Here is a 72,089-nt window from a genome sequence, read left to right as displayed (position 1 = left end):
ACGGGGTTATAATGAATGATAACTTCCAGTTAGGGTCTTGCTACAAAGTTTAATAACTTTTCAGGTTAAGTCCAACCCCTGTAGGAGGATACCCAGGATATCCTGAAATAACATGTGTAGTTGGAATTAGGATTCCACCAGGGTAACTAGGGTGAACCATACTAGGTTGAGGTTGAACATGGACTTGATAAGTATGATTAGGGTATGGTTGACTCTGGAAAGGTTGAGCTTGACTCGTTTGACCTAAGTAATATTTCCCTTGTATAGGTTGAACTTGTAAAGGTTGACACTGAACAAATTGAATTTGAATAAATTGACCTTGAAAAGGTTGGTTTTGGAAATTTTGACCTTGGAAAGGTGGAATCCGAAAAACACTTCCTTGAAAAGATGGAACCTAATAAGATCAACCTTGAAAAGGTACTTGCATTTTTCTTGTACCAAATTTCCCAATAGGAATATATGGTATAGACTGGATGGTAGGACCATCTTGATCAGCATAAACCTGAGGGATTGCCTGTGTAGCTTGAGGAACATGAATCTGAGGGGTAACTGGAACGGTTGTTTACAATACTCTTGGGCTAGGTGTATGAGGTGAAGTTGGGACCGAATGCAAAAAAATTGTTTAAACAGGTGTTTAGGTGCACTCTAAAAAAGTTGTTGTATAGGTTGCTGAATATGTTGTTGGATTGGTTGATGAACAAGTGTTTGAGGAATTCCTTGAACATGTTGTTGGATAGGTAAAACAATATGTGGAATAGATATTTGAGGAATAGGTTGTCCAGTAGGTTGGACAGGTTGATAAATTTGGACTTATGGAACAACTGGACCAAACTATTGAGTAAAAGTAGGTTTCCAAATCGTATTCGTCCCAAGATAAGGAGTACCGATCAAAGTTTGGGCTACATCAGGTTGACCAGGACCGAGCTAAGGTATCTGACCATAATTTCTAGTAAAAGATTGACCTCCAACTGTAGGGTAAGATTTGACAACAATTTTTTCTCTAGGTGGAGGATAAGGCAGGGTCCCCCTAGGAGGGTAATAAACACCAGTTGGGGTTACTTGAGGGTTACCTAAATTACCTGACACCATATGAATATATTGGTTTAAAACTGTAGACATTTCAGGAATGGATGTAGATAAACTAGATGAACAAGTAGAAGGTTGAGGAGGAGCAGCTCCTGAAAAAGTCCCAGTAAGTGACTAGTATCTAGGAGGGACTGACAAACCACCATACAAAAATGATTATGGGGATATGGTAAACATGGATGAATCAATGAGTTTGCTCCCAAGAGGAATTTCTGACATGGTTATTCTCGGTGAATAAAAAGGAATACGATGAGGTGGAAAGCTAGGACCTAAAAAGTTCAAAGGGGTAGAATACCAGGTATCGAGTCAGACAAGATTGAAAGGAACTCTTGGAAAAATTCTAGGATCAAAAGGTTCACCAGTGGTAACTAGAGTATGAGGTGAATCTTCCTCCTCTTTCCTAGTAATGTCTTCAATGTCAATCAATCCAGGAGGTAATCTAGTCATAATTATCAATTTCCTTTAAGGTGAAGGTGGAGCAGGAGTAGGAGCTAAAACATCCGAAGGTGATTCAGGTTGAGAAATATCGGATTGAGGTTCTTCTACATCTGGTTTAGTTAGTTCAATGTGTGAAACTTCATTAGTATCAGATTTAGTTTGAACTACTTTAGTAATTTCTGGGCCAGAATGAACTAAGTATGATTCTACTTCTTGCATTGGATTCACTTTAGTTTCTACTATCTCAGAATGTAAAAATGTAGATTTTTCAGGTTATTCTGAGGTTCCAGATCTTGATGATTTTTACCTTTTAGTTTTATCTTTTCCAATTGACTAGGTGTATATTCAGTGGGTGTACCCTGCATTCTAAGTGACTACCTTGGTGAATCAACAAGGATGAAATTTTTATCACAAAATCAAACAATATTCACAATCCAACCCTAAAGCCTTTAAAAAGTAAATACAAACAATTAACATGATCTAAAAAACTAAGGATTCAAACCATGCAAACAGGCTTTTCACAACAAATTCACTAGTTGGTGATGAAGCCCAATGTCGTAGAGATCAAGTGAAAAGTGGTTATAGATAGAGTGGGTGGAACCAGTTACACTAACAACCTGCTTAATGTACACGATATGGTGCAAGTAAACTTCATTTATGCCATCTTGAATGAAGAATACCCTCCAAAAATTTCCAAGTGAGTCTAATCAACATCTTTTCCAAGTACAACATGGATTTTCCCTCTGCTGCCACCTTGGGTAAAAGCCCTAATATTATAGTAGAAAAGATTACCACCTAAAACAATTTAACTTGGGGGGACAATCGCAGATCGGACGTACACATAACGACAGAGTAACAAATCTCAATCGCTTTGAAAGTTCCTCAACATGGTTAAAATAAGGTTTACTTCAAAGTGACTCCCAATTGCCTTTCAACACCATTTTTAGTATGTGTAAATTTCTCTACCATAGCCAATGAAGTTGGGTCAATCACTTCGCCGGGTCTAATATGATCTCGTTCTTGACTCCTTTGTAAGGGGAGCTTCCCAGAGAAAAATTGTAGTAAATGGATATTTCTCCCTACATAAGATTCTATTATTTGTTTGCAGCTTTGGAAAGTTAAGTCACTTTCCTATTCCAAAGCCCTACAACCTGATCTACTATAGGTGGAAAATATCCCTAAGAATAAAACCTTCTATATTGATTTTATTAGTGTTGATTTTAAGAGCTGTTGTTTACTCAAAGGTAATGGACGTGAAACTTGATGGAATTGGGACTTGATGCAATCCTAATGCAATCTAAAATGAAAATGATATATTTTTGTTTGAATGAATTTCTATTTGAAGTAGGGAGAGAGTCCTTCAATTTTTAATAGAAATGTAAAAACAAAACTCTAAATCCCACTATAACCCTTTTCCTACAATGAAAATATCCAATCTTAAATTACCCAAATATTGAAAATAACTTCAAGATTTTTACTTTTCCCAATAACACAAAAAATCAAGAAATTTCTCTTTAAACATACAATCCCTCGGAAATTTGCAAAATGCAAAAAGAAACCAATGATCACCAAAATGATTTTTTCTCTAATGGAATGCTATGAATTCACTTGTAACAAAAAGTATAGTTCATAAACACTTCAACAACGGAAGGAAAAATTACTTTTCATTTCGAAACTAACATAAGAAGTATTTTTCACAAACAATACCCAATCTTGTAAAACATTTCTTTTCACACACAAAACAATCTTTTGCAAAAGAGAAAACTAAACTCAAGACCTGATCTAACTAGAAAACGAGAGATAGATAGTCAACAGGGCAAGACCAATTGATCTCTCTTTTGATAGATCAAGCATTCACCAGATGAGACTTTACCATAATTTTCAAAAACAAGATAATCAGAAGAAGATATTCTCACATCACTTAGCCAGACTGATAGAGACTCAAAGACAGGGAAAATTTTAAGAAACCCACCACCACCCCCAAATTTCTATGTATAATAAATGGGTGAATCCCCATGGTATATAGAAAAAAGCTATTTTTTCATTTTTTTTTTTTCTCAATTGGACTAATTCTATTAAGTAAAAAATATGGTACAAGAGGATACATTCATGAGAGATAGAAAACCGGCAACCGGAAATGATAGGACTATCAACCTCGGTTCCGGAGAAGGAGCAAAACAAACAAGGAGCTACTACATGAGGCTTGGAGCCAGAAGAGACATTGACTTCTACCCTGAGAGGGTAGAGGCCTCAACACGAATCTTTTTCCCTTTCCTTTTTTTGACTTCGACCCAACCATTTTGGGGTGGATGAGCCATAACAATTTGAAGATTGGGGCTCTCCACAGGGGAGCCCTCCTTTTCTGAATCAGAGGACGCGGACAAATGGGCACGTTTCTGAGCATTGGCTGTATCGGAGGAAGGCGCCGGACCATCAGTGGAAGGGACCACGAAGTTAGGGGCCTGATTCTGTTCTTCATCACTATCTTCATCTTCAGAGCTGGAGGAATCTGAATTCACAACTGGAGGCGGGGAGCAAGGCGCCCATCGTTTGGATTTGGGCTTGGAGACGTTGGCCTTATTCTTTTTTGCCGGACGAGATGGGCAGGTGTTCTGCAAATGCCCAGATTGGTGGCAATGGCGGCAACGAAATGCGGTATTCTCGTAATCCAATGTCTGGGTCCAGACAAAGTCATTTATCTTGAGATTGATCTGTTCTGGAAGTCCTTTGCTTAAGTCTAACTCCACACATACTCTTGCATATGAGTAGAGACCTTTGGATTCCCGCTATAAATCTCCACTAATGAAGGTGCCCAAGGTATTGCCTATAGCTCTATAGACACGAGTATTCCATAGGTGGGCCGGTAAGTTTGGAAACCTGATCCATACAGGGGTCTTGGTAATGACTGTTGTAGCTGGATCAAAATCAGGGAACCAAGGAGTCATGAAGAGCCCTGTAGTTCCCATGAACCAAGGACCCTCTTCTAAGGCCTTTTCATAATGCTTACTGTTATCAAATAGAACAGTGAAGCACCCTTTTGAACAAAAAAAGATCTTACAATGATGTGTCCAGTTTGCATGGATCCATGCATAGAGGTCCTGAGATCTCGGCCACAGTCCATTAAATCTGCAAATGATGGCTCTTTCTGCAAGTTCTTGAAGTTGGGTTGCCAGATCTTCATGGGTGAGTTCAGCAAAAGGAACTTCTTCAATCTTGTCAACCAAGAAGGCCTTAGATTTAAGGGCTTCCGGGGGTTTGGGGTTCTCAGAGTGGACTGCATCTTTGTATGAGAAGGGCCGAGCAGATGATGACTATCCCACTGTTCCTCCTCTCAGACGAAGGGTTACCACCACAGAACTGTTCCTGGAAATGCTGTAAGAAGAGAGGGGAAGAGGGTCTTCAAGTTGTTTACCTTGAAAGAGAAGTCGTTGAAAGCTTGATGGGATCCCCATCCGACGTTCTAGATTCAGTTTGAGTTCTTGCACCAGATCTGAAGGTCTAACCCATTGCATGATGGTTCTGCTTGAAGGCTGAGAAATTTGGATCTGAAAGGGATCAGAGATGAGCCTTGACCCCTTGCCAGGGCTTCTTGTGCTTCCCAGATCAGATCTGTCGCGGCTATTTCCCATCCGGGGAGTCGGACTTGCAAGATCCTGGCCGATCTGTTTGTTGAGAAATTTCCTGACATCTCGTTCAGGCATTTCGTCAAACAGTTCGCATGCGATTTCGACTGCTTCTTCTGGAACTTCTTGAAGGCTGTCCTCTTCAATTTCTTCACCAACATCGCCGGCAGAAGGAAGCATTGGGTGGTTTTTCTTGAAAACCGAAGAAAGCCACTTAACGGCGCCCTGAGTGATCAAACGGGAGGCCGGATCGACGATCCTCGAGAACCAGAAGTTGCCGCTCCCTCTGTTATCAGCGGCTGCCGCTGCCGCCCTGACAGCGGTGGGTGCATGGCGTCCAGTCTGCGGGCGCTTATATGGGGTGTTGTTCCTGCGGCCCAAGCGAGAGGTGCGAAGCTTGCCGCCTGCGCCACCGCCTACGTATGGCCGTCGATCCTCCTCCTTCACCATGTGACCCTGAGACCTGTAGTCAGTTGGTTCCTTTCCGGGGTTCAAAGCTCCGCCGTCTAAATAAAATTCAACCTAGAAAACTACTTACCTAGAGCATGATAACTAAATGAATCTAAATCCTATTTTTTCATTAATATAATATACATATATAATTTTATAGCGAATATTTCACTAAATTATAATTATTTGTTAAATATTGGCAAAAATTTCACTAGGTTATAAAGTACTACAAATTCTTGGCTAGTCTTCTAAAAAGTTAGAAAACATTGTAAAATATTATTGATTCCTTGATAATGTATAGAAAAATATTTAGTTAAACTATAATATACTAATTTTCTGTGTTTGGGAAAATAAAAATCATGGGTAATGTTGCTCTAGGTTCTTATTATACACTATTGCAAATATTTTTTCATGTTTTACCACAAAGGTCTTGTCACATCCCAAGGAGAAACTTGTTGGAAAGGCACCCCCAAAGTTGTGTGATGTTTAACTAAGGAAATTCCTTTTCTCAAACTTGGTCTTGACACATCTAGATAAGTCAATCATATTCTATGCAATTCGTATTCTATAGGCTTCACATGAAAATAAGGTATACAAATAGCTATATCAAAACCATGAATATTTACATAAAATTATTTTGTTTTCTTATACATTGTTTTTTTTAAAAGGTAGATACTTCAATTCCTCGAGTTCAAATAAACCAAAAACTTTAAAATATGTTGCTTCCTCATCATATGTAGGTTTTTCACCTACTTTTTGGATCATAAATATAGTAGTAGTTGTTGCACTTTATTCTACAGGTGAGAACTCTAATAATTTTGAATTGGTAAACAATTATTTGAAAGTGCACAAAATGAAAAATGTGAATGAACAAAAGATAAATATGCATTGAAACTTAATTTCATACACGATGAAAAAAGAAGAAGTTAATAACACAAACTCATTAAAAGGCTTTAGTTGGTGAGTTAAAAAATATAACACAAATATAAACAATAGTCTTTTCATGTACATTACTTGGGAAACTATGTCACAAAACAATCAACATCAAGGGATTTTTCACTTCAAGAATGGTGGTGAGCTAAATAGTCCATCATTCTCAACTAATTACATGTGACGTTTTTTTTTTTTTTTTTTTTACTGTTATCAAAGCATAAATGCATTAAATGAATGTCAATCTCATGATAATAGGTCTCCTATGATGAACACATAAGATCCTAGTGCATAGACCATTTTTTCTCATCACTTAACTTAGTAGAGCTCATTTTCCTTTCTTAACAAACAATAAGTATTTTCAAAGAAAATACTTAATAAACATAGTAACTTATGGAAAATACATTGAATGGATACATACTAATTGAAGTCATATTTTAATCCTCATACCATATCATTTTCAAATCAACACGACAAAAGAACAAACAAAACATTTTTACTCAAAAAAGATCTTTAACTCTAACCAAAACCCTTAAATAAATAAAATAAAATGAAACAAATCATTCCTTTATAAAAACATCAATTAAAAATCCAATGAAAACTAGAAGAATTTAAGAGATAAAAATTTTAAATCAAAATAAACCCAAAAAATTCAAACTTCGAAAACGATCCAAATGCAACAAACAAATGAACCATTAAGAGTGGCCAAGATATTAGTGCTACACAAAAAGAAAAAAAAACCATCCAATTTAAATAAGCCCATCCTTGCTTAGTAAAATCCTTGTTAAAGTACTTATTTATCCTTTGATATGAGGACACTACCTATGTAAAAAGGTAGATCCTCACTTCATCAAATTCTCGCTTCATTTTCTATCATAACCAAGAAAGGGATAAAGTAATAGTTAACTATCAAGACATCAATCTTATAATAATTTTCAACAAGGATATTTGGCTTCAATGTTACAATAAAGAATACAAATTATAGAACATGTTCTTACCTCAAATGAAATGTCAAATTGGCATATAGTATTAGCAATGTTGTTGTGATAAATAATTTAGAACTTTCACAAAAAATAGAGGAACAACAAATTTAATTAAATAAAAGGAATCACGCTGTCTGTACTATTCCATTCAATGTTTCTTACAATACCTATGGAACATGTATACAAAAATAATTGTCCCTTGGTTCTTCATATATATTGGACTAGATAAAATCTTGTGGTATATCAATTTCCCAATTCTCATTTCGGTCCTCATTTTCTTCGTTTTGAACATAATCTTTTCAATATGAAATGTAATTTTGATCCTCCAAAATATCATGTTCCATATCAGTTTCATTAGACAAGTTTGTTATATTGTTTAAACACCTTTTATTACAATTTGATCGCCAAAGAGGTAGTTCTCTTTCATATGGAAAATTGTTAATGTCATACTTTGTTAAATATAATCTTAAACATATATCCATATGTTTATCAATATTGTTCTTTAACTTTGATTTCAAAAATTATAGTGCACTAAACATCCTCTCATCCTCCATTGATCCCAAAATCATGGTTTGACACAAATCTGCTATTTTTAAAAATTTCGATATATTTTTTGTAAGTATTGGCTAGCACCTAAAATAGCTCATAATATTGTTATTGCACCATATTCTAGAGGATTCTCTAAAATGTGAAATTGTTTCCACATTGTTTTAGCAAAGCATGTGGCTTGTTAAACTAATTTTGATGAACAAAAAATTTCCTGAATATGTTCCTCATATATTTAGACCTTATGGCAAAAATGGAGCACCAAAGTTTTAAATTTAGCCACAAAGTCATCTTTTAAAGTGTTTTGACACTGTTGATTATTCCAATATTGAGGATACACCATGGACATGGCCTCTAACAATTCATCTAAAGGAAATCATTCGCTTATCTATGATGCTAGTGATTGTGCAATTTCTGTCAACTTGTGTCTTACTAAAATTACAACATTATTGAATACATCTCTTGACATGGGTCTCTCTTTGGTGAACTGACCTGTATTATCAATATAATAAAAGGGAATCATATATCCATGGACCACCATACATAATATCCCCTTTTAATCAAACTTCAATTTTTTTTAGTATTTTCTATATTAATGATTGTATTCCATTTTGAAAATTGTGGGTCTGTAAAAGGCTTTAGAATTGTATACAAAATATCCAATGAAAGACATGCTAATTGTCTTGCATTTGTGTACTCTTCAATATACATTGTGTGATTTTGAGACATTTTCACAAGAACATTCACTTCATCTAGCATAGGAATAATTCCAGTGATTGTTAATAATGTCTTTATGTTAGTTAATCGAAAGAAAAAATATTGAGCTTTGTCTACACTGAAGCAATGTTCATACATCACCCCTACCAATGATTGGTACTCACTACATAGTCTTTGAGTTGGTCCATTCAATGATTGATATACATCTTGTATACACATCTTTCAATAGTTTGTTTCCATTTGTAACATTATCTGCCAATTTTTTAAACTCCCAAAATAATTTTGGACTACAACAAAAGTATGCATAAGATTCTCGTACAAGATCTTCAACTTTTGAAATAAATGAAAACTTACTATTTTAAATGTAAGATTCATCCTATGAGCCATACAATGAATACTTAGCATATATGGTGAAGTTGATAGTTATAATCTAACAAAAAGGAAATGTATCTGTCCTTGCATTACTAATACTCCATCTGCTTCAACACATACCATTTTTTTTGCAACCATTAAATTATCCACACCACCAATTTCCTTCAAACTATTAATAACAGGTTCATAAATATTTCCAGTTATAGAATTCTCCCTCATTTTATGAATATTAAGTAGATGTGAATGCCTAATACTGTCATTAAACATATAGATACTCATACAAATACATGAACTATTATCAATAGATGTAACCTCATCCATTGAAATTGAGAAAAACTCGACATTTGAAATCTTTTGTTTCAAATCATCGTTTTCTACTTGAGCTAGATATCTTGCCATGACCCAACCGCTTGTTGTAGACCAATGTGAGGATGGAAAATTTGATACCTTAAGAAAAGATAGGTATTTCATGTAACGTGGATAATCAATCATCATACGACCTTTAGATAAGATGTGAATTACAATGCTTAATTATGTCACCTTGGATAACAAATTTCTTTCCATTGTCTTTCCAAATATAGATTTGATTGTTTCGCCACTTACTTCAAGATTTCCCTTACATATTAAATATTTCTTATATTCATATTCAAATTTGACATGTCAGCATCCCTTAGAAGATTTCTATCTAATAATATGTTTCTCCTCACCTTTTACAACTTTTTTATCATACACCTTTCCTACATGCTTCTCTATTTTATCTAACTTAGTTTGAAATTTCACTTACTTTCGAGTTTTCCAACTACAAGAATTGCATATTATTTCTCGTTAACTCTCATTCTTATTTTTTGGAGGTACTGTTTCAATATGTGCAAGTGTTGAGACCCAATATTCTTGGAAGTTTCTACCTATATCCCATTGGCCTTTTTTCTTTTCTGTGAATGCATTTTATCCATTCCCAAGGAAAAACCTTCAACACCTTCATTATGAATTTATAGTGAAAATGAATTTATATCACTTTGATCACTAGGGGAACCTATACTCTCATCTCCTATTTGGATATTAGACACATTCTCATAAGAGTTGACATCTCATTTAGTGATAAGTTGTTCAAATGATTTTGAAGCATGAAGAGAATGTGTATCTTTGGATTGATTCCTTTGAAAGTATGATAATACATCTTTTTGTTGTAATTTTTTCTTCACACAATTTATATTTGACATCTCACTAAATATTCCATAATCAATTTAGAAAACAAAATAAAACCTACATAAGAAAAATAATATAAAATTAATACAATTCTTACCAAGTATAAATTATCTATATCAATTTATATTTATGTTGTAGTGGCTACAACCACCCTCCACAAATTTTCCTTGGCTTCATTTTGGAGCCTCCCTACCAACCACCCTGAGTAGCATGTCTTGCACTGTCAAGTACATAGGCTTCATTGGTTTTTCAGTAGCTTGTCAGCCTATGCATGTCAATTTGCTTCACTCCCCTCATAGGCTGCCATTCTGGACTTAATCTAGTTGCTGGTTGAGCATCTCCCTCAGAAAATTGTGAAATTATGGAGGGGAACCAACCTTGCCTCCATAAATTGTGCAAATATATTGGGCAGCTTGCTAGGCTCAGAAATTGCGCAATGCAGTCAGACAAGCTTCCTTGAGAAAATTGCGTAATCTAGCCCAACACTGTAGATCAGCCTAGAAATTGTGCAATTATGGGCAAAAGTCACATGGTACCCCCATAAATTGTGCAATCTCTCTGGGACAACCAGCCTAGCTCCACCCAGAAACTACGTGAATTTTCATCCCAGGATTGCAGACCGATGCATGTGCCTTTAGGTTGACCGATTCCCTCTAGGACCAATCAAAACTGATTTTCATGCATGGGCTACTCTTCCCAAAATAGTTTAGGGATCTTTTTTAGCAACTGGAGGTTACATGCAAAGATCGTTCTGGAAACCTCCCACCAAGTGTCCCTTTTTCCTAGATTTGTGGAATGCGCATCATAACCTCGATCTTATCAAAACTTATGAACCAAATGTTGGAGAGCTCATTCCTCACATTGATCTTGCAACTCTGACATCCCACATCACATTCAAGAGTCTTTGACACTTTCAACTTAGTTGTTTCAAGGTAAGTCTGCTTCTCATGTCTTGTGTTGCGTTTATGTCGCTTTTTGTGTTTCGCTTCATGTAAGTGTTATTTTCTTTATTTCAATGATCACTTACTATTTTTTTAATGTATTTTGGCTTGTAGAAGCAATGTTTCAGTTTTCGTTTGCATCTCACTCCTGTCGCATGCATGACACTATTTTTGCATCGACAATCGCCATTGTGGTGACCCGCTTCACACACATGCCTGTTTTCCCAATCTCTGAGTCCTTCACTTACTGTTTGCATGCATGATCATTCACTCTTGTTTACACTCAATATCATAGTGCGTTCAAACTTCTCATGTTTTCATTCGCCCGTCGGCGGGTCTGGGCTGCCTTAGCCCGGACCTTGCCTTACCCAGCTAGCATTGCAGATTTTCAAAAGTGAAGGCTCTACCTTCCCTCCATAAATTACACAAGTATGGCCCAACACTAGCCTCTAGGCTTGCATTGCACAATTTTAGGAGGCAGTGCCTTGTTGGCCCTAGAAAATTGCACATTGCGCAGTTTCATTCCTCAGCAGGCTAGGCTAGACTGTGCATTGCACAGTTCTAGCAGTCAGTCAACCCCTCCACAACTTGGGCTATGCCTTATTCAGTTTTGGCAGTCAATCTCCCAGCCTCCTAGTGAAAATCGCACAATCTTCATAGATAGTCACATAGGTATGTTGCATGTCAGTCCTCCAGTTTGTTTTGGTTTTCAACAGACATATTGTTTGCTATGTGTGTTACTATGTATCCATGTATCATAGGCATTTTTCTGCCTCTCAGCAGCACAGGTACAATGGATTCTAGGAGAGCAGAGCCAAACACATCGTTGAGAGAGCAACAGGGAATGCAGTCAATCGAGTGTCTATGAACTTGCATATCTATGAAGACATCAAGTTTTTCATAGACAAGGATATCAAGATGAAATGGCAGTGGAATCACAACAAAAACACCATCAGAAGTAGCAAAAGGTAGTAGACCTGCATGTGACAAATGCAAGAGGAAGGTTGTTGATAGCGCAGAGGCGAAGAAAAGTTGCAAGTTCAAGCAGATCCACTTGTGATGAAAGCAGTTTTGGAGACTAAGGCTATGAGGCAATGACGCAACAAGAGGATCACAGAAAGGTAGAAAGAGAAACAAAGAAGGAGTTGCAGGTGCTTAAGCAACAATTCAAGGAAGAACAAGAGCTTCACAGACGAGAGCCGGAGTTGCAATAGGAACAGGTACAACAAGAGGTGCAACATCCACAAATTGATGAAATTTCACCCATACATGTTATAGACCCAGCCCAACAGCTGGCACGGAGCAGACATGGTGAGCATTTCCATCGATCACATGCAAGGGTGTTTAGGAGTATGGATGTCATTATGCACACACATGCATCCCACCCATTGGCACACTCATCAAGGTGAAGACAACAAGCAAGTCCGACTGGAGCTAAACATGTATTTCGACAAGTTGATGCACATGGTCACCAGCACACACTTGGAGATTAGCATAGACACTATGCATCAGTATGTTGCTGGTCCAGCTGCGGTCAAGACGATGATGCACATGTTATCAGATGAATTGGACAAAGGAGCCATATTGGTGTACCTAGTTGCAATAGAGGCAAGAGTTCTCTTTCAACAGGATGTCACCAATGAGCACACGGACACCATCATGGACGACCAAGCTTGGCATCAGTTCACCACCATCGATCATCACAAGGATGTCGAAGAGTTGGTCTTACCACAACTGTTCGAGTCTTAATGATGACTTGCATGGCTTGCTCAAGCCTATCTTGTCTCACATGGGTACATGTGCAGATTATAATGTAACATCTTGTAAAAGTGAAAGACCAAGTGTCAATAGTTGAATGTAACAGTCATGTAGTAGGTGAAGAGTCACAAAGGGGAATGTCAAGGGTCACCCCACCCTTTGCTATTTATAGAACCTCATAACTCATTGTACAGGATTTTGGGCAGCCAAGCTTCTGATAGGAGTTTCTTAGAGAAAGCTTGGAGAGTATTGTAACAAGCCTTGACTTCTCCATAGTGCAAAGCTAGTACATATCTTTGGAGGAGCAAGTGGCAGTGACTGTAACATTTCGTTATCGGGGCTAGTGGTTGGTCATGGTTGTGCTGTATGATTGGAATTTTCACTTCTTAATATAACAAAGCCAACACATTTCATGCATATGTTGTTATTGTATTTAAGTTAACTTGGTTACTCTAATGATATATGTATCTGTTTTCTTACGCATGTATGTATAGACTCTTTTTGTATATGTATGTATGAATCTTACTGAGATGTGTTTTTGGTTCAACCATCACTTTGGAATGTTGGTTCACCTTCCTTCCAGTTTGTGATGCATCTTTTCTCATGTGTTCCCTTCCAAGTTGCATGTTTACATAGGTTTCCAAGGGGCACAGTCATTCCACATTCCATGTGATAGAACCATTCATTCACCTTACTTGGTTTGCTGCGCATGTCACACCCTTGCTACCAACAAGGACATCCTACTTACCTTTGCGTGCAACCGCGGTGAAGCTGATACCGTACAGACCACTGCTGAGACTCCTACACCAAACAGTTTGAGGTCTAGTTGGGACTTCTTACAGAGGAGATCCCCTGACATGTTGGCGGGTGCAGCACCGTCAACATTTTGGCACTAGAAGGAGGGCCATATGGCAAGCTGAGCCCTTACATCCTGTTTTGAATCTTCACACATCCGTCATGGATACTATCAAACTCATTCCTCCACAATGTTTTTTGCATGTTGAACCTCTCGACATCACGAGGGAGTTTACTGATATCTTGTTCGATTTCATGTATGATGGTGAAGGTGAAATAGGATGGCCAGAGTACTTAGAAGACTTCTAAGCATTCCTTGCAGATGAGTTCTATGCAGAAGATGCCAACATGTTGCTTGCATACACACTTGGCAAATCCCCATTACGATGGTGCTAGAGTCTGCCACCCAGTAGTGTGCACTCACTTGAGAAGTTCTGTGATCTCATTGAATCTAATTTCCATCATTTTGATCCAGAACCTCTTGACAAAAAAATGTTAAAACAATGGAAGACCCTGCAACAATCACCTATGGATTTTTGGGACTACTTCCGTGTGTTGCAGTTTCAAGCTCCGAAAAGTTAAATGAAATTTCAGTATCTCATGGACAGATTTGAATATTGCCTTAACAAATCTATCAATCCTAAGAAGAATTTGAAAGTCAATCCTCGTTCAACATACTTTAGTGATGGAGCTACACAATCGCAGATGGACCGGGTCACTATCACAAGTGATTGTCTATCGTCCTCTCGTCAAACAACTCCACCACCGTAGAGTGATGTGGGAGAAAATGAACACACATCCATTCAACTGTCACATCCTCCCAACATCAATTCTCTCAAATTTCACGCAGACTTGGTTCCAAAGCCCATGGGTTGTCACATGCATGTCTTACCTCAGCCTCCATCTTCGTGTTCTACTGATCCTCCAAATTGCACTGTCTTGTGTTCTTCCATTCCAGAATCTACACCTATTGTGAACTAGGATCAAGCTATCGAGAGAGTTGGTGTTGCACAACCAATCTACGTTTTCATTCATGAAGAGTATGGCTAGGAGCCTGAAATTCAACCTACAATGAAGGATGATTCCCTTTTGTCCATGCCTCCTCCATTTTTCCCTAACATCTCTAGTGATTCTGCCATCCCTGATTTCCCATGTGTATCTCCATCTACAGATGTACCCATTGTTGATCATTCGTAGAACACACCAGATGTCAGTCCATCATCCAATAATGAAGAGGACAAATCATTCATTGAACATCCACTTGATTCTTCATCTACATTTTTCAGAAATGCAGAGGGTGAACATTTTTTCTTGTCATCTACCCGTTTGTGTGATTCATCAAATCACGAGGATGCTAAAAAACATCCTAAATTCTCTGATCTTGTTTGTTGTCATCTCTCTACTTCTTCATCCAATCACGACGTTGATTCAATCATTGTTAATCTATCTAAGACATTAGTATATGATGATCTATCTTTCGATGAAGTCAAAACCCCCTAGACTGTCGAGGAACTTCAGCCCAAGCTGATGGTTATGTTAGGTCCTCATTGTCCTGAGGTTGGTTTCACTTCCGTTTAGGAAATTATTGAAACACCCAAGGCTCCTCATCACTAATTTGTATGCATCGAAGATCAATCTCACACATAGATTTTTCTTCCTCCACTCGAACTACACGATCCCATAACTCATGTGTTGGAGGAATCTTACACAGCAAGCACACTTGCGCATGTAAGTGGTCTACCTTTTTCACATTTAATTGCATGTCACAGTTAAGAGAATGCGTACAATTAACATTTTCACGTAGTGTAGCACAGCACCATGGTAAGTACACAATTGCATGTCACGCGTTTTCACTCACTTATGTTCTGTGGACACATTTAAACTCGAAGTGTGTTTGTCTTCATTGTTATACCTTTCATGTTTGCTGGTTCACAAAATTGTGTTGTTAGTGAACCATACTTTCACCAACATGGGTTGACCAATACGTTGGTGGCTACATTGGAAGTATGACTTCACCTGAGCAGACCCATGCACCATTAGCTTAGGAGTAGAAGTAGTGTTTTCTTTTGGTTTGTTTTCTTGCATGCATGTTTTCTTCTTACTTTTCATGTTTGTTTGCTTGCTTACTTGTTTGATTACTCACTTTTCTTATGCATTTACTTCTTCGTTTGCTTTGTTTTGTTTTTCATTTCTTGTTTACATCCGTAGGTTAGTTTCACATCAAACCGTGTGCAACTCTTGAAACAAGCTAGGTAAAGTACAAGATAACTTGTGCAGTTATCAATATTTGGTTATATGTCATATTGCCTCTATATGAAGAACTTGTTATCTTCAGTCCATGATACATCAAGGGAAAATAAGTACTATTCAAACTGAACCTTAGTGAAAACACAATGCTTGCACGCTAACTAGTGTCACGTACTCTAGTTGGTTGTTTTTGGGTTAATCCTTGTCAGCTCAGTCAATTAGAGTAAGGTGAGGGGAAAACCTTAACAAGCACGTTGGAGGTATATATAAACTACTTTTCTGAAGGAGCAACCTCCTCTTATTAATAAGTCGGGATCCTTCTTCCACCTCTGAAATGAATAAGTGCTATGCACAGTTACAAAAAATGAAAAAATGGAAATGTGGAAAATTTTGAAATATGCAAAATGAATAAGGTGAAAGAAGAAAAAGGCTTCCTGCACAGAGAGGTGATGCCAGTAACTTCGCCAGGTTACTGACCAGGCTCGCTGGCAGCAAAGCGATGCTTGTGTTCCTGCGTGACTCCGCGGGGCTACTGTCTAGGCCTGCTAGTAGCGGAGCAACACCAGAGATGAAACTAAGAATCCGACGACCATAAATCTTATGCACCAATACACCCCTCATCCTCAATCAAAAAAATTGTGTTGGCTTGGCGTGGAATGTGTGCTGATTGACCAAGAGCTTGGCAGATGCTACATCTTACAATCAAGAAAGTGTGGAAACCAAGACGAACAAATAATTCAACAATTCTTCTGAAGGTGTTAGACTTGCTTTTCATGAACAAGGTCCATTCAGAGAGCTGGAGTTTTACCAGTGTGTCACCAAGTGTTGTAGTGGCTAGAACCACCCTCCAAAATTTCCCCTTAGCTTCATTTTGGAGCCTCCCTACCAACCACCCTTGGAAGCATGTCTTGCACTGTCAAGTGCATAGGCTTCATTGGTTTTTTAGTAGCCTGCCAACCTATGCATGTCAGTTTGCTTCACTTCCCTCACAAGCTACCATTCCAGACTTAAGCTAGTTTCTAGATGAGTAGCTCCCTCAGAAAATTGTGTAATTTTGGAGGGGAACCAACCTTCCCTACAGAAATGGCGCAAATCTACTGGGTAGCCTGCTGGGCTTAGAAATTGCACAATGTAGTCAAACAACCTTCCTTAAGAAAGTTGTGCAATCTATCCCAACACTGTAGATCAACCTAGAAATTGCGTAATTTTAGGTAGTAGTCACCTGCTCCCACCATAAATTTCACAATCCCTCTTGGATAGCCAGCCCATCTCACCCCAGAAATTGCACAAATTTTCATCCCAGGCTCACAAACCGATGCATGTGCCTTCAGGTTGACTGATTCCCTTTAGGACTGAGCAAAATTGATTTGCATGCATGGGCTGCTCTTCCCGAAATAGCAAAAGGCAGCATGCAAAAGGCATTCCTAGATTTAGGGATCTGTTTTTAGCAACTGGAGATTACATGCAAAGCTCGTTCTGGAAACCTCCTACCAAGTGTCACTTTTTCCTAGATTTGTGGCATACGCGTCATAACCTCGATCTTATAAAAAATTATGAACCAGATGCTGCAGAGCTCATTCCTCACATTGATATTGCAACCCTAACATCCCACATCACATCCAGGAGTCATCGACACTTTCAACTTAACTGTTTTAGGGTAAGTCTTCTTCTTGTGTCTTGCGCTGCTTTTTTGTCGCTTTTTGTGTTTCGATTTGTGTAAGTGTTGTCTTCTTGATTTCAATGAGTGGTTGCTATTTTTTTAATGTATGTTAGCTTGTAGAAGCAACGTTTCAGTTTTCATTTGCATCTCACTGTTGTTGCATGCATGACACTAATTTTGTACCGATAGTTGCTGTTGCGGTGACCCGCTTCACACACATGCATGTTTTCCCATTCTCTAAATCCTGCACTTACTTTTTGCATGCATGATCATTCAATCTTGTTTATAATCACTATCACCATGCATTTAGACTTCTCATGTTTTCAGTCGCCCGTCAGTGGGTCTGGGCTGCTTTAGCCCGAACCTTGCCTTGCCTAGCTAGCATTGTGCATTTTTGGAAGTGAAGGCTCTTCCTTCCCTCCAACACTGGCCTCTAGGATTGCATTGCACAATTCTAGGAGGTAGTGCCTTGTTGGCCCCAGAAACTACGCAATGCAGTTTGCTAGTTTGCATGTCACTGTTGACTGAAATTACGCATTGTGTAGTTTCAGTCCTCAACAAGCTAGGATGGACTGTGAATTGCATAGTTGCAGTAGTCAGTCAACCCCCTAGTAGCCAAGACTGTGCCTTGTGTAGTTTTCGTAGTCAGTCTCCTAGCCTACCGGTGAAAATTACGCAATCTTCACAGACAGTCACACAGGTATGTTGCATGTCAGTCCTCTAGTTTGTTTTGGTTTTCAACTGACATATTGTTTTCTATGAGTGTTTCTATGTCTCCATGTATCATATATGTTCATCTGCATCCCATCAACATAGGTACAATGGATTCTAGGAGAGTAGAGCCAAATACAATGTTGAGAGCGCAACTAGGGATGTAGTCAATTGAGTGTCTATGAACTTTCATATCTATGACGACATCAAGTTGTTCATAGACAAGGATATCAAGATGAAATGGAAGTGGCATCACAAGGAGTAGCACCATGAGCAGTGACCAAAGGTAACAGACTTGCATGCAACAAATGCAAGAGGAAGGTTGTTGACAGTGCAGAGGTGGAGCAAAGTTGCAAGCTCAAGTAGATCCACTTGTGGTGAATGCAGCTTTGGAGATTGAGGCTATGAGGTGATGGCTCGACAAGAGGATCGTGTAAAGGCAAATATAGAAGCAAAGAAGGAGTTGTAAGTGTTGAAATGGAAACTCAAGGAAGAACATGAGATGCATAGAAGAGAGTTGGAGTTGTAGTAGGAACATGTACAACAGGAGGCGAAACATCCACAGATTGATGAAAATGTGCCCATACAGGTTATAGACCTAGCCCAATAGCTAGCACGAAGTAGACAGGATGAGCAGTGCCATCGATCTCATGAAATGGTGTTTAGGAGCATGGATGTCATTATGCACACGCATGTGATCCCACCCATTGGTACACTAAACGAAGCGAAGATAAGAAGCAAGTCTGACTAGAGCTGAACATGGATTTCGGCAAGTTGATGTGCATGGTCACTAGAACCCACTTGGAGATCAACAAAGGCACTATGCATCAACATGTTGTTGGTCTAGATGCACTCAAGATGATGATGTGCATGTTATCAGACGAGTTAGACAGAGAAGCCATATCGGTGTACCTAAATGCAATGGAGGCAAGAGTTCACTTTCAACAGGATGTAACCATTGAGTGTGTGGACATTATCATGGATGACCAAGATTTGCATCAGTTCGCCACCATCGATCATCGCAAGGATGTTGAAGATTTGTTCTTACCACAACTATCTGAGTCTTAGTGATGTCTTGCATGGCTTTCTCAAGCCTATCTTGTCTCACATGGGTACATGTGCAGATTGTAATGTAACATCTTGTAAAACTGAAAGACCAAGTGCCAATAGTTGAATATAACAATCATGTAGTAGGTGAAGAGTCACAAAGGGAAATTTCAAGGGTCACCCCACCCTTTGCTATTTATAGAACCTCATAACTCATTATACAAGATTTTGGGTAGCCAAGCTTTCAATAGGAGTTTCTTAGAGAAATCTTGGAGAGTATTGTAACGAGCCTTGACTTCTCCATAGTGCAGAGCTAGTACATCTCTTTGGAGGAGAAAGAAGTAATGATTGTAACGTTCCATTATCAGGACTATTTGTTGGTCATGATTGAACTGTATTATTGGAACTTTCACTTCTTAATATAACAAAGCCAACACGTTTTATGCATATGTTGTTATTGTATTTCAGTTAACTTGATTACTCTAATGATATATGTATCTATTTGCTTACGTATGTGTGTATAGACTCTTTCTGTATATGTATGTATGAATATTACTGAGATGTGTTGTTGGTTCAACCATCACTTTTATATTGTTGGTTCACCTTCCTTCCAGTTTGTGATGCATCTTTGCTCATGTGTTCCCTTTCAAGCTACGTGTTTACACAGGTTTCCAAGGGGTGCACTCATTCCAACTTCTGTGTGATAGAGCCATTCATGCACCTTCCTTGGATTGCTACGCATGTCACACCCTTTCTACCGACAAGGGCATCCTACTTACCTCTACGTGCAACTGAGGTCAAGGCGGTACTGTACAACCCACTACTAGAACTCCTACAGCAAACGGTCTGAGGTCTAGTTAGGTCTTCTTACTGGGGAGATCCCCTGACATGTTGGTGGGTCTAGCACCATCAACAATTTATTATATTTTTCATAAAATCAAATTATATGAGAAAAAATACATCAAAAAATGAAGTACATAAAAAAATAAATCTGCAACAAAAAAGTCATTAAAACAATTGGTTGATGACAGATGAATTAAGGAATGAAAAATCAATTACAAACAATAAAAACATCCATTAAGATACATATTGTTGCTAAAACTCTTGTTAAAGGAAATTTTTGGTCCCATAGGTGACAATGGAGGGTTAACTACTATGCAAGCAACCCACCATCACCTAGGGAGCCTTACCTCTCTCATTTAGGTCAAATGAAAGGTCCTAAACCTAAGGGGCGAATGCAAAAGTTTTAGGAATTCATCCACATTTCAATATAGGGAAAACAATTAAAATACTTCAATTTCAAATCATGAATGGAAAAAATTAAAATATTGTAACTTTAAATCATGAGTATGATTGTTTAACATAAATTTATTTTATTTATACTTGTTTAAATCCTAGTAATATTCTTTAGTATAATTAGTTAAATATTAGTAATATTGTTTCTTCTTTTTTTGTTATTTTTAATGTTTTTTGTTTGTTTTTCTATAAAGAATAATTATTTGGTATTCATTTCTCCTTTTAAAATATATGAATGGAGATAAGTTTAATTCCCAGCCATAAAGTGGTTGGTAATCTTGAGAAATTTGATTGAATTTAAACTTTTGATCTATGTTCTCTCCATTGGAAATATGCTCTTTATGGATGGTTTAATTTATTAACTCTTAAAATGATTTATTGTTGGTATTTAATTAAATTTCCTTAATTAATAGACAGTGATAGGCTATATAATCAACCCTAAAACGTTACGACACCTAAGGTTAGTTTAGTTTCCCCTAAAAATGTGCAGTGACTATACTCTTTTCTTCCTCCTAATGGGAAAGTAATGACTCACTCTAACTATGATGCTAAAGTTCAAATATATATTTAATGTAATGATGACTTGAGTAGGTAGCATCTACACACCCCTCCATCATATCACCGAATTCACTCACACCAATTTTGATATACCTCATACATAACACAATATTTCCTTCATCCTCAATGTGAGACAAGTGCTAATAATTGAGGGTTACATTAAATAAATGGTTAAGGATAAAGTTGGGATGGTCTAAATAAATTGAGGGAACTATTTAATTTGATATTTATTTTATTTTATTTTCCTTTTGTTTAAAGCTAAAACTTACATATATTTACATTATGTACAAAACAAGAAGTACAAAAACTATGTTATTTGGTGACTTCCACAAGGGAAACTAGTCACCCTTCAACACTATTTTTTTTTCCAAAGTATCATTTAGACATTCAAATAATAATAAAAAATAAAGGTCATAAGACATATCTAGACAATGAATTATAAGCTTGTAGCTATAGCCATTTGTTGATAAACATATTATAAAGGAAGAATATATCCAAACCAAACTATTCATGTGGATGGGGCTGAAATCATTCTAGTGTCACGATCTATTCAACATGTTCCCCATGTTTAGATTGTACTATTTGCAGGCCAAGAGGTTGACCTTCCTCCTCTAGGAAGATATGATTGTTTGGAGTGTCCCCAACTTTCTCTGCCTAATGCTTCCATGCATCCTCATTTGTGGTTGGTTCTACCGAGAAGATAATCCTATAACTCCTTTGCAAATTGAGTCAAATTTCCCTACAAAGATCTTCAAAGTGTGTAGGATATCCTCATGAATAACTTTTTTTCTAGTGCCTAAGCTACCATGGCCTTGGTAATCTAATATATCTCAATGATTCTAAAGAATTTTTTACCTCATGTTCTAGAGTAAATTAGGTTTGATAGCCAATCTCAATATAATCCAAAATTGTTCTACAATTTTCCATTACCTTTTCTTTACATCTGCTATTAGTTGTTGTGCTTACTCTAGGACTCAAGTGTGATTTCAACTCTCTATCATCTATGCTCTATATTTTCTCTAGTAACGTGAAATTTATGGGAATATGAGGAAGCTCATATTATCCATATTTTTATATGCATTTTCTTTTCCCCCTTGTTCATACCCATTCCTCTAACCATTCTGCCAAATAAACAACTTTGTTAATTGATAATTTTCCTATCCCACAGTAATATCCCTAGACCTAGATGAGTATCCCCAAGTATTATGACTTTTAAGGCCCTCCATTGTATAGGATTTCCTTCTACCTACACTATTTTGGAACCCAAGCCTAAGACAAAGGATCATTTAATCTCCTTGAGAGAGGATCATCCATTATGGAGCTTCTGAGTCCCTATCCCATAAAACTATACACATGGTGATGATAGCTCCACAAAGAGAAGAAAAACCACTAAAGTCCATAATAAGAAATGCATATACTTTATAGTTTGACTTGCTTGATCTTCTCCATATCTCTTTCTTGATTTACCTTAAGCTTTAGTGGTTGGAATTCTTTTACTTTAATTCACTCTTTTTAGGTGTTTTCAATAGCTCCCCAACCCCACCCCACGAGCTCCCTTCACTTTTCTTTATTTTTATTTTTAAAATTTCTCCATCAGGATAATAACAAATTTATCTTATTTTATTTCAATAATCCCTTATATTATAATAATTTTTTCATATTTTTTTCTTAATATCTTTATAATTTATAGTTAATGTTATTTTTCCTTATTTGAGTTTAAAAATAAGTTAATTTAATATTTTAATCCACATTTTAATATTTTTTGAATCCTTTAATTAGTTTCTTCATTTTTTATGGCTCAAATTTCTCCTAATGTCTATATTATTCTTTATATTATTTAAACATTTGTTCCATTATTTGAAACGCTTTTACTTCTTTAATGGTTAACCCCTCTCCATTACCTTTATACTCTATTTTCATTATTAAACTCACTTCATATTTTATTACTTTCTTTGTCCTTGATTATGGGTGGAGTTTCCACTCGAAACATTGGACATTTCAAATATTGAGACAGAGTTTATTCAAAAAAAACTCTCAATAATGATTGAAAATATTTATGATGAAATGGCCTATGATAGAAAACCTTGGGAAAAGGATAAAGATGATAAGATACTTTTCTAGAGGTTCATTAAGGGATCATGTGAGTTCCCACAAGACATAAACTAATCAAGTAACATTAGGAATGTTGAAGGAAACTATCTAAGTATGACAATCAATAATGCCAATATATGTGAGTTGAAATTCTTGGAGTAAGAATTCCTTTAGGCATAGCTTATATATTCATTTATTTTTTTCTAACTGAATTTATGTATGATAGTGATACATAGGTGGCCTATGACAAAGGAAGAAGCTTTTGGTATCGAAAGATTATTATAATACTTTTGATTCAACCATGAATTAGTATCTCATGATTGAGTCACTTTATGATGAGTGAATGGGTAGCATACTCATGTTATGAATTTGTATAACACATGAAAGTGAATGCCAATAGAGCTAATGTGTGAGACCATATTGTTGATGGATATGGAAGGATATAGTACTACACAAGTGTCCTCTTGTCTCCCCGCTTATATTGGTGTTGTAGATTATAACTTTCTTGCAAATAGTGAGGAGCACCTATAGAGGAGAGGGTTCCTAAGGTAATATAGAGTAGATAAGGGAAGTTCCTTGTAGTATTCCTGAGGTATAGATGGGAGGTAACTAGATGATGTGTTGAGGTGTTGGCTAGACCTTCCAACTGATGATGTTACAATACATGATATAGAAATTTAGTATTTTGAAATCAAGTGATAGGGTTGGATTGAGTAGATGTGATCATGCGCATTGAAACATTGTTTTATTGGAATACATATTTAGTTTCATCTTGTAATCGTAGGTATGCTAAGTAACACATGTACATTGAATCATAGTTCCATTTTATTGAGTATGATTAACAACTAAAAATGGTTGAATTTTTAGTTTGTTAATATTATTATCAGATCACCTCATGGATGGTTATAAATATTGAAAGAAATGACTATATTCATAGACACTCACTTTTATTTGGTTGATTGAAAATTTAAGTTGTAGGTAGAATGGTCTCAAATATGAAAATGCGTGTAATTTTGTAAGAAATATTAGGTGCTACGACACACAAGAGAAAAACACTATAAGAATGAATCTCATACTTATGAAATATGATATTCTTTATCAACTATACTTGGAATTTATAAGTTGTATTAATATGAATATATATATGGTAAATGTATGTATATGATACATGATAGATCAGGGCTATTAAAGATGGAAAACCTAGAAGGAATGCCATTTTTATGAAAAATGAACCTTATGATTTCCACAGGTTATGTATTACTTGTGGGTGTATAGTAGTAAGTTATTTCTCTCCTTACATGAGGAATTAATGAAAAGATGGATCACCTACGAGATTTTTTAGTAGAGAAGGGGACATCTAAGTCTAAAGGGTGTGTATCAAGGAAGAGAAAACTTAGAAGTTCATGTGGGATGGTAGCTAGAATCCTGAGGGTGTGTTAGAAAGGATAATGAAATTAATTATTTCATATGGAAGTCGTTATATGGGATAGAGATATATCCATGTAGATAAGTATTAAATAAAAATTACATACATATCTTTGAATAGATGCTTACATCATGGAATTGAGAAATCTTGTGCATAAGATAAGTGTTGATTGATAATTTCTATAATATGTATGCTTACTTAATTACTAACGTAGGTATATATTGGAATGTTGAAGTCTGGTGGTATACTAAGACAATGAATAATATGGAATTTCAAATACAATTGAAGAATCAAGAAAAAAAGTGTTGTTAATGAGAAAAGAACATTGATGATTGTGTGATTCGAAGGGGGATATGATAGAATTTCCTAGTATTTAATCCCATTGATTAGCTATATTGAATTATGATTAAATTTTTTATTTTGTTTGGCATGGATACTTTAATTACCATGCTTTATTTAAACCACGAGGAAGAAATTTCATGGTGATTTGAATAATGTAAATATTGTCTTTCTTGAATTTAATAACATAATAGAGCTACCTGAGGTATGAACACATAAGAAAGGGGTTATGATAGGAGAATATGGGAAAGGTGAGAGGGTACTAGGGGTTATACATACCAAAAAGTCCTTAGTTTTCCATTTTCCAAACTTTACTTTGTTTCCTTCATCACCGTGTTCCTTACTAAAAATATAGAAACCTTAACTACCAATCGTTGAATGCATGTGGTGGTTGTGGAGATGTACACCTTCCACAATTATGGAATCAAGGGAATAAGTACCTTCATCATGTGAATTGTGAGAGGAGTGGTAAAACCTATATTTTCTCACATTTTACTTGACAAAAATCATGTCCCCAAAATAAAGGGGAAAATGAGGTCACATGGGGTGTTGGGGACAAGGTGAATTTTTTTTTGGTTCATTCATCATTATACCCCCCACACATTTGGTTGATGAGGAGGGAACAAACTCATGATTGGATATAAGAAATTAACTATAGATAGGCAATGATTCATGTAATCTTAGAGGCATGTATGTGAATAGTTGTAGGGAAGAAGGAATGATTCATTATTGGTAATTATTGGACTAAGACAAGCAACATAGTCCAATATAACGCTCACCTAAATGACATAATTAATTTTGGTTCTAAGGTGCATTGTGGAGGTCATTCCACATTCACATGAGTGGTTTGTGACCATTATGAACTCATGCAAATATAATTGAAGAGAGATGCATGGGGCTAGACATAATAGAGAAGGAAACTAAAATGGAAGAGAAGTAATAAGAGAGAAAGAAATAGAGGGTGAGGTAAATTCATTCTCTCTTTGTTTATGCTAGCATCCATGAAAGTAGTTGAAGAGGTATTGCTTCCTACTAGGAGGGTGATTAAAGAATGATAAAGACAATTTTGAATTCATTTGATGAGAACTATATAAATATGTCTAGATTATGAAAATATCTAAGGAAGAGATTGAAATGGCTAGAAGTTAATTTCTTGGAAAATAAGTGAATTCTAGAGAGGGAGAACGTAAAGATATTCAAAAAATGGGTTGGAAATGGATCCAAGAATGATATCAAGATATATGATGGAGAAGCCATGAATATAATCCAAGGAGGAAACTGTAGTATGGCTTGAACAACCAAGCAAGGAAGCCTTTAAATCTTGAAAAGGGTCAAAAATTAAGTAAATGTTGTTGGAGTTAATGGATAATAGCTAGACCCTCTATGCACACATAGAGGGAGAGCTAAAATACTTTTGAGGGATTATTGAGTAGATAACGAAGGTATTCTCCTTGTGCTATGTAAGGAAAGAAATGTGTGTCACAAAAATAATTTTGTTGTTCCAAGAAAACAAATTAGTGGTGAGGCAATGGATAGGTAATTTTTTGTCCTCAGATAGAATGATTTCCATAAAAATTTCCTAATTTTCCTTAGCAGTATCAAAACCTCAGCTGGGGTGGCCTATTATAAAAAGAATAAGCACAATAGAGTGTATGGTTGGGTGGAACATTTCTCTACCTAAGTTAGTGTTGGCCTTCAACTTTCAAATAAATAAGTTCTTCCTTTAGTTTGTTTATGAATTTTATTAATACGTGCACTTTGGTGGAGTATATTACTATTTGAATGTTGAATATTGCTATAGCTTTACTATTTCTTCATAATGGGAAATCAATGTCATATGTGCCAATGTAATTCTTGTAAATATAATTTTATATGATGCTACAACATTTTTACTAAGTATCATTATCTCTATTTATTTTTGGATGTGAGTGTGCAAGTAAACATCCATAATGTTGTAGTTTGTGATGAACAACCTATGTGAATCGATATTATGGTTATAGGATACCAAAGAGAATAACAAACTATGGATGGAACATACACTTTATTTTCTATGGTTATGCACAAAACTGGAGGTATACTACTTAATCATATTCATTTTCCTTGTAATATTTTTTTTATTAAAATAAGAAATCACTTGTTATGCACGAAAGTAGAGGTAAAATAAACAGAGACCTTTTCCAACAATTTTTTTGATTAAAATTAATGTAGCAAAAAATTAGATATAAAATATAATTATGTAATGGAAAATTCCAAATGACATAGTTCCTTTATACCCTTGAGTTTTGAAAACAAGGCTATTTATGAAGATTTTTCTTTCTCAGAGTGCTTCTTGAGCATTTTAGATCAAATACAATATGTAAAATGCATAAAATTATTATTGAGAGTGAACACGATGCTCTTTTTATTTACATGTATGTTTTCACCCATGGGATATGAGGATCAACTCTTTAATTAGAAACTTAACTACAATACTTAGCACTAACAAAAAATCTATGCACACATGATAAAATCTATGTATATTTACATGTTTGTATTGGTTTAGATTGGATTTCAATCTGGAAGAGGGAGTATATATGATTTTTTCGGGGGAGAAAGACAATCTTGTAGCTCCAAGGAAAACCTATTTCACAGTGAAAATTTGACTAAAAAAATTGCACATAACATATTTAATCTTTCTGGAAACCTAATAGATTAATAAATCTGAAATTTACTTGAGAACTTGGATTGTGTAAACTACATAGTTTAAACTTGCAATTCTAACACATATTTGTTTGATTTCAAACAAAATTGACCAAAAACTATTGTAGAAAAGGGCCACAATGAGACTACTTAAAATGTTTTAACCATAAAAAATATGTCTTTCAATTGCTTTATATAATGTAAATATAGCTTTTTTAATCATATATAATATATATGCATTTAAATATATTTCTTGAAATATTTTATCTATGGACTATATTGTCCACATCTTTTTTGTTATTAATATATATTTGAATACATTTCAATATTAATTAACCCTCCCATATTAAAATCTTTTATTTATGAGTCACATTGAATATTTTATTATTAATTATATATTTTTAAATGTTGCATTTTAATTTTATTTTAAGAATTAAATAAATTATATATCTCCTTGAACATTTCTACTTTTAATTACTCCTCTTACAACATTGAAATATTTTATTATTATCAACATTAATATAATTTGACATTTACTGTCTGTCCATATATATATGCATGAAGTTGAGATTGAAATAAATTATTCGACGTGCAAATTTAAAAACATTATTTGAGTCATGTACTAAAATATTTTTGAAAATTTATTTAAGCCATGTATTGCAATATTTTTTAGAAAGTATAAGAATTATACAACCTTCTTGTACTCGAAAGTATAATATTATTTTAATTATTTTTAGCTACTTTATTTCTCTATAAAATTGGTATAAGATTATGATAGTTCATATGGAAATTGAAATATTTTATCTATGGTTGAGAGTAAGAGTATAACATATATATTCATTTTTTTTATTTATTATTATTATTATTATTATTATTTTTAATTATAACCCACATGTTTTATTTACATGGAAAAAATTGACTACAAAATTTGCACACAACATATATAATCCCTTTGGAAACCTAACATATCTATAATTAAGATACACACACACACACACACACACACACCACCTGTAATTTATCATTGCTTAAATTGTATTTTCGACTATATAAATTGGATTCAATGTCTTCAAAATTAATGGTTAAAAAATTGACTAAAAATTTGCACACAACAAATTTAATCCCTTTGGAAACCTAATATATCTGCAAATAAGATTGATACACACACACACACACACACACACCACATGTAATTTTTTAATGTCTTCATTTTTTTTTTAATATCTTCAAAATGTTAAATGTCTCTCCTATTCATGGCTACAATATATATGAATATGATGTATATGGGCATCTAGTAAATAAAAATTGCACTTTGTTTCTCATGGCATGGCATGCATATAAAATCCCTCAAAATATCTCCTCCATATTCATCTTGCTAATGAAATTTATATGAAGTAAATAGTTTCAATTTTATTATTCATTTTAATTGTGTTCCAATTGATTTTTTTGAACAATCAACACCTTTCTATTCCAATAATAAAAACAACTATTTTATAAATTCCTCGTAGAAATGTAATCAATGAAATTTAAACAATTTTAGCAAAAATTGTTTTTTAATAGGGTGTCTTCTAGCAAAGGACATTTTGGTGGATTATTTTCAAACTATCAGCACCTTAGTATTCAAATAACAACAACTACTTTATCATTTCTTCTTAGTAGAAACATAATTTTCATGGAGTGCATTAAAGACAAAGGGTAAGTAACAAAATAAACAATGAAATTTAGATTGTATCGATTTTGGAATGTGAGGGATTACTTTTTTCCAATGGATATTGTTAAATTTTTCCTAGATGTTGAGTTAGGGATGGGTGGAAGCTCAAAAGAAATAATGAGACATCAATTATTTTAGGATTTAAAATTCAAAAAATTAATTATCTAAATAATATTTGAAAATGACAAGTATATATCAGAAATTAATAATTATATATACCAAAAATCTATTATCGAAGGGAAAAGAGAAGGAGGTTCTGATGCTCTATAATGGGTAGAGACAATGATTATCTCTTATTTTATTATGAAAATCCTAGTACTTCTCCAACCAATTATTGTTATGGTCCCCAAAAATGAAAAAAAAGGAGGAAATAGGAGAGCATGCAAGAGTAATTGCAACATAGAACAAATACACAGACTTACTTGTACCGTTGTATATTGATTATTGACTTCTTAATTCAAATTCCATTACTTTGCTAACAACCATGTACCACTATGTGCTCAGTGCTGACTTCTTAATTCAAATTATACAACTTTGTGAAAAACCCTCATGCATTAGATATGATTGCGACTAAATAGATGTGAACTTGGAAGATGAAAATAGGACTCTTGTGAATTTTTAAATAAAGATGAATTATTATTTTGTGACCATTTATTCCAAAAAAATAGGGTCATTTTCTCCAAATTAATCCCAATACCATGAAATACGGGTGAATGAAAGAAAGGAATTTATTTTTGCACCAAATGGGGAGGGCCAAATAACTGTCATAAATACCTATTCTTGCAAAATGGGGAAAATGGAAGGTTATAAATTTCAAGGGTTAAATTTACCTTTTTAACCCTCTCCCTTAAAATAAGTTGGGCTAACCTCCATACTTAATTTTTTTATATAATAAATTTGGGGTGATTTGTAATAATGTATTATGGTATAAAAAAATTGTCCAATAGAAATTTAAACCCCCTTAATTTCACCCAAGGGCGAAGATTTTCCCCTAAAATTTTCAATGCTCAAAGAAGGTACAAACAAGTGTAGCTTAATAGGAAAAACTAAAAACTTCGGACTCGATGAGGATAAAACTGAAATTTTTAAAAATTCCAGGTATGTGCATAGGTCATAGAGAAAGCTAGTGTGCATACGCTCTATTGCTGAAAGACAAGTGCATAGAAGTGCACACTGTGCCTAAAGCCTAAGTATGCACATCGGGAAAGTTTGGAAAAAATAAAAAACAAGTCAAATCAAACCAAAAATCCAAATTTTTAAGATTTCTAGACACTCAAGGAAGATTTGTACAAAAGGCTAAAAGGGTCAAACAAGGAAAACAATGGAGAGTGAGATGAATCCCCAACAGAGTCGCCAATTTTTTATGTGGACTTATCCCTCTTGTAGACAAGAGCAATCTTCCTAGACTTCAAATGAATCTAGTAATAAACAACTAGGCACTGCCTCCTTTCTCTAGACTACGATTGATTGAAACCAATAGTATGATAGAAGCCACTTATTGTGTAAATAAAAATGCCTGATGAAGTTCTGTTAGAGCTTTCGACCATCTAATTCTCCTCGATGCTTTAGATATCTTCCCATCACTTCTGATAGCTTCTCCAAGATGTCTTGAAGGAGATCTGTATAGACAGAAACATACACGAGACCAAATCATACAACATATAACATAAGAGATAAATGACCTAATTAACCTAATCATATATAAAAATGGATCAATATGAAATCAAATTCTATGTAGGTGATTAGGGAATCCTGCAAATTATAATAATAAAAGCATAATTGAGAAAGAAAAGTTGCGTTTATATTAATAAAAATGGAGAATAGACTTACAACCTTGAACCGTTGATATTGCAAGTCCCCTCCCACAATATTCAACCCTCTCCTCGAATGAATAACCTTCCAACCTTATTCTGACAACATAAGCCTACCTCCAATAGTCCTCCCCCAATCCTCACCTATAGTAGCTTTATAGCCCAGGAAAGGGAAGTTTGGGATCCATTCTCCAAGGGATGAGATCCACTAATGGTGGGATAGGGGTTCCATAAAGAGAGGGGGTTTCTCCATGATGGGAGGGATGAGAGTTGAATAGGCACCCATTTGAAGCTTATCAGTTGGGATAGATACGACTAACAATGCTTCTAGAATTTACTTTTTAGTGTTACATTCATTAATTCATGTATGGAGGCCATAGTGTAAGACAAAGCACACTTATGCATAGTTTCTAATGGACTTCTCTGCATATGCACAAATATTGACTAGGGAACTACATAGGAAGCCAAAAATAGGATCTAGTAATTTCACTTTATTTGGGATAGTTTCGATTCTAAATTTGCAGGGGAATACCTTGGGAAAAAATACGGATAACGAAAGATCCAAACCAATGGTCATTTTCCTAATGCGACAAAATGACGTGTAACAAAGCGGCACCAGAATTGGTACTAGAAAAGGAGGGGGAAAAAGAAAAAAGAAATAATAAGTTCCTGTTTAGAAAATTGACGTATCCCACGATTTGTAAAAGTTTGGGAGAGAGAATAATTCGGGGGTTTAGATTCAAAAGATCTCAAGGAGAGTAAAATCAAATTATGAAAATTTTCCATAATGAAATATGAATCAATAATTCCCTTGGGAAATTCACAAAAAAGGTGAATAAATCGATTAAGAAAGTCCTTTCCAGATTCACCAGGTTCCATTATAAGCAAATCAATTCTATTAAATACATCTCGGTAATCATACCTGTTAAAGGATTCACGAAGCTTCTTAATAAGTTACTTGAGTTAATAGATATAACCAACATGTAATATATGACACCATTTATTAACTTGATTTCAAAATCTAATGGTGAAAAACCTGGCCATTAAAATGGCAAATGCTAGTTCCAATAGTGGAACATTAAGCCAATCCTTGCTTGTCTAAAGAATAGTTTCTCTCTCGTATGCCATGTAGAGAAGCCAAGACTAGCTCTCCAAAAGCTTAAGCCTCCAAAAGCCTTTTTCCTGAGTTATGAGGTTACATTTATAATAAGGGGAATGACCTTTCATATCCTGATGACTCTTGAATTACCCTGCTGACTCTTGGACTTATAATGTTTCCTTTGGACTTCTAAAAAACTCTTGAACTTCCAATGTCTTTTGGACTTCTCTATATGACTTTTGGACTTCTCCTAAAGATATTTTGTCCATATATGACTAAGTGAATTTCCAAATTCCACGTATGACTCTTGGACTTCCACACATTACAATTTGTCTTTTAAAATGACTGTAATACTACATCATGACTTCCACATCATCGTATGATGAGACTTGCATATCACTATCTTTGATGACTGGGTCTAATAGTGACCGATGACATGGAATTTCTCCCATGGTGACATGGCTTCCAGTGTGTTTATTCTTTGTCATCATTTTCTCCTGGTGCTTCCACTCTCATAAGAGTCTTCAATCTTGGAGTCTCCATGGTTCTTTGATCAACAAGTTTCAAGGGTGTTATTGGTTCTTCTTGTGTGCACTTGCCAAAAGGTGCCTAAAATACCTATTTATGCAATCACTCATGACAGGAAACTATTAGTTTAAAAATCTCCTACTCTACCATGTTTTATGCATATTTTCTTGTTCATGCCCTTTCGATGTGCTTAAAATGGTGAATAGAGCTTTAGGGTGCAAGGGAAGACTCTGGAAGGCCGAAGGACAGAGGAAGAGGAGCTTCGAGGCATGAACATGTGCTAATGCACCCTAAGGAAGAAAGAAATGAAGGAAGGGTGCATGTCGCAAGTCCAAAGGATGAAGGGGAAAGCTTAATGCTTCCCAATTATGTTATGTGCCCAAGGGAAATAGGGAGGGCACAAGGTGCACTCCCAAAGGCTGAAGGGTGAGGATTTCGTGCCTTCAGGGTGCACTCATGGGCCTAAAGGCCTTAGGAAGGGCATAGGGAACACTCTTGAAGGATGATGGTTAAGGCTTTATGTCTTCAAGGCACATTAGTGCGCTCAAGTCAAATCAGGAGGCAACATGGTGCATCTTGGAAGGTTAAAGTGCTGAGCTTCAGGATGTGCTAGTGTGGTCAAGGAGGGCACACTTCTTCAAGTCGAAGGAGTGTGCTCAAGGAAGACTTAGTCACCTTTTGAGGGTGAAATTCAGAACCAGGAAGGGGCCTCGTGCTTTTGGAGTTTTTCCAACTCTGTGGGAGGGTGGAGGGAACACTTCTAAATAGTGAAGGGTCACCAATTAAGGTTTCAAAGTGTGCTCATGTGCTCTAGGCCTTAATGGGGTCATTTCGCAACTGAAATTTTTCTAACTTTGGATGATTGGTCAAGGGATGAGAAATATGACTTCTAGACATAAAACCATGTGTGACACATACTAACTCATAAGGAAAACCTATAAAATCTTGATCAACAATTAATATACATCAAAACACCACTATATGCACATTCCCCAAGTACAAACAGTGAATTGTGTGCGACTGCGACCTAAAAGTGTCATTTTACAACAAGAAAGGTGTTGTGACCATGAAATGCATATAAGTATATTCAAATGAGTGCAATGAAACTTAAGAAAACTCAAGAAAAATCAAAACATATGAAACAACATATAATGATACTTGACGACCAAGGCAACACTTGACACAAAAATGAGCTAGGCTACAAAATTAGAATGTAGTGAAATTTGGAGGGTGTTGTAGCAATGATAACACTTGGCGATGCACTAGATGAACTTCAGCTTCTATGTTTAGGAATTAGCTTTAAGTTAATGGTAAGACCTTTAGGAAGTATTGATTGCCTCAAGTTCCCTCTTTGGACCTGGTTTCATACATAGAAGTCTCTCTTTTCTCCACTTGGTTGAACTCACACAAAGATACAATGTATCACAATCAGTTCATAAATAGTCTACCTCATTGCTGTGTCAAGTGTTGCCTTGGTCATCAACTGTCATTTTGTGTTGTTTCATATGTTTTGAGTGTTCTTGAGTGTTTGTAAGCGTCATTGCATTGATTTGAATATCCTTATATTCATTTCATGGTCACAACACCTTTCTTGTTGTAAAATGACACTTTTGGGTCGCAGCCACACAAACTTCATCATTTATACTTGGGGAATCTGCACAAAGTGGCCTTTCGATGTAGATTCATTGTTTATCAAGCTTGTCTAAGTTTTATTTGATGATTTATTATGTGTCACACATGGTTTTATGTTTATAATTCATCTTGCTCACCCCTTGACCAATCATTGATATTTAGACAAATTTTGGTTGCAAAACAACCCCATTAAGGCCTAGAGCACATGAGCGCACTCCAAAGCCTTGATGGGTGACCCTTCACTATTCAAAAGTGCACCTTGCACCCTCCCATAGATCTGGGCACACTCCAAAAGCAAAAACATGCTTCCCTATTCCAAATTTTACCCTCAAAAAGTGACTAAATCTTCCTTCAGCGCACTCCTTCGACTCAGAGAAGTACACCCTCCTTGAGTGCAATGGCACATCCAGAAGACCCAAAGCTCAACCCTTCAACCTTCTTCAATGTGTTATGTGCCCTCATGAACTGAATTGAGTGCACTGTCACACCCTTAAAGCGTAAAGCCTTAACCTTTAGCCTTCAAGAGTGTGCCTTCTGCCCTTCTTGAGGCCTCTTAGGTGCATGAGTGGACCTTGAAGGCACGAATCCTCAACCTTTAGCCTTTAGGAGTGTGCCCTACACCCTCCCTCTTTCCCTTGGGCACATAACAGACTTGGAAATTCCGAAACCTTCCCTTTCATCCTTTGGAATTGTGACATGTTCCCTACCTTGATTTCTTTCTTCCTTAGGGCACATGAGCGCATGCCGAAGCCTCAAAGCTCCTCCTCCTTTGTACTTTAGCCTTTCAGAGCACGCCCTTGCGCTATAAAGCTCCATTTACCATTTTAAGTGCATCGAAAGGCCATGAATAAGAAAATATGTATAAAACATGGTAGAGTAGGATATTTTTGAATTGATAGTTTCTCATCATGAGTGATTGCAGAAACATCTTTTCCAGGGACCTCATGGAAAGAACATGCAAGGAAGATCATGCAAAGAGGATGAAGAAAGGAAGCACAAGAAGAACCAAGAAAATGCTTGAAAATTGATGATCAAATCAATGGAAATTCCAAGATTGAATACCATTTAGATGGTGGAGGCTCCAAGATCAAATAATGACAAAGAAAAAACACAGTAGGAGCCATGCCACCATTAGAGAAAGTCCATGTCATCAGTCACTATTAGTCCCATTCATCAAAGATAGTGACATGTCAAGTCTCATCATATGATGATGTGGAAGTCATGATGTAGTATTGTAAACATTGTTAAAGAAAAAATTTAATGTGTGGAAGTCCAATAGTCATATGTTGAATGTGGAAAGTCACTTAGTCATATATGGACAAAATGTCTTTTTGAGAAGTCTAATATTCATATAGAAAACTCCAAAAGACATTGGAAGTTAAAGAGTTATTTAGAAGTCCAAAGGACACATTAGAAGTCCAAGAGTCATGAGGGTAATTCAAGGGTCATGGGGATATGGAAGGTCATTCCCCTTGTTATAAAAGCAACCTCATAACTCAAGCAAAAATATTTTGGAGGCTTAAAATTTTGGAGAGCTAGTCTTGGCTTCTCTACTTGGCATAGGAGAGAGAAACTATTCTTTGGAGAAGAAAGGAGTGACTTAATGTTCCACTATTGGAACTAGTGTTTTCCATTGTACTTTATGTATTTGGATATTTCACCTTATAATTGAACTCTATGAGCCAACACATTTTCATGCATGTATCACAAATGTTTTAGGAATATTCTTAGGATGTTTACAATATATATTGTGTTCATATGTACTAGAGAAATTGAACTATTTCAGTGGATTTAGTACACATCATGTTGAATGTGTGTTGTATTTGCTTTAATATCATTGTGTGAACTATTTCGCTAATGAATATTTCCATGCTCTCATGTGCCTCATCTAGGGTAGTGATATTACTTTCCTCTTAGAGAATCACTTCTTGTCTCCCCTCGTGAAGGTTTCCTTTTACATATTGTAGTTGGTGCTTCAAAATGTCAACTTACTTGGTCATTCAAGGTTTACGTATATAATTGCTTATTTCATTTGTTGAAACAAAGGCAAACCTTTGTGTTATGGTGGTCAGGTCGATACTCCTGATGGGGCTCCTACTCCAAACATTGTGAGTTCTAATTGGGGCTTCACATCGGGGAAACTCCCTATCTGTTGGCGGTATCCAACGCCGTAGACAGGGTCATAACATTATCCTTCTAATTTTTCAATATATTTGTTGCTAGGCAAAGTTTTTCGACCACTTTTAAAGGAACAAGCCATAACTCTCAAAACTTAGAGTGTCACTACCCTTTTCATCATGTGTATTGTCCCATTTTAGGTCATATTCACCACCTAGAAATTTTTATCCCCTACTAATTTCTTATTAAACCATATCTTAACCATTTATTGGTGCACAACAAATTTCTTCTTTGTTTTATCTCTTTATTCTTCCAATTTAAGTAGAGTATCACCCGATTTTTGTTAGGGAAACTTCACTTGGGGAAAGAGTCAAAGTTGATCGAGTCAAACAATGGTGGTTTTGGGCACATGGTTATGTTTTTGTTTAAATTTTTTTGTTGGTTTAATGTTTCTCTTAGTAAATATATGTCTCTTTGGTTAATTTCATATATAATTTTTAATAATTTATATAAAATCCACTTCTTGGCTTCAAGGGGACAATTCTATTTTCGAGGATTTATTTGGCCTTGTGAGTGTGAGAGAGACACAGAGGTATGAAAAATGGAGCTTGGAGTTTTGGACTTGGTGGTTAACGTAGATTGGATGGAGCTCAGAACGTGAGGAAGGATCTGCTACACTGATGCATATTTTTAACCAAGAAGGGAAAGTATAGTTTGGATATTTGGATATGTCTTTGAGAGAGCACTCAATCTAAATTGTTGCATGACATATACCAGTGAGAAATAAAATTATACCAAGTTTGAGTTCACATTTTTGAGCCTATATTATAGAATTTGCATGGCGGGTTGGTTTCCAACAAAAATATATGAGAAAATTGGTTGTGATGTCATGCCATGAGAGAATAGAACATGCTACAAGTGGTTTAAATCGAAGTCAAGCCATAAAAATGGCAACAAATATATCATTGGCCATGCTAGCGAGGGTCAAACTGCATGGAGTATGGCCATCCTTTGGATGTACCTTTCTAGGGTAAACAAATATCATTGCTAAAGGAAATCAATAGTTAAATCAAGAGTGAAATCCCCTGTCTTGTTACTTGCCAAGAATAATAGGCCCCTGGAAAATGACCTTTTAAGGAAAAAATTATGTCAAGTGGTTATTTAGAGTGTCTTCCAATTCAAGGACTAGCATCTGTTCAAAAATATGCACTCTATATTCTTGTATGCAAACACTCAAGGAACTCATCATGGGACGTCTTTTCCTGGATACACCCATTTTATTGGAAGAGGTCATAAACTACATTATGGTGCTTAAGATTTGGGTCTAGAGCACGTAGGCATTCACAAGATGGTACACAAATTAGAGTGCTTATGCTACTTGCTAGATCTAGGTATAGGTCATAAGTTTGAATTATGGGATGGAAAGGAAATGATGAAAATAATTTTGCACATAGAGCATGCAGAAATCAAGATTGGTTGGCATGGTGGTGTTAGTAGATAAGATGGTGGCCATGGAGGTTAAGGTGGAATAAAGGCTTATGGCTATTGTGTGTTTAGTAACTAAGTAGGTGATTTAGATTGGATAACTATATTGTTTTTCATCCATATCAACATATTCGAAAAGGAAAAAGCGGAGGAATCAACTCATGTGACTGTTTTTACTGGTGGGACCCAGTTTGGAAAAACATGGTTTGAAACCTTCTAGGAGCATTTTGAGGCATTAAATGAAATTTTTTGGGGGTTAAAAATTTCCACTTATACATGACACATTTTCATGCTATTCTACACATAGAGACATTTCCAATGGCACAAAAATCATGTCAATCACAGTCAGTATGCGATAGTTGTGCCACTCAAAAGTTGACCTTCCTATTTTCACACCCATAATTTGGGAGTATGTTGCATCAAACCCCATTATTCAAGGAAAAGGGGCTAGCCACGTGATTATGATGTAAAATACTCTAGAAGAGTGTATATTGTAACTATGGTTAAGAGTTGAGGTAGTCAAATTAACCACTAGCAGGTTATCGGGCTGTGTTATAACTGGGCCACTAAGAGGAAGAGAAATTCCATTATTTTGAGTGCATTTGTTCCATCGTTGATAAAAAATAGCCAAGAGGGATAGGATCTAGAGTACATAGAGAGGATTTGTGCACTGTAGTACCTGACAGGCCACAAGCCACATTTATTTGTATTCACAGCCATATTTCTAGACAGAGAAAGAGAGCGGAGTGGCCTCATCTTCCAGCTACATTTTTCTCTGGAAAGGGTTTCCTAGAGAAAATATTGTGTCTCATGTGCGTCTGATCTTTTTCTTTTATGTTCACTATTTTCTGCATAATTTTCATTTGGATGCATGCACAATTAAAAATAAATCTACAAATCCAGAAATCCAACAAAACTATAATAGTGTAAAATTTCATATTTTTAATATAATATTATTAGATTTGTTGTGATGAAATTTCTAGTGGAATATCCATGATATTTTATGGATCATATTGGTATTAGAGCCAAGTTTCTTTGGGTATTTTGTGGATATTTGTAGGGGATCTAGATCGGGGAGGGGGGTTGAAAATCATAAAACTCTGTTCATATTTGACGAATCTGTGAATGACCCTTGTGATCCTATAGAGGAGATATTTTTACAGCTAGAACAACAAGCCACACACACACACACACACACACACATATCACAATGTAAACCTCCTCATGGTGTCCCTAAGAAATAATCTTGGGATATTTGGAGAAGATGGGAGATCAAATGCAGAGAACAAATGAAAAGGGGGATTTAGATATCAGGAAGAAACAAAAAAACAATCAAAGAAATAACTCAAAAAAGAACAACATAGTTCGAGTGCGTGAACCAACCATAGTCCTTGTTTAAAATGGAAGCATAAGTTGACATCAAGTTGTATCATGGAGAGATAGATTCTTTGAAGATGAATCACTGGTCGCAACATCTGGAAGTTTATTTCAACATCCATCAAATTGAGGAAGGATAGAAGATCTCATTTGCATTGCTAAAATTTGAGGGCCATGCACTAACTTGGCGGGAAAGCCACACATAAACCCCGAGGTTGGAGATAGAGTCTACAATGATGAAGTGGGAGGACTTAAAAACCCTCATTAAGTCATATTTTATCCCATTGGGTACGTAGAGGACCTGTGGATCTGATGATAATATTTTAGGTAGAAGCCAGGCCAAAGTGTGCAGATGTTGACCACAAAGTTTAGAAAAATGGACATAATGTTGGGTACCTCCCCAAAGAACCTAGATGTACTCCTTAAGTATTTGAGGGATTTCACTGCCATCTATGAGAGAAAGTTATGTTGTTCAATTCCAAATCAATGGACGAGGGTTGTGTATAGGAAAAGTAATTGTAGAACATAGGCATGACGTGAGTGTAATAGAGTGGATTGAAGAAGAAAGAGAAACAAGATGATTCTAAGGAGGGGAAGAAGAAGAAAAGGGGGAAAAGATAGATAGATGACAACCAAAACACACCAGTACAAAAATCCCAACAACCACTGCAAAACTGACAACCATACAAAGGAGAAGTGTTGGAAGTTTCATCTAGAGATAAACATGGTGAACAAAAAGAAATATAATAATAAGAAGAAACTTATGGCGACTGATTCGAGAAACCAATTTGAAAGCTACTCAAATGTGGATGAGAAGATTAGCCTTCAAACACATGAAAAGAAAGAAATGACCAAACTCTTTCATATAAAGATACATGTCAAGAAGACGAAGATTGATGCTCTTTTTAACTTAGGATCGCAGGTGAATCTCATTGCAGTAGATTTGGTCAAGAAGTTTGGGTTGGAAGTTTGTGATCATCCAAACCCATATCCACTAGGATGGGTAAATAAGGATGCAGAGCTGAAGGTAACGAAATAGTGAAAAATTAAATTTGCTATCAGTTCTTATTTTATTGATGAAGTAGAAATAGATGTGGTTCCCCTTGATGTATGTGGATTTGTGTTTGGGAGTCCCTAAATCTACATCAGAGATGGAATATTAATGTGGAGATCCAACTAGTACCATATTTTCAAGGATGGAAAATTGTTCATCATCAATTTGCACTAAGGCAAGTAAAAAATTTCATTGGTAAGTGCTAATAAAGCAAAGAAATTGATTAGTTCTAGCAATAAGTATGTTTTATTTCTTTTAAGAGAAATCTATTCTGTAGAAGAGTCAGTAAGAGGCAAGGCATCTGTGGAGGGGTGTATTAAGAAACAAAAACAACAACTGGAAGAGTTAATGCAGGAATACATGGATGTGTACTGAGAGCCTAAATGGTTACCACCTAAGAGGGAAGTGGATCACGAGATCTATCTATTGCCAGACTCCCCATTGCCAAACATTAGATTGTACAGGAAATTTGTTATAGAAGCCAATGAGGTGAACAAATGGTTGCAAAAGTTGGTGGAACAGGGTATCACTCAACTAAGTACGTCACCATGTGAATCACCCATCATCATTGTGCTAAAGATGGATGAGACTTGGTGGATGTGTATAGATTACAGGGTGTTGAACAAAATCACAATTAAGAATAGATACCCCCTTTCCAGGATAGATGATCTACTGATTAGTTGCAACAAGAAAAGTCTTCACCAAGCTAGAATTGAAGTCTGGATATCACCATGTTTGAGTCAAATAAGAAGATACATGGAAATATACCTTCAAAACCAGGCAAGGTTTGTATGAGTGGTTAGTCATGCCATTTTTTGCCTATGTAATGCACTACGCCATTTTATATATTCATTTGTTATTTTCTATTTGGACAATATACTAGTATATAGTGTTGCCTAGGAGGAGGACATCTCATGTTTGACACAGGTGATGGAGACATTAAAGAAGCACCAAATGCTAGAAAATCTCAAGAAGCATGAGTTTACATGACCATCTTTGGTGTATCTGGGGTATGTGATAGGTGTAGGAGAGATGAATATAGATCTTGCCAAGATGGAGGCCATCATGAAATGACCAGTGCCTACGAATGTTTCTAAGCTTAGGAGTTTTATTGGGGAAACACAATAACTAAGGAAATTCATAGTCATATTTTCAATGGTAGAAACACCGCTCCATGCCATAATAACAAGTGGCAAGATTTTTTAGTCGGGAAAGGGTTAGAAAAGGGCTTTCAAGGAGCTAAAGAAGAAGATCAATCAAGCACCAGTTCTGGAATTAACAAACTTGCAATGACCCTTTGAAGTGGAGATAAATGCGTGTGGGTATGCTATGGGAGAGGTCTTGATATAGAGAAGAAGGCTTGTATGCTACCATTATGAAGTATTTCATGTGGTGGTCCTTAACTACCCTACCTACAACAATGAGATTTATGCCCTGGTGCAAGTTGTGAAGAAGTAGAAGAACTATCTATGGGAAAGGAGATAGTAATCCACACAGATCACCGACCACTACAGTACTTTCAGGCCTAGAGTAATCTACAACAAAGCAAGCATTACGAGTGGATGGGGTTTGTACACAAAATTCATTTGGTGATCAAGTACAAGAAGGGAAGAAAAAATAAGTTGACCGACATGCTTTCAAGTCCACCCACACCAAACATCCCAAATTTTGGGACTCTAATGCACATGGAGCCATGTTATTTAGTAATATATCTCCTCATCAACTTAGAGGAGAAGATTAGACACTTGGCTGGAAGGAACCCTAATTTAAGGCCTGTCTTGAGCTATAATGCTCCCTACTAAACTATTCAAGGCATTATAATGCAATACTAGAACTAGTAACCTATGTTACCCTAGCAAGTAACGCTCTGTATCTTCACTAGGCCCACATTACTAGACTTTCACATAGCCATGAGAAAATATCATGAGTTAACTCACTGTGGCTCCTTCATTACTAAAGTTGACTCTAAAAATATGGAAGAGATCGCCTCAAACTCATCTATAGATGTTGCCTATCCTAACTTAGACAACTAAATAAGGTGAAAGCAATATAGCAAGGAAACATCTTCCATTATTTTTGGCTTTGGTCCAAACTAAACTAGTGAAGGTTTTTGTTGCTTTCTCAACCTCCCAATGCTTATATATTGGAGGATAGGCAATTTATATCTGGATTGAAATTCATGTATTATTATGCTGCCAAGATACTGATTAAGAGAGAGATTAAGGAGCTAGGAGCTGGAGGAAGGTTTGTTGCAACATCTAATGGTTGCAATCTTCCTTCATTTGATTTAGTAATATAGATCTACTATTTTTCCATCTATATCATGGTTTAATTGTTAAATTTTACATGCTTATGCTTCTATGATCTATACTAATGGTGTAATATTGATGCATTCAACACTTATATGTTGTTATCTATTAGTATTCTAAATTGACAAGGTTTATATATGTTGTGTAGATCACTTGTTGTCCATATTGTGTGCATGTATCACTCTTGGAGTTTACTGAGGACTTTTTATCTACCACACTAATTGCTCCAACAAAGTTGTGTAAAGGATAAACATATTGTTACTCACTTCCACTTTGTCAATTCTAGACTAGCATTAGTATTGTTGAATATTTCTTGCTTTGACAACCTTAGATCCCTTGATTTGTCTGCCTTAGGTTTCGAGAAAAATTGAGAGGGTTTCTTGTTCATCTATCCATGCGCTAATACCTATAACAAAATTGACCACTCCATTGGGCATCATTTTTTATTCTCAGTTAGTATCTCCTAGATCCCAAATCTCTAGTCCTCCCTGGTCTTATCTGTTCTTGTCAGCTTTGGATTCTCATCATTTTTCCTTCTTCCATGCTAGTGGTTTTAGTTTTATCCCTTTCCTTGACCTAGATTTCCCTTTTTTCTTAGTAATAACTCTATAATGCACTCTTGCAATGCCTTTCAGTGTGTTATAATGCATTTATCCTTTTAGCACAAAGCATTACCCTAGATGATAATTCTCTGCGTAGCCTTGAGACCTGCGTTATAGTGCCAAACCTCTACTTTCCACCCAATTATGTGGATTTTATTATTTAAAGGTGTTACCTATTGGTTGATCCTTGAGTCTATTCTACTTGACCTTGGTTTTGTTGGCTACATGCATGTATTTGTTTCTTTTGAAAAAATAGCTTAATTACATTATTTTGGAAAAAGAAAAGTTTTTTTTTGCTTTCTATCGTTTTAGATGGTTTATTCAAAGTTTACTTTGGGTTTTATTATTTGAGTATTGTATTTTTTCATTTATTTCTTTGTGTTAGAGAAACATTAATAATTTTTGGTTTTGGAAAATACATTTAGTTACTCTCTCCTTGTAGAAACCCCTTCTCATCGAACTGAAATTGAAAAGCATATTTTCTGCATGGTTTGAGTTAGGTCTCACAAAATTCATATGTCAACACCCTTCCGAAGGCATTAATCAAGTACCTTTAAAATTAATCTCATAATAAAATTGATTAGTGACTCTTTTTAAGGATATACACATATTAGTTTAGGCTAGGGTCTTGGGTTAGGATGTGTAAGTCAACTCCCCTAGACAACAAGACCAAACTAGTTTCATTAAAGATAGAAAATATTGATGCACTCACATCAACTGGGACCGCTCCTCTAACACAAGAGTTAAGCATGAGGCAACACTGAAGTGTGAGATAAGGTAGCCCACCTTCGATTGCATTTTGGTGGGTATTCTATGTATAGGGGATCCTTTCAGGGATATCAGAACTAAGTCAGGGACTCAGGTATCCTCCCCATATAGTGTACTACCCATGATCATGACCCCCGAGTGGTGTCTATGATTTGAGGTGAACTTAGTGGCCATACTTCTAGGGACTTACAAAAGGTGACTGGGGCAAGCTTCCCTAGTACCTAGATAGACAAACTTACCCTGTCTTTGGTTTTTTTGGAGGGCACTTGTCTTTATGAGAGTGGTTGGCCCTTTCTTAACAAGGTTTAAGAGAAGCTTAGGAGTAATTGTAATTGTCACTTTAGATGACCTCTCTCATATATCCCTTCAATATTAGGTTTCATCTCCAAGTAGTTGTGGTTATCAGACAAAGTTTTTGGTAGCTTTCTAATCTCTTTTAGAGTTTTTGTTTTTAGGTGGGTGGTCTTTGCTACTAAGACTACTATATATATATATATCACACTTAATTTAAAATTTTGTTAAAATATGTCATTCACCATGGCTACCCAAGGCCCTTGTAATCAGTCTCGGCAGTTGCAAGGCTTTCCTCCACTTTCTATGGAGGAATTTTTGAGTGAATCAAATTCCCCTACTACACAAGGGAATCAGTCTCCAATATCAAATACTGAATCACACAACACATTCCAAGAGTGTATTTTTCCATAGGATATTTTTACTGAAGATTTCATACGTCCTTTTAATCCTCCACTTACTAACTCTCTTGGGCATGTTTTGGTTCAAGTTTCACCTTTTCCTATCATGTCTTTTTCAGTTTCCGCTCCCAATGTCCTAATGACTGCTAGAGGGTCATGGTATTTTGTGGAAAAATTTGCTCCACCACCACTTACCCCACCCACAACTAGTTCAACATTGTTGATTGATTATCCAACTATTTAGACTATGCCTAGTCCAGACATCCCAACTACACCTGCTATGGGTGGATTTTACACTTTCCTGCCCCTAGCCCTTTCATATTTGCTCCTAGACCTCTGGATATCACCCGCATGGGAATTGCTAGTTCAACTACCTTGAACAACCCATTTAGTTAAAACCCTTTGCTAAGTTCTAACCCCTAGATAGTTATGATTGGGGCAATGTTTCTAGCATGCACATAACCATTGGAGGCATGTCAACCACTATATATTCTACGGTACAATCTAGTACTTCGATGATTGATATTTTTCTTACTTGTGGTGGTCCTACACCAAATGCCCCTTATGTGGCCAATGATATCCCTCATCTTGGTACTGCTGCATCTCCTTGGGGCCTCCTTGCTCAATAACCGTTGACTCAAGGGGGAAACTTCTATTCTATGGGAAACCAATTCTCTTGTAGTACCCTCAAGTTTGGAGTGTACTTTATGGCTCACCACTTTATATGACCCCACCTCCACTGTAAAGAAAATACTATCCTTTGCAACCTATGTACCCTGCCAGAAACTAGTTGATGGGTGGACCTTCGGGTCCCTCAGGTCATCTTGATCTTCCCTGGTCTGATTCGGGGGAACCTCTACATTTTCCATTATTAGCTACTCTTGATATCCCATATCTGTACATTTTGATGAATGACCCCATCAACCAGACATTCCTTTGGCTTCCGAGCCCGCATAAAATTTTTGCTGACATTCTAAAGTTTGAAGGCAATACAGAGATGACCCGAGAACACACGTCACAACTTACCACCTTTGGTGTGTATCAAACTCAATGATTGATGATAATACCCAGCTTAGACTCTTCCCTCACAACTTGACAAAAAATGCAACCAAGTGGTACATCGAGCTACCACAAGCTTCTGTGAATAATCTCAACACTCTCGTCATGGAATTCTTAAAGCACTTATAGTTACATATCCACTATGAAACATGAACATAGCTTCTAACTATGTTGTGATAGGACACCTCCACCCATATCTCTTATCATATCCATGAATGGAGATGTTGGAGGATGCTAATAAAGGCCCCCATTCCAGATTACCTCTTAGTATACTAGTTCTTCATGTCCCTTCTACTGCCATCGCAAAGGATGTTGCCATGTCTAGCACGATTAATGAAGATCAATCTATTCGTTGTGCCCAACATTTAGATCTGATTTATTTGTAATTTGGCATGCTTTATGATTTGATCCCTAGTGTCCCTATAACTTCCAATACTCCCGCTACTCACTATCCTCTGCTCATTCCGATGGTCTCGTTGGAACTACCACTAGAACTATTGTAAACAATTGAGTAGGCAATTTTCCTAGTTGTCTATTACTGTCAATCCCATTCCTACTACCCAATCTTCTTCTCCTCCAACTGTTCTGATCAACTCCATACTGTCCATACAAAATCCAGTGGTAAGAACAAGAAGAATAAGGAAAATACAACTCCTTCTTAAGAGCAGTAGGCAGGCCTAGAAAAACACAAATCAGAAAGTGACTACTAATACTAAATTTGAGAAAGGAAAGGAAAAATCTATCAATTTCCCTTGCAAGATATGTGTAGAGGATCATTTAACCTATAAATGTCCCCATCTCGAAGAGTGCATAGACTTCCTTACGCAAAAGGACACTGGACGAACCCCTGTGTCCTTCATATTGTTTTCCGGCTCAACAACAATGACAACATCTTGTATCAAACCTATCACTACCTTCGCAAGGGGGAAATGGAAATTCATATCCCCCTCCCTCTGGAGAAGAATCATTAACTATTTACACCTTGGATCAATTTATTTGCAAACACAGGCCAAGAATTATGGGAATCCAGTCCCAAACACTTTGGAAACTACCTTGAATTCCATTCCACCACTACCTAACAATCTTCATATTGAGAAGTCTGTTGTAGACCCTATGATTCATCCCCCCAAAGGGAAACTCTGACGTACGACACATAATCCAACTACTCGCACTACCTAGAACTACAACATTGTAAAGGATCTGGTGCAAGCACTGTGTGATTTGTTAATGCTCAAAGTTTTACAAAGTTTCACCGCCCAACAAAAAGGTTTTCTTTCAGCCATAGGTGGGATCAACCCTTAGGATTCCAATCTAATGATTTTTAACAAGGAAAAAAGTACACCACACCTCTCCCATAAACTTGCATTGCAGGTGCAAGTTATGGCGAAAGGCAAAGCTATTCACCACACCATCATCAATGGAGGTGTGTCAACCTATGTAATGAATTCTTCCTATTGTCTCACCTTGGGTTCATCCACTCTTTCAATGTCGTCAAACTCCCTTAAATATTTTGATGGCCATACTTTCATCCATAAGGGATATCTTTCTTCTTTTCCCAACAGTCTTGGAGGGAAATGGTTACGGTTGATATTGAAGTTGTCAATCACCCACTCGATTACAACCATCTATTGGGGAGTAGTTGGATCTATTCCATGAAAGTCATTGTCTCATCAGTATTTTTACTTTTTTGTTTTCCTCACCAAGGAAAAATTGTGACAGTTGACCAATTGTCTTTCTACACCCCAAATTTTCAATTGATGGCTTCTAGAAATTTTCATTTAGTGGGTGGTACTCCTGAAGCTTTTGTTGGCATTGGTATCGGTCTTTTGAAAGACTCCTCTCTTCTAGGGTGCTTGCCTCTACCACTTCCTGAGGTTCCTATGACCATTTCTATGGTCTCTATTGTACCTGATGGATCTACGAATCCAAGGATCATCTCAACCCCTTCCACTTTCAATTCCTATGGAGATCAAATGTTTTTGTCACCGAAAAAGTTGGATGGTTAGTGTATTTAGTCTACATCTTAATCTCCTATTTCCTTAGGTGGGGCCCATGGTCCTATGAACTCTCCCATTGACACTCCCTTGATTAATGTTATCACAACTGTCCTCCCTTTTGAAGAGGCTATTAAGGAGATCATTTATCTATCTAAGTGGCCATGGGATGACTTCTAAAATCGTGCCTCAGTCTCTTTTCCATTTGCACTACACATAAATCCTTTGAAAATCATGTCCCTTAATCAATTTGATCTTGTTCCTTCCTCTTTGACACGTTCAAGAGTTATACTAGGAAGGAAACTTAGGAAATCTCCTGGGGGCAGGAACCTTTCCACCCATCTTCTTTACTCCTTACATTGTCACTTGGGTCCTTGCTAAAGGAGCCTATGAACTTATGGACTATGATGGGGACCCACTCAAGAAGGTATTATTTCTAGCACCTCGCTAGCTTGTGCTTATTTCCCTTTTTATTGTTTTTCTTTCAAGTTTTTAGTACACCAAAAGTCTCAAAACCTGGAGGTTTGGTTTGTTGCATCTGGCCAAAAAAATTGCATAATTTTCAGAAGCCATTTTTTCTTTTATACGAGCATTATTTTTATGGTATTTTTCTCGCTTGTTAATCCAAAAAACCTCCAGTTTACTTCTTTGGGCTCGTTAAACTACCATGAAGAAGAAAAATACTTATTTTAATGGAATTTATCTTGCTTGCTAAACTAAAAAACCTCGAGTTTAATTATTCTAGCTCATTAAACTCCCACAAAGATGATTTGAGTGATTATTTTTCTGTCTCATTTCTTCCTCTTTAAACTGAAAAAGATACTACTATTTTTCTTGATAATAATTTCAAAATTTACGAATAATATTGAGTTTACTTCGTTCACCTCATACTTATAACATAATGAGGTGAAAATCTATTGAGCATAGGTTTTTCGCTTTATCCGGTCTCAATGGACTAACTATAGAAAAGGAACTCTGCTAGGTATATTATCAACCCTTTGTCACACCCGGTCATCAACCATGACAAAAGTACCCTTTTAAGTCTTCTTTAATATCTTTTCAGACTCTGAATTTGAAAAGAGTACAAATTTTACCCTATCTAGACTTGTTAAAAATAATTAGACAAGGGAAAATTAGACATAATAATGGTTATACTATCTATATTTGGAAGGAATTTTTGGCAATAGTACCTTGTCAATCGCTTAAACATGGCACTTTCCCAGCATATTCCTCTTTTTTCATCTTCTCTACGAATCCTACAATTTTATGAGTCTTTCCTTGATACCTTGATGTCCCTACATTAGTTTTTCTAGGTCTTCTTGGTGTTCTTGAGTCTAAGCTATCTGGTCTTCCTAGTGTTTTTCTTTCTATTGTTCAAGGGATCAACCTACTCTCTATTTATTATATCAACCATTCGTTCATATGACATATTTTCTCCAAGTCAGTTCGTCCCATTGTTCTAAACTATATCCAAAAGCAATTATCTTGTCCCATTTCATGTCAATTGATGTAGGACTCCTTATTTCCTACCTTTTAGAGGTATCTTCATATCGAATTACACATCTTATCTGTGAAGTAGATCAAGGAACATTTTATTACCCCTAGAGCTTGCAGTCCTCAGTGGCAGCTTTCTGCACATTTGATTGGGGGTTGTCATCATTGGATCCTATCTGAACGGTTCTACAAATCCCCCCCGGTGAGTGTTGCATTAAGGGAATTTTGAGGTCTAAAATGGACCTCCTAAGAAAATTGTACAACCAAAATAAACTTTATAAGAACCAATAGGATTCAAGATGATGATGTCAACCATGGGGGATGATTCACCATTTTTGGAGTAAAAAAGTAAAAATATTAAAAAATAATAAAATAATAAAACTACTTTTTCAACTTGTATTTTCAATTTATCTCCCTAGGGTTTTACTCAAATTTTGAGTGAGAATACTCATTGGATGCAAAATTTAATTCCTCATCCAAGGAGTACCCATGTTGCATACTTTCAATGGACCCTACTACACAAAAAATAATAAATTCATGAAAAACATTATTACAATCATGTTTTTTGTGTATTTATTATTTTTCATGTAGTAGGGTCCATTGAAAGTATGCAACATGGGTACTCCTTGGATGTGGATTCAAATTTTTCATCCAACGAGTGTTTCCACTCGAAATTTGAGTAAACCCATAGGGAGATATGTTGAAAATACGAGTTGAAAAATAGTTTTTTCTATTTTCCCTCTAAAATTTGATGATGTAATCTAATGTTATTTTATTATTTCCACTATTATTTTATAATTTCCTTAGGAGGCCCATTTTACACCTCAAAATTTCCATAATTAGGGGCAGTGCCCCCGAAGCTAAAAATAGATGTAAAATTGCCTTGTAAAATATTGTAATTTCATAGTCAATATGAGTCGTTCATTAGGTAGATGATCTGGTGGTAGAAGTTTTGTTTAATTTAGGTTTTTTTTTCCCTATAAGGAAACCCCTTGCTATATATGAGGGAATTGTATTGCAGCTATGTACATGTGTATTCTGAGTGAGAAAAAGAGAGGAGGATGTGTGAGAGTGAAGGGGAAATTACAATGAATCTGTTGTAGGTTATATCTCTTCATTTTGTTGGATAATATAAAGGAAGGATTGGATGTTTCTTCATGGATGTAGCCCAAATTAGGTGATCCACATATATATGTCTCTCTTTTTTGATGCGTTTTCTGTGTTTGTGTTTCTGTAATATTTTATGTGTCATTCCATTGCTCTGTAATATATAATTTTGTAACACACACATGCCGAAATATGTTATTTCAGAAGTGGTGATGAAGACCTTGGGTAGAGTTTTGCATCACTCAGCCTTGTTTCCTCTCCCAAGCTATGAATAGTGTTTTCAGAGACAACTTATCAAAGTGATCACATTATGACATCCATCCACATTGCACCTATCAATGGACATAATGGTCATAACTCCAATGGATATCATCTTGGTTTCACTATTAAGAATGGGAATGCCCAACTTAGGACATTATTTTATATTCTGACATATGTTTGTTGTTTACAGGTTTCCTTCAACTCCGAAGCTCTAACACTCTCTCTCTTTAGTTACATTATATAAATATTTCGACCATCTTCTTCTTCTCCGACCTCACATTGTAGGGGGCATATGTTAAACAATAAAATAGCTCCTCATCATCTTAGAGGAGAAGACCATACACTTGGCTAGAAGGAACCCTAATTTTAGGCCTGTTTTGAGCTATAATGCTCCTTTCTAGACTATTTAGGGAATTATAATGTGGTCCTAAAACCAACAACCTGTGTTACCCTAGAAAGTAATGCTTTGAATCTTCATTGGGCCCACATTACTAGACTTTCACGTAGCCATGAGAAAAAATCATGAGTTAATTCACTATGAATTCATCATTTACTCAAAGTTGACTCTAAAAAGTTGGAAGGGATTGCCTCAAACTCATCTATATATGTTTCCTATCATGATTGAGACAACTAATGAAGGAGAAAGAAATAAATCAAGGAAACATCTTCCATTCTTTTTGGATTTTTCCCTAATTGAATTGGTGAAGGTTTTGGTAGCTTTCTCAACATCCCAATGCCTGTATATTGGAGGCTATTCCATTGAGATATGATCAAAATTAATGTATTGTTATGCTACCAAGATACTGATCAAGAGAGAGATTGAGGAGCTAGGAGTTGGAGGAAGGATTGTTGCAACATCTCTTGGTTGTAGTCTTTCTTCATTTGATTTAGTAATATAGATCTATTGTTGTTTTGTATATATCATGGTTTAATGCTTACACTTTACATGCTTATGCTTCTATGATCTAGACTAATGGTGTAATATTGATGCACTCAACACTTATATGTTGTTATCTATTAGTATCCTGAATTGATTGGGTTTATATAGGTTGTGTAGATCACTTTTTGTTCGTATTGTGCATAGGTCTCACTCTTGGATTTGGCTAAGGAATCTTCCTCTGCCGCACTGACTACTCCAACAGAGTTGTGCAAAGGATAAACATATTGTTACTCACTTCTACTTTGTCAATTCTAGACTAGCATTAGTATTGTTGAATATTCCTTGTTGTGATAGCCTTAGGTCCCTTGATTTATTTTCCTTAGGTTTGAGGAAAACCCGATTGGGTTTATTGTTCATCTATCCATGCAATAATCCCTATAATAATCCATTCATCCATGATTAATACAAGAGGCATATTCAGAGGATGAGGAGTTTAAGGAGCTGTATCAATAATTGTGGAGTTAGAGTCATGTTCATAATGGAGACAACACCATTGGCTACCATCTCCAAGATGGGTTGCTCTACAATTTGGATAAGCTATGTGTTCCTAAAGGTAGGATATTGTAGCTGATTAGAGAGGATCGCACCTCCAACGTTGCAGGGAACTTTGGTGTAGGGAAGACTATGGCCAACTTGTAGAGCTATGTGTATTTGCTTAAGATGCAAGTGAAAGTAGCTAGGTTCATAAGAGGATGCATGCTATGTTGTACTAGCAAGCCTAGAAATAGGAAACAAGGTCTATATCATTCCTTACTTGTACCTACTCATCCCTGGAAAAGAATTTCCATGGAATTTGTGGAAGTGTTTACCAGCAACCAGGAGGGACATGACTACATGTTCATGGTAGTTGATAGGTTCAACAAGATGTGTGTTCTAATGACCTACAAAAAGACCATCGGTGGGAAAGAAGTAATGAACTTTTTCTTTGGAAAGGTATGGGTGCACTTTAGGATACCAAGGAGTATCATTTTATACATGTATACAATATTTCTTAGTGCATTCGAGACTACGTTGTGGGAGAAGACGGACACAAAGTTGAAGAGATATACAATATTCCATCCATAGATAGATGAATAGACAAAAGTAGTCAACAAGATTTTGGTGCAAATTCTAAGGGGATACAACCATAATAATATTAAGGCTTGGCATGAAAATATGGTATATATGCAACATTCCTACAATATATCAGTCCATAATTCTATAGGAAAGTTCACATTTTAAACCTATTTTGGATATTTGTTGCCTTCACCTTTAGATATTGCATATGCACAATAAGGAGGAGTGAGGGAAGATCTTACAAGAGATGCCTTGAGGGTGGAAACGTTTGTATAAAATATTAGGAAAATCCAGCTACGGGTACAAGAGACACTATAGAAGTCACATGAGAAATATAAGGCCATGCATGATCAACATAGAAGAGAGAAATTGTTCAAGGTGGGAGACAAAGTATGACTATACTTGAACAAGGAGAGGCTGCAGGAGCCTTGTAAGAAAATCAAGGTTATGAGGTATGGTCCCTTTGAGATACTGGAAAAGGTGGGTGATAATTCCTATAGACTCAATTTACCACCACATATGCACATTACACAATTTTGAATGTAGAGAATCCGAAACTCTATGAGCCTTCTATTCTAGATCAGGAAGAGAAACATGTCCTACCTTCAGTGGAGGATTTGGCACCAAATGCTTAGGCAAAAAACAAGAATTTAAGGCATGCCAAACTTGGTAGTCAAATGGTAAGCTAGGAATTGGATGATTGTTTCATTATTTACCTTACTTAGTGGTATACATTTATTCCATCATGTGAGATGGCAAATTTTACTTATACTTATATTCCTTGAAGGAGTTTTGGTTGATCTTGCCAATGATATCCACACCCCACTATTTGAAAGGTTCTTCAATCATCACAAATTATGGAGGAATAGCTAGTTTCTTTTCCTTTCAAGCATAATTTTGGGATATCTTACACTTTTGAACATATATGTGTGCATATCTAAACACCACTGACTAGTAATAACCATAATTTAGGATCTTGTGACATATTGTTTCACCAGTGAAATGTCCTCCATCTAGTCTATCATGTAGTTCTATAAGGTTATTATCAACATCATGTTTCTCAAGACATCTAAGAAATACACCTCGATAATTTTTCTAAAACATGATGTAATTGATTAATTTTTATTGAGAAGATATAAGTGTTAATAATCTCTTATATTTTGAGTTGAGATGTTTGGGAGGAGTGTGAATCTATAGATATTAGTTGAAATCACTGTATCAAGGGTATGTTTCAATGGGAACGTACATGATTTCCTGAGTCTAGAGTATTAGTTGATTTCCCTAATCTTCTTTTGATGAATTCTCTTGGTCTAATGATTCTATTGTTGGCCTATAGAGACCTTGGTCTCTAATTTTAGTGGAAATTTTGAAACCTAAATCATATTCATGGATAAATTTCATCTAGTTTCCTGTTTGTTTCTTGAGATTCTTTGCATAAACAATGACCTCATAGTTAGGTAGGGTACTACTACCATCTTGTGATTATTTATGATACATGTCCTAAACTATTTAACGACCTTATAAACAACGAATTCTTTCTTGTGAATTTCTCAGTGTTTCAATATTTCCCCTTATAGACTAGTGCTCATGAATGAAATAAAAAACTCACTCCATTTCTAATCCTTTTGTGGGAACATTGGTGTAAGAGAATGATCATATGTGAATGTACACAGAAATAAGTATTTGTTGAAATTTGGGATATGTAATGTTGGTGCTACAACTATGGAAACCTTAAATTTGTTGAAAACCTCTTCGTCAGTAGAGGTCCATTTGAATTAGGAATCCTTATTGATCATTTTTGTGGAAGTTTCAAAATCCCAATGAAGATAGCTACAAGCTTGCACATGAAATTTATCTTCCAAAAGAGATATTTCATAAGTTTCTTATCATTTAGCATGGGAATCTTCATAATGGATTTGGTTCATTCTATGTCTATAGAGGCCCCATTCTTAGATGTGTCGTGTTCAAGTAATTACCCATTTGAAACATCAAATATGCTCTTAATTGGAATTAGAAATATATCATACTTTCACCATCTTTTCAAAATATGTTTCAAGTGTTGTAAGTGCTCTAACCTCTTCTTACAATAAATCGTAACATAATAAAAGATAGAATATGGCTATTGTGGCTCCAACATGTCATGATTTTGTTGATGAAACCATCCATTTTAGCATCATTCCATTCACTCATTGTCATCATTTTAAGCCATATTTCTTCATAAACGCACCAAATTCCCACATACATGCTTACATGGTTTCTTATTATGGAATTAAGAAGAATGTTTCATGGTTTTACTAATGACAGTTTAGCGAGTTCAATTTTTCATAGCTATCTCCATAGTTGAGGTAGTTGCAACGCTCTAGAAGGAAATCCAACACATGGACGTGGTTTCTAAAGGTTCCAATATGGATTTCTATTGGTCAAATTCCACCCATCTCGCACGTGTATACCTCCAACATCAAATCAAGGGAAAAACGGATTACTTTTTACCAGTCAACTTAAAACATGTTTTTTAAGAAAATGAAAACATGGGTTTTGTTCAAAATAGGCTCAATTAGGTTCTGTCTAAGCTATTTTCTCATATTAGCTACCATTTGAGATATTTTTTAAGTTCTTTGGAGCCTTATTATGCAGATTACATGGATAAATGATTTTTCAGTTAGTCATTTAATGCACAGTCAACAAAGAGGCCAGAACGAGTCGTTCTTTCAAAAATTCATGGTAAGAAGATCATTATGAACAAATCTAGGCTCATATTTTATCCTAAAATCCTTCAAAACATATTTGATTTTATTCTCAAATTGATTAGTTGAGATCTCATGGCCAAAATTAATGCAATGAAATTATGAGTTTCTAGTTGCTTCAAAGATCTATAAAACACTATAATATATTTGATTAAGGTGATTGCTATTGTTTTGAAAAAATCTATTTTTGCAAATACAAACTCTATTTTTGTTTCATTCCTTTGTTGTGTGTGGAATCGATGCATATATAGTCTTGTAGAGGAGTTGTGCTATTACCTAATGTTATCAGGAAATTTAGTGTCTATGCAGAGCTGCTAGTCCCACTAAGGCTGGTAGCTACCTTAGAAACAAACAAACTAAAACCACTTTTGTTTTCCTTTACGAGAGATAGATAAGAGGGGAAAGAAGGAGACCAACCTCTGTCTTGCACTTGGTTCTTTGCTTGATTCCTCTCCATTTTGATAGATCTTTGCCACTTGCTTCCTCGTCTACCCAGCTTCAAAGAGCACCTGTAGAATCAAAGTAGCATAACACTATCCAAGAACATAGATCTACTATCATAAACAATATAGGACCAGATATATATTGACCACACAAATGCATATATCATCAATCATACAAGAATGTAGAGGAAAACTTAAATAGCTTTATTAATAATCAAGAATAGCAAAGAGGATTACAACCAATTGTTCTGACCCGGCGTCATCCTCTCAGCAAGAAAGCCCTTCTTCACCTCATGAAAAGCTTAGATCACCCAACACTATGATGTTACACCAAGAAACCAACAACACTTCCTTACAAGATAGAAAATTCCAGCCCCCTCGATCTCTGGGATGAGGGATCCATATATAGATGTTTGCAAGGGGGCTGAGTTAGCTTCTGAGATTTGATTAGTGTCCTCTCTCTGATAGTTCTTGATTCCACTTCGAGAATGATGATCTCTTACTCATCCCTGGGTGAATACAGAGAGGCAAGTGTCATAGGAGAAGTTTCTGGAAGATTCCATGATCCTCCACCTCACAGATTGACCCTACCATTAGTCCACTCTTGCCCATCGCACCCCACAGAAGGGATTTTCAGTATGCATCGCACCTCCCGTGTGCATTTAGGTGGGATGCAGTGCACTTTGACCATGGAGCAGGTGAGATGGTCCATTTTTGACCTGTTTTGAGTAGTTTTTCATGGAGAACTTCTGGGAGATGATGTAATCAGTTGACCTTGTTCTTTTAGGGGTTGGAACAACACTTTTAGGGACTTAGGAACCCTTGGTTTATGGACATTTATGATTGGGGTTGCAGTGCCCAAAAATGTCTATAACAGTTGCCCCTAAAGCATGAGGTCATTAATCTTTTGATATCGGGTGAAATGCTTTATCATGAGGATCCAAAGTTTTTTCAAGATGGAAGGTGACCTGTAATAAGATACAATAAAATACATTATCTTCATAATATTTTCATGATCTAGCTGAGGTGGGCATTCCCATGATTAGCTTTGTAAATTCATTTTCATGTACATAAGACAGATAATCGTCTGAGTGCATACTGATGATTCTGGTAGAGCCATCATCCCTTGGATTGGATGATTATCTGTGTAGTAATGATGTACATTTGATGTCTTTATTTTCCTGAATATATATCGCAGCCCGGATGGATGAAACTAGATCCGGGGTCTTCAATCTCATTCGATCTTCACTCAAAGTACAAGTCGATCCATGTGAGAGATTTTCTGGAGTCGAACATGGAAAGACATCGCCCGATTACCAACCAATGATGTAAGTTATTAACAGGCGCGATAGGAATCACCGATAATGATGATGACCCTCAAGGTACTATAGTACAATTCATGTGGTGTGAATAAGGAACTTGGCGTTGAACACCACGCAAAATCTTTTGGTCGAAGTCCATTGATGTAAACCTGTCGCCGGAAGTGAGAAACTTGCCATTGAGGCATGCAAGCTTCAAAGTACTGAAAGGGTTGTTCCTAGATCGACTTCTCGGATAATGAGCTGATGTTGACAAGAAGCGATCCGTCATAGGAGGGCCTTAGTGAATCCCACATCAATGACACGGAACGGAGCAAATGATTTTAATGGAGGTGAAAACGATCTGATGACATAAGGTTCAGGGTGGCGGTCATGAAAGAATGGAGCATAAATGTATTGCAGTGGATGAGACACAAGTGAATTCTCTAAGCGAATTCTCTTGAACATATCGGCGACACTGACATGATGGATTGGTAGCATTAACCCCAAATATGGATGGTGTGATGGACCAATAGTGATATGACCAGTGAACGGAACAACCCAACCTGACTTGGATGCGGAGTGAAAGTGTCATGTTCAAGAGCGACTTGCTACCAATAAAGTTTCTTCAAGTTTTCTTCCCAATTTTTCCCCAGTCATTGCTGACCAATACCTCTTTATTTTTTTCAAGCTTGAGGAGGATAACATATGCTTGTTCTATAATTTTCCCTTCGGAGAAAACCCCTCGCTATGTTTTAATGAGCCTAGCGATAGTGAAACTCATTCTTATCTGTATGGACAAGTTTGTCGCTATTCGGTTTTAACGAGCTTAACGACAAAGATAACTCAGTCCTTTTCAATTTTAGAGAGTCTGAAAAGGAACATAAAGAAAACTCCAATAATCCTTTCTCGTCATATAATCCCTTGAGTCTGAAAAAGTATAAAATAATACAAAAGGGATGAATTTTCGATAATTTTAACGAGCTGAACAAAACAAGCACTCGATCTTTTTGTGTAATAATCCCTCAGGTCCAAAAAGATTAAAATCTAAAAGAGGGATAGCACTTCTAGTCACTTTAACGAGCTGGAGAGGCCAATCGCTCGGCAATCTTTTCATATTTTATGAGTCAGTTGAAAAGAGCTTAAAGGAGAAGTCTCGTCTTTCGAGGAACGAGTGATAAATTCGGGTAGCAACTAATTCCAGGTAAGGTTTGGAATTTTCCAATCACGACAACGTCACAAGGATGGCTAACAGGATCACTCTTCGTAGCTGTTCCTAAAAAAGGGTAAACAATCAAATGGAGGTGAATGATCGGCCAATACAAAGTGGAGGTGATGATGAGAACACGACCAAGGCTTCAAAGGCTGATGATAATACATTCACGATGGTTATTTACCGAAAATTGGTTCATTTTTTAATGAGCTTAAACTCTGGGGGAACATTTTCTCATTGCTTATGTTTATTTTTTAACGAGCTTGAATTTCGCATTAAAACTGCTCGATCCAATCGTATAATAAGGATGTCTCATTTAAAATGGCATTTTTTCAAAGCTTTGCCCCACATCCTTTCTTTATGAAAGTTAGGAAACGACCAATCCTACGAGTTTAAAGGGTTAGAGGACCTACAAATTTAAAAAATAAATGGTCACTCTTCGCTTGCACGCCAAAAGGTTTGCATGCCCCCAGGTATAGCGAAAAATTTCCGGGTTACCAAAGACTGTTCTATCCGTACTTCAGACAAAACAATTCCTCGGTGATGTCTACCGAAATAAACAAAGGTGAGTGGCGCAACTGGATCCACTCACATAACTTTGATGAAGGAATCTTATTCCAGTCTAATCTCATAAACTAGTCATATATCCTTCGCGGAAACCTACTCTATACCCAAGGTTTTCCTGTCGAAACAGGCCAAGGTGCATGGCCCCTGGGTTTCAGTCATGTCCTCCGAATCACTCGCACTCATCAGGTGGATGGACTGGGGATTGATGAGACATTCCTTGCGTGAAAAGACCATTCAGGGATGGTATTTGACTATTTGCCATGCATGAACCGGGGAATGAAAGCTGGTCTATGAGCTTGACCACTCTTCCTTCATGTGGAGAACACATTACTCTAAAGAGTGAGGAGACAATGGCTCCCATGCAATAAATATAGTCGCATCCAAGGAGTAGATTACAATCCAGGGGTCCTTGGACTACCATTAAGTTCATGTGAATGGTTTTCCTTCTCATTGTTATCGGCACATTGGGAAGGATCCCTAATGGTTGACTGGTTCCTTTGTCAAAGCCTGTTAGATTTCTCATTTCAGGCAAAAGCGATGGCGAACCAAGCGCTTTCCAAGTAGTTGAGGAAAGGATACTCACAGAAGCCCCTTCATCTATGATGGTACCAGTCATGACCATTCTATATATTTGAGCAATGATTCGAAATGGTACACTAGCCGGTAAACGGGGTCTGCCTAGCAGATTCCAATCGAAGGAAACAACTAGGTTTCTTGGAGGTGGAGCCGAATAGATGGCCATATACAACTCTGACGAACTTCCTTCCTATGGTAAAGGAACGGGTAGACTGCCCCCATGCTCGTCAAAGTCTGTGCTTACGAAGAGAAATTGAATGGTGTCGTTCTTGTTCTCTTCGATGACTGTATCATCCGAAGATGGACCTTTTGAAGGCAAGACCGGGTCAACTGCTGCCTTGAACTTTTGACTTTCGTCTGGTGTGGATTCAGAGGGTTCGTCTTCAATGATAGATGCTTCAGCCGACCATAATGGCGTGTTAGCCAGATTTTCAACTAGTGACGGACTCGAAAAGAGTTTCTTATATCCAGGAGGAAGCCGTAATGGTGAAACCGGACGGTGGTCCAAAACTCTTTTAGCTTCATCTAAGAAGGGACAACAGTGGACGGTGTGATCGCCTTCACATAGTTTACAAGGAAATTTACATTTTCCTTTTTTGCAGGGGCTTCACTTTCACTAGTTGATGATGTATTCTCAACATGATCATCAGAGGTTGATGAAACCAGATTGTGCAAACGAGGAGACCAGTCCCTTAGGATCCGAGGGATGCAAGTACAATCTCTATGATAGTGATCTCCTTTGCAGTGTGTGGATTTTCGATAGATGATGCCTGGTTGCTCCTTTTTGCCTTTGGCTCCTTCTTCTTCTTCTCTTTCTTCTTCTTCTCCTTCTTCTTCTCAGTTACTTGATTTTTGGCTTTACCAGCTTCATCAAGCGAAGAGGAAGGAGGAGAGGGAGAATTGGACGAAGTAGAAGGTTTGGGGGTAACTCTAGTACCATTTAGTTGTTGACTTGATTGTTTAGGAATCACGGTGTTCTGAATGACAGAGGTCAAGAAGAGCCATATGGGCAAGCCGATTGTCAATCCTGGAAGCGACAATGTGGCCATATGGGTGCACCAACATCTCCCCAAGAGGAGAAAAGACCAGGATTTCCTCCAAGGGGAAATCCTTGGTTGGTGGACTCCATTTTTCTCAACCTAAGACCAACGTAGGAAAGGTGATGTTTATTCTGATTAAAATAAATTTTAGACGCTTTGACACAACTTGTTTTTTCAATTTTTAAGAGTCGAGAAAAAGCAAAAGACGACTCTAGTCGCCTTCGATTTTTAATGAGCTTGAAGTGACAAGTGCTCATATGGACATTTTCCTTTAAGGAGTCTGAAAAGGAATGAAAGAGACTACTCTGGAAATCTAGACAGAGGGATTACCAAACCAATCGCAAAACTGTAGAATACTTTTTACGGTACAACAGTCAATCCTCCCGAATGCTGTGTTCAGTGCATTGTGATCGATAGGGAGGAAGACACGGCTTCCTATGGATAAAGGATAAAGCCTATTGTGGTCTCCCAATATATAGTCAACGGTACGTGGGAGCACAAGTCTGTACTGGCACTTATCATCTCAAAGTGGAGGAATCACCCAACCAGCAATGAAAACAACAGTTACTAGGATTTACGACGCCGGAATACGTCTCTAGACTAGACTTCTAAATGTTGTGTGTTAGGTTCCAAAGCATTTTTAGATTCATTAAATTTATTTACAGTTGATCTTGCTTAAGGAATTTGCCTTTTAGGTTCACCGCGTGATGTAGATATACAATTTCCTAAAATGCAATCTAAGATGATAAAAAATCGTTTAATCTTATTTTTGCAATGAAAATCCTAGCTACTAAGGAAAGAGAGACGATATTCTTTCAACATAGAGCAGAGAGCACACACTATATGCACTGTCCTAAATCAAACCAACAAACAGTCTAAATGTAAATGCACATGCATGTATTTTTTTTCAGCCTTCTTAATGTGTGAATGATAAAAAGAAAGCTAAGCGCAAATCTGAATTATTTTGCAAAGCGACATTACTAACAAGTTTCTTTTCAAGACAAAATGAAGACAATGACGAGACTTTGTTATTTGGAATTGAAAACTTGCTTTCGACACTTGAAAAACTATTAATTCAAATCAAATACAAGAGTAACAGTGTAATCGACTATCAAGAACAATCAGATTCTCTTCTATGACTGAAAACGACACTTGCGACACTTCCAGATCAAGAAACGACAGTTCAATTACGCTACTTCTTTGTAAAAGAGAACTGAAAATGGATCACAATACATAAAAACATTTACAGTTCTTTGAACAATGGAGGCAGAATAATGGCAAGGAAGGGGGTTTCCAACAGAGGTATACTGACTACAGACAACAAAACTCCTGAATAGAGCTGAAAAGAGTGAAAAAACCAAAGTCTGAAGGAAAATTAGCCCTTTCTGATCAGCGCAGCTATTACACAAGGATTCTAGTATGCATCCCACCTACAGCACATGGGAAGTGTGATGCATACTGATATCCTTGAAGGGAGGGTGTGATGGTATAGTGCGAGACTTTTGATCCAGTTCTTGATCACAGTTTGCAGCACAGTCCAGGGATTTTGGCCGAGCAAGTGGTAATCAATAAATAAATCACAGGGGTAGATCTAAGGAGGTTACTAGAGCCACCACAAGGGCAATTAGAGAGCTTGTAAATCGATTGTTCAGTTTATAAACAAACCTGTAGATAGACTGAAGCAACATTGATCTACTTTGCACTTGCATAGCAAATGCAGTTCGAAGGCTAGCTGGCTTGACATCAAGCTCCATCTGTAAGTTTATAAAGCAAAGAAATATAGACAAAAAAACAATCTATTCGCTCCCCAGCGGAGTCACCATTTTTTTATCGGGAAATCTAGTGTCTATGCAAAGCTGCTAGTCCCACTAAGGCTGGTAGCTACCTTAGAAACAAACAAACTAAAACCACTTTCATTTTCTTTTACGAGAGATAGATAAGAGGGGAAAGAAGGAGACCAACCTCTGTCTTGCGCTTGGTTCCTTGCTTGATTCCTCTCCCTTCTGATAGATCTTTGCCACTTGCTTCCTCGTCTACCTAGCTTCAAAGAGCACCTGTAGAATCAAAGTAGCATAACACTATCCAAGAACATAGATTTACTATCATAAACAATATAGGACCAGATATATATTAACCACACAAATGCATATATCATCAATCATACAAGAATGTGGAGGGAAAATTGAATAGCTTTATTAATAATCAAGAATAGCAAAGAGGATTACAACCAATTTTTCTGACCCAGCGTCATCCTCTCAGTAAGAAAGCCCTTCTTCACCTCATGAAAAGCTTAGATCACCCAACACTATGATGTTACACCAAGAAACCAACAACACTTCCTTACAAGTTACAAAATTCCAGCTCCCTAGATCTCTGGGATGAGGGATCCATATATAGATGTTTGCAAGGGGGGTGAGTCAGCTTCTGAGATTTGATAGTTCTTGATTTATATTGATGATCTCTTACTCTTGTCACAAGAGAAGTTCTTCCATGATCCTCCACCTCACAGATTGACCCTGCCATTTGTCCACTCTCGCCCATCGCACCCTATAGAAGAGATTTTCAGTATGCATTGCACCTCCCGTGTGCATTTAGGTGGGATGCACCACATTTTGACCATGGAGCAAGTGAGATGGTCCAGTTTTTACTAGTTCTAAGTAGTTTTTCATGGAGAACTTCTGGGAGATGATGTAATCAGCTGACCTTGTTCTTTTAGGGGTTGGAACAACACTTTTAGGGACTTAGGATCCCTTGGTTTATGGACATTTATGATTGGGGTTGCAGTGCCCAAAATGTCTATAACAGCTACATCTCGCAGGAGGCCCCCCTCGAGTTGTAAGGTTTTCATTGTTTTAATTAGCATCTTTAATTCTACATTTTATACAGTATTTTACTAACTAGTTAGTTTTGATTTTGAATGAATGTTTAGATTGAGTTTGAAGTGGAATTGTTTAATCATTTTTGTTGTAGGAAGAATGAGTGAAGTTGAGACCTCTTATGCACATGAAAGCAGTTTGATAGAGTGTGGATTGATGTAGATTTGTAGTGTAGTTTGAGTTATTAAGTGAAGAATATTTCAATTTCCAATTGGTGTGATTGTAGAGTTAGTTTATTTTTGAGTAAGTTAAATTTAATTTCATAAGCAAGTGCGATAATATCATTTCTGCAAGTGTGATATTTCATTTAAGCAAAGTGTGATCTTTACTTTGAGCAAGTATAGTGATTTCGGTTTGCAAATAATTTCTTTCAAGCAAGTGTGATCATTTTCATTTCAAGAGTGACATATTTACTTTCATATAAGAGTGATAATTGTTAGTAAAACATGTGCATAACGATATCTTAATTTAATTTAGGAATTGCTTGAATAATAAGGACTTCTAGCACATACAGTACCCATACACTTCATCAGTATACTAACCCTGGTTGACAATTTATGTAAGTAATTTAACATCAATTATACTACCAAACATTTTGGCACCGTTTTCGGTGAAGTGTATATAGGAGTCTTTTTCTTTTCATTTAAAAAAAAATAACTTCAATCACCTACCACCCCCACTATATCATGTGGTGCAGTAAGAGCTACACATCCACATCATGAATTGTTATTTTTTCAGGTATAAGAAGAGGTAAAAATAAAAGTTGAAGAAATGGGAGGAGATGATGGAAATGAGGAAGATCCTTTTGGATTTCCCATTCAAGAAACTAATATCAATGTTTACATGAATAACATCCCTCCATCCGTACTTCCTAACTTTAAAGGTATTAGATCAGAAGACCCAGAAACCTTTCTTTTATAATTTCAAATAATTTGTAGATCTTATGGCTACTCATTACACACTCAAAAATTGAATTTGTTTCCAAAAATATTGAAGGATAAAGCTCTTAAATGTTTCATGACTTTAGGAACAAATTCTATAAGGACATGGGATTATATGAGAGAGTAGTTTTCGAAAAATGTAAATATTATTGCATAGACCATGACCTTAGAAATGAATTCTTTAAGATGAACCAAAAAGAGGTTGAAAGACTAGACGATTTAGTGGAGAGGTTTACTTATAATATCAAAAGACCTAAATTTCATAACTTAGGATCAGACACATTAAAACCTCTCCTACTAAATGCTATAAGGGATGAATGGGCTGATCTTCTTAACCTGGTGGGAAAAGGAGATGTCTCTCATTTGTCATTTCAAGAGAGTTGTTGTTATCGGGAAAACTAGTGTCTATGCAGAGCTGCTAGTCCCACTAAGGCTGGTAGCTACTTTAGAAACAAACAAACTAAAACCACTTTCGTTTTCCTTTATGAGAAATAGATAAGAGAGAACTAAGGAGACCAACCTTTGTCTTGTGCTTGGTTCCTTGCTCGATTCCTCTCCCTTCTGATAGATCTTTGCGTCTCGCTTCCTCATCTACCTAGCTTCAAAGAGCACCTGTAGAATCAAAGCACCATAACACTATTCAAGAACATAGATCTATTATCATAAACAATATAGGACCAGATATATATTGACCACACAAATGCATATAACATCAATCATACAAGAATGTGGAGGAAAACTTGAATAGCTTTATTGATAATCAAGAAAGAGCAAAGAGGATTACAACCAATTGTTCTAACATAGCATCATCCTCTCAGCAAGAAAGCCCTTCTTCACCTCATGAAAAGCTTAGATCACCCAACACTATGATATTGCACCAAGAAACCAGCAGCACTTCCTTACAAGATACAAAATTCCAGCCTCTAGATCTTTGGGATGAGGGATCCATATATAGATGTTTGCAAGGGGGGTGAGTTAGCTTTTGAGATTTGATTAGTGTCCTCTCTCTGATAGTTCTTGATTCCACTTGGAGATTGATGATCTCTTACTCATCCCTGGGAAAATGTAGAGAGGCAAGTGTCACAGGACAAGTTTCTAGAAGATTCCATGATCCTCCACCTTGCAGATTAACCCTGCCATTTGTCCACTCTCGCCCATCGCACCCCATAGAAGGGATTTTCAAGATGCATCACACCTACTGTGTGTATTCAGGTGGGATGCAGCGCACTTTGACCATGGAGCAGGTGAGATGGTCCAACTTTGACCAGTTCTGAGCAGTTTTTCATGGAGAACTTCTGGGAGAAGATGTAATCAGCTGACTTTGTTCTTTTAGAGGTTGGAACAACACTTTTAGGGACTTAAGAGCCCTTGGTTTATGGAAATTTATGATTGGGGTTGCAGTGCCCAAAAATGTCTATAATAGTTTCCCCCTAAAGCATGAGGTCGTTAATCTATGGATGTCAGGTGAAATGCTTTATCATGAGGATCTGAAGTTCTTTCAAGCTAGAAGGCGACCTATAATAAGATACAACACAATACATTATCTTCATAATATTTTCATGATCTAACTAAGGCGGGCATTCCCATGCTCGGCTTTATAAATTCATTTTCATGTACATAAGACAGACAATCGTCTGAGTGTAGATTGATGATTCTGGTAGAGCCATCATCCCTTAGGTTGGATGATTATCTGTGCAGTAATGATGTACATTTTATGTCTTTATTTTCCTGAATACATATCGCAGCTCGGATGGATGAAACTAGATCCGAGGTCTTCAATCTCGTTCGATCTTCACTCAAAGTACAAGTCGATCCATGTGAGAGATGTTCTGGAGTCGAACATGGAAAGATATCACCTGATTACCAGCCAATGATGTAAGCTGTTAACAGGCGCGAGAGGGATCAATGATAATGATGATGACCCTCAAGGTACTACAGTACAATTTGTGTGGTGTGAATAAGGGACTTGGCATCGAACACCACGCAAAATCTTTCAGTCGAAGGCCATTGATGTAAACCTGTCACTGGAAGTGAGAAACTTGCCATTGAGGCATGCAAGCTTCAAAGTACTGAAAGGGTTGTTCCTAGATCGACTTCTTGGATAATGAGCTGATGTCGACAAGAAGCGATCCGTCATAGGAGGACCTTAATGAATCCCACATCAATGACATGGAATGGAGCAGATGATTCTAACGGAGGTGAAAACGATCTGGTGATATAAGGTTCAGGGTGGTGGTCATGAAAGAATGAAGCGTAAATCTATTGCAGTGGGTGAGACACAGGTGAATTCTCTGAGCGACTTCTCTTGAACATATCGGCGACAGTGACATGATGGATCGGTAGCATTAACCCAAAATATGGATGGTGTGATGGAACCATGGTGATGTGACCAGTGAATGGAACAACCCAACCCGACTTGGATGCAGAGTGAAAGTGTCATGTTCAAGAGCGACTTGCTACCAATAAAGTTTCTTCAAGTTTTCTTCCCAATTTTCCCCAGTCATTGCTGACCAATACCTCTTTATTTTTGTCAAGCTTGAGGAGGATAACATATGCTTGTTCTATAATTTGCCCTTCGGGCAAACCCATCGCTATGTTTTAACGAGCCTAGCGATAGTGAAACTCGTTCTTGTCTGTATGGACAAGTTTGTCGCTATTAGGTTTTAACGAGTTTAATGACAAAGATAACTCAGTCCTTTTCAATTTTAGAGAGTCTGAAAAAGGGACGTAAAAAAAACTCCAATAATCCTTTTTCGTCATATAATCCCTTGAGTCCGAAAAAGTATAAAACAATACAAAAGGGATGGATTTTCGGTACTTTTAATGAGCCAAACAAAACAAGTGCTCGATATTTTTGTGTAATAATCCCTCAAGTCCAGAAAGATTAAAATATAAAGGAGGGATAACACTTTTGGTCCCTTTAACGAGCCGGAGAGGCCAATGGCTCGGCAATCTTTTCATATTTTACTAGTCAGTTGAAAAGAGCTTAAAGGAGACTCGTTTTTTGAGGAACGAGTGATAATTATGGGTAGCAGCTGATTCTAGGTAAGGTTTGGAATTTTCCAATCATGGCAGTGTCACAAGGATGGCTATTAGGATCACTCTTCGCAGCTGTTCCTCAAAAAGGGTAAACAATCAAATGGAGGTGAATGATCGGCCAATACAGAGTGGAGGTGATGACGAGAACACGACCAAGGCTTCAAAGGCTGATGATAATACATTCATTATGGTTATTTACCGGAAATTGGTTCATTTTTCAATGAGCTTAAACTCTGGGGGAACATTTGCTCATTGCTTATGTTTATTTTTTAACAAGCTTGAGTTCCGCGTTAAAACTACTCGATTAATCTAGTCGTATAATAAGGACGTCTCATATATAAAAACGACATTTTTTCAAAGCTTTGCCCCGCATCCTTTCTTTATGCAAGTTAGGAAACGACCAATCCTACGAGTTTAAAGGGTTAGAGGACCGATAAATTTAAAAAATAAATGGTCGCTCTTTGCTTGCACGCCAAAAGGTTTGCATGCCCCCAGGTATAGCGAAGTAGAGTTTCCAGGTTTCGCCTCAATTTCCAAAAAAAACATTTGTTTTATTGGGAAAGGCCTACCTTTTCAGGTTACCCCTCAATTTGCAGACAAAGCATTTGTTTTATCGGGAAAGGCATACCTTAACAGAGGTATCTTATTCTGGTCTAATCCCATTTTCCGAAATGGACGGGTGTGTCAGGCCAGTCATATACTCCCTGTGGAAACCCACCCTATACCCAAGGTTTTCCTGTCGAAACAGGCCAGGGTGCATGCCCCCTGGGTTTCAGTCATATCCTCTGAATCACTCGCGCTCATCAGAAGTACGGACTGGGGATTGATGAGACATTCCTTGTGTGAAAAGACCATTCAGGGTTGGTATTGACTATTTGCTATGTGTGAACCGGGAAATGAAAGCTGGTCTACGAGCTTGACCACTCTTCCTTCATGCGGAAAACGCATTACTCTAAAGAGTGAGGAGACAATGGTTCCCATGCAATAAATATAGTCTCTTCCAAGGAGTAGATTATAATCCAGGGGTCCTTGGACTACCATTATGTTCATGTGAACAGTTTTCCTTCTCAATGTTATCGGCACATTGGGAAGGATCCCTAACGGGCGACTGGTTCCTTTATCAAAGCCTGTTAGATTTCTCATCTCAGGCAAAAGTGATGGCAAACCAAGCGCTTTCCATGCAACTGAGGAAAGGATACTCATAGAAGCCCCTTCATCTATGATGGTACCGGCCATGACCATTCTATATATTTGAACAATGATTCGAAATGGTACACTAGCTGGTAAGCGGGGTCTGCCTAGTAGATTCCAATCGAAGGAAACAACTAGGTTGCTTGGAGGTGGGACCGAATAGACGGCCAGATACGACTCTGACGAACTTCCTTCCTACGATAAAGGAATGGGTAGACTACCCCCATGTTCATCGGAGTCTGTGCTTACGAAAAGAATTTGGACGGTGTCATCCTTGTTCTCTTCGGTGACTGTATCATCTGAAGATGGATCCTCTGAAGGCAAGACTGAGTCAACTGCCACCTCGACCTTTTGACTTTCATCTGGTGTGGATTCAAATGGTTTATCTTCAATGATAGATGCTTCGGCTGACCACAAGGGAATGTCATCCGGATTTTCAACTAGTGACGGACTCAACAAGAGCTTCTTATATCTAGGAGGAAGTTGTAATGGTGAAACCGGATGGTCGTCCAAAACTCTTTTAGCCTCATCTAAGAAGGGACAACGGTGGACGGCGTGATTGCCTTCACACAATTTACAAGGAAATTTACATCTTCCTTTTTGTCCAGGGGCTTCACTTTCACTAGTTGACAGTGTACCTTCAACATGATCATCAGAGGTTGACGACACCGGATTGTGCAAACGAGGAGACCAGTCCCTTAAGATCCGAGGGATGCAAGGACAATCTCCATGACAGTGGTCTCCTTTGCAAATGACACATGGCGATTTAGCCCTGGATGGTGCAATGTGTGGATTTTCGCTAGACGATGCCTGGTCGCCCCTTTTCACCTTTGGCTCCTTCTTCTTCTTCTCTTTTTTCTTCTTCTCCTTCTTTTTCTAGCTTACTTGATTTTTGGCTTTACCAGCTTCATCAAGTGAAGAGGAAGGAGGAGAGGAAGAATTGGACGAAGTAGAAGGTGGGGGGGTAACTCTGGTATCGTTTAGTTGTTGACTTGATTGTTTAGGAATCACGGTGTTCTGAACGACAGAGGTTGAGAAGAGCCATATGGGCAAGCCAATTTTCAATCCTGGAAGCGACAATGTGGCCATATGGGGCGCACCAACATCTCCCCAAGAAGAGAAGGGGACTAGGATTTCCCCTAAGGGGAATTCCTTGGTTGGTGGGCTCCATTTCTCTCAATCTAAGACCAATGTAGGAAAGGTGATATTTATTCCGATTAAAATAAATTTTAGACACTTTGACACAACTTGTTTTTTCAATTTTTAAGAGTCGAGAAAAAACAAAAGATGACTCTAGTCGCCTTCGATTTTTAATGACCTTGAAGTGACAAGTGCTCAGATGGACCTTTTCCTTTAAGGAGTCTGAAAAGGAACGAAAGAGACTACTCTGGAAATCTAGACAGAGGGATTACCAAACCAATCGCAAAATTGCAAAATACTTTTTACGGTACGGCAGTCAATCTTCCCGAATGTTGTGTTTAGTGCATTGCGATCGATAGGGCGGTAGACACGGCTTCCTATGGATAAAGGATAAAGCCTATTGTGGTCTCCCAATATATACTAGACGGTACGTGAGAGCACAAGTCCGTACTGGCACTTATTGTCTGAAAGTGGAGGAATCACCCAACCAACAATGAAAACAACAGTTACCAGGCTTTACGACACCGGAATACATCTCTAGCCTAGACTTCTAAATGTTGTGCATTAGGTTCCAAAGCGGTTTTAGATTCATTAAATTTATTTTACAGTTCATCTTGCTTAAGAAATTTGCCTTTTAGGTTCACCGTGTGATGTAGATGTACAATTCCTAAAATGCAATCTAAGATGATAAACAGTCGTTTAATCTTCTTTTTGCAATGAAAATCCTAGCTACTAAGAAAAGAGGGATGACGTTGTTTCAACATAGAGCAGAGAGCACAAACTATATGCACTGTCCTAAATCAAACCAACAAACAGTCTAAATGCAAAATGCATGTGCATGTATTTGTTTTCAGCCTCCTTAATGTGTGAATGATAAAAAGAAAGCTAAGCGCAAATCTGAATTATTTTTCAGTGACGTTACTAAAAAGTTTCTTTTCAAGACAAAATGAGGACAATGACGACACTTTGCGATTTGGAAATGAAAACTTGCTTTTGACACTTGAAAAACTACTAATTCAAATCAAATAAAAGAGTAACATTGTAATTGACTATCAAGAATAATTAGATTCTCTATGACTGAAAACGACACTTGCGACACTTTCAAATCAAGAAATGACACTACGATTACGCTACTTATTTGTAAAAGCGAACTGAAAATGGCTCAAAATACATAAAAACATTTACATTTCTTTGCAAAATGGAGGCGGAATAATGGCAAGCAAGGGGGTTTCAACAGAGGTGTACTGACTACAGGCAGCAAAACTCTTGAATAGAGCTTAAAAGAGTGAACACAGAAACCAAATCTAGGAGCAGGAAAGGCCTTGTCTGATCACCGCACCTGTAACACAGTGAAAAAGAGATGCAGCGCACCTACTACACTCAGGAAGTGCTATGCATCTAGAATTCACAGAAGAGACAGTGCGCTAGACCAGGGACGAGACTTTAACTGGGTTTCAGGTCGCAGTTTGCAGCTCAGTTCATGGATTTAGGCCGAGCACGTGGTAATCAGTAAATCAATCACAGGGGTAGATCTAAATAGGTTACTAGAGCCACCACAAGGGCAATTAGAGAGCTTGTAAATCAATTGTTCAGTCCATAAACAAAACCCGGAGATAGACTGAAGCAGCATTGATCTTCTTTGCACTTGCATAGCAAATGCAGTTCGAAGGCTAGCTGGCTTGACTTTAGGCTAGATAAACAAACAATCTATTCGTCCCCAGTGGAGTCGCCATTTCTTTATCGGGAAAACTAGTGTCTATGCAGAGCTGCTAGTCCCATTAAGGCTGGTAGCTACATTAGAAACAAACAAACTAAAACTAGTTTCATTTTCCTTTATGAGAAATAGATAAGAGAGGAATAAGGAGACCAACCTTTGTCTTGCGCTTGGTTCCTTGCTCGATTCCTCTCCCTTCTGATAGATCTTTGCCGCTCGCTTCCTCGTTTACCCAGCTTCAAAGAGCACCTGTAGAATCAAAGCAGCATAACACTATCCAAGAACATAGATCTATTATCATAAACAATATA

Source organism: Pinus tabuliformis, chromosome 7 (genome assembly GCF_031772625.1).
Source record: "Pinus tabuliformis cultivar Carrire ecotype Pingquan chromosome 7, CPIR1, whole genome shotgun sequence".
Lineage (NCBI taxonomy): Eukaryota > Viridiplantae > Streptophyta > Pinopsida > Pinales > Pinaceae > Pinus > Pinus tabuliformis.
The sequence above is the reverse complement of the archived record's forward strand: the minus strand, read 5'-3'. Positions refer to the sequence as shown.